This window comes from Saccoglossus kowalevskii, chromosome 22 (genome assembly GCF_978046115.1).
Source record: "Saccoglossus kowalevskii chromosome 22, keSacKowa6.1, whole genome shotgun sequence".
Taxonomy (NCBI): domain Eukaryota; kingdom Metazoa; phylum Hemichordata; class Enteropneusta; family Harrimaniidae; genus Saccoglossus; species Saccoglossus kowalevskii.
The window spans coordinates 13,432,949-13,486,865 of NC_140662.1; the positions used below are offsets into that span (position 1 = coordinate 13,432,949).

At 35.3% G+C, this 53,917-nt stretch overlaps 1 protein-coding gene across 1 annotated transcript; it reads right to left on the minus strand.

The window, feature by feature from the left end:
* Positions 1–915: 915 nt before the first annotated feature.
* LOC100370253 (TGF-beta receptor type-1-like) lies at positions 916–46,144 on the minus strand. The gene is made up of 8 exons (XM_006815875.3): positions 45,888–46,144; positions 15,781–16,038; positions 12,514–12,756; positions 9,785–10,015; positions 8,998–9,165; positions 8,024–8,305; positions 6,252–6,382; positions 916–3,766 (listed from the first exon to the last, which is right to left on the minus strand). The coding sequence occupies exons 1-8, from the start codon at positions 45,955–45,957 to the stop codon at positions 3,641–3,643; spliced, it is 1,509 nt and encodes a 502-aa protein (XP_006815938.1). The 5' UTR covers positions 45,958–46,144; the 3' UTR covers positions 916–3,640.
* Between the last annotated feature and the right edge of the window lie 7,773 nt (positions 46,145–53,917).

Genomic DNA, 53,917 nt, shown 5'->3' on the forward strand with positions numbered 1-53,917 from the left:
ATCAATAATCAATATATTTTTTAGAGATTTTATCATATTTTAGATGATGCACGACTACACAACCAAACACAGCGATCAATTTGAATGGCGTTGCCTTAAACCATACAAGTTATTTTGATGTCACAGAAACATTCCGTCACCAGAGGAAGCAATTTATAGGAATGGTGCCATCTTGTAATGAGACGCTTGTTTGACGTAATAAGTGTTTGACCTGTGGTCACATGTCAATAACAAAACACTTTGGAGATTTATTTTATTCTGAAGGACTGCACGGCCAGAGTAGCGTGATACTGCTGGCACTGATCTATAACATCATTTTTACATCAGAAAGGATCACCGTACTGAAGCCAGCAATGTACATAATATGCATATTGTCCTCCACTTCAGAGGCAAATGTTGAAAACGCATAGTTCACAATCAAAAACAATTTGTAGTTTCTTCATCAATTTCAGTTTTAGAGAGCAAAGTTCACAAGTTGCTGCAGTTGAACAGAATATGTTCTCAAAACTGGTAAAATTTATATTCTTGGTTGAACTCTGTGCAGGGTTACAATGGTAATGAAATACCAAGTGACTCAATATAAAACTTGCATTATACAGATTCTCTGCCATTCAATCACTTATCTAATTGGTTGAAGTAATGATTGAAATGTCACACAATGATTGAAATGCATTTTACACAAGTCACATGATACCCATGCATATTAGCAGGTCATTTTCAATTACCGGTAAGTAAAAGCAAAAACCAGTTGTAGTGCAGCGTGCAATCCAGTTTTGTGTAAGTTTTTTTTTTTTATACACATTATTTACATAACAAAGAAGCAATATGGAATATGACAACAGCGACACTTATTTATCTCACACACATTACCAAGTTAGCGACTGGAATGCACAAACACTTTCAGTAACTCGTATGTTTGTTTTGCACCAGATAGACAATTTTATTTTGCAAATACATTTAAAAAACAAACAACACAAAACAGGTTTTCCATATCTTGTATGAAGTAACATAGTACGCTAACAACTGTGGTAAATAAAGTAAAATTGACGGACAGAAACATTCATGAAAATCTGCAGTCTACCAAATAAATTTATATACATATTCACACTACACAAATAAAACAGACTTTCATTTGCTTCAATGATAAGTAAATTACCATTTTAGCAACTGATGAAACTGTTGGGAAATATGCAATATACAAGTTCAATTAATTCTTCAGAAGTGAAAATATTAATGAGGTCTGAATATTCATGAAGCCATCCCAACTCATGATACATCTTCTATGGTTAAAGCATTTTGAAGAGAAATCTAAACAATTCAAGCATTTCGTTGCAGAGTAAAATCAGACCATTTCATTTATGCATTTGTAGTGCACGATTTGTGTATTTGTAGACCAAAATCCAAACTATTCATGCATTTTCAGTGCACAATTTAAACCATTTCTATATTTGCAGACCAAAATCCAAACCATTCATGCATTTGCAGTGCACAATTCAAACCATTTCTATATTTGCAGACCAAAATCCAAACCATTCATGCATTTGCAGTGCACAATTCAAACCATTTCTATATTTGCAGACCAAAATCCAAACCATTCATGCATTTGCAGTGCACAATTCAAACCATTTCTATATTTGCAGACCAAAATCCAAACCATTCATGCATTTGCAGTGCACAATTCAAACCATTTCTATATTTGCAGACCAAAATCCAAACCATTCATGCATTTGCAGTGCACAATTCAAACCATTCATTCATCAGTAGACCAAGATTCAAAACTTTCGTGAATGAAGCCATTTGTAAGGATTAAATCACATTTTGTACAGCTGCCATTTGTAATTTTAAAAGCATAAAAAATAAAGCATAAACTTCATTAAAACTGAAAGGACTGAATTGTTAAAACTACAATGCATGTTCCATTTTTAAAAGAACTAAACATGTTCTAACTGAAATTATTGATGTATATCCTTTTTTCTTTTTTTTAAACTTTTTTTTTCCAATTAAAAAAAAAAACTAAACATTTATTGCCAAAATATTCCAATTGGTGTTTCAAGTAATTTAACTAAGCAGATTCAGAATGATGAACTAAGCATAAAAACAAGCAAGGTGCCATCTGATTGGCTTGATAAGCAGCCAATATGATAAGAGAAGCTTATAAAATCACTTAAGCCAAACTTACAAGTCCTCATCAATAGGTAGATGAAAACAATTAGTATGTGCTGAATATAAACCATTAATTCTCAACATCTTGAATATGTGCGGAGCATATGTACTTGTTCATGCAATGCTTCATGGGAACAGGTTGACAGAGAAGACATTTTTCTCAAATAAAAACTGTCAAATTGGAAAATGTTTCATTAGCTGGAACACAAAATATAAATAATAGCTTACATATTGTGTCTTTTAATACTGCCAATTTCATATTTCCTGCATATTTCACAAACCCTTTTTAGCAAAACAAGGCACCTTTCTCATTAAAAAACCACCAAATGCCTCAAACTTCGATGTCACATAATCTCTGATGAATCAAACAGATTCTGGGTACTGATAACAGAGATGAGAATTCAGTTCTGCTTCATTAGACCTACTCAGTATTAATAGGTGATTTCCATTCATCGTGACATTTTGCATATTGCATGAAAAATGCTCACAGAACAACTGCCATAAAAATCCCTTTTTATAATTCAATTTTGAAATGCCAATCTTTAAGATGTGAATATGGCATTTAGATACCCTTACTTCATCAAAATTGACCATCATCAAATATGTAATCAACATTATAAGGTGTGGACATTTTGCAAAAATTCATTTACATTTGTCAAATCACACACAATGTTGAGACGACACTAAGACCCTTTTTAATCCTGTTGTTACACTTAATTGTACGCATAATGCAGAAACTCACAATGACGAGGAATTGGTCTACAGAACTAATCAAGACATGTTAACTCTCTTATCTGAATTGTATGTTGCTTACATACTACTATAGTACGTTAGACCAAATTATTTACTATTTAGTTGTACAAATGTTAATTATCCTTGTCCATGGCTATAACCATACCCTAGATCAAACTAAAAGCATTATCTCTCACTATAGAAAAGCATGAATTTTCCTTGAAACAAATATTTAAATATAAAAAAATATTAATTTACATATCATATACTACATAAAAGTCATTATTTTTTATAAATTGTAAAATGCAGCAACGACCTAACATCTTGGATGCAGTCATAAAATTAATATATATAGCGCCCTCTATCAAATATAAAACAAAAAACATTTTCCTACTAAATAGAACATGTTTCTCCTAATATTCACCCCAAAAAGTAAGTTTTAAAGTCCTGCTGGGACTTTACCATCACCAACCCGAACATATTAAGACTGCTCTCAATGGCCATAATTGATTTGATGACTGCCCTCTAGTGACGAGTCACTACATGATTTACATATTAATGCCCAGCCACAAATAAAAATATTCATTAGAGACCCACAAATTCATGTCTGGTTAATTTACCAGGAAATGCCCTACAACATTTCACATTATTTTATAAGTCTTCGTTTATTTCAACTAATTAAAATATTAAAAAAAAAAATGGTAATATAATAAAATAGTATGAACTACCACTCAATTTTTTCTAATCACAGCTTGATGTCTTCAGCATTGCTGGCAGTTGATAGTGTCTTTTTTATTCTCAATGCAGTGAGCCTCGCCGCACCATTGTGATACCAGCACTCCTTCATTACTTTGGCCATAACTCTTAGCACCTGGGAAGAGTAAAGAATATTCATGTAAATGAGCTCATCAGTATGCATACTTTTACCCTAGAAAAGGTCATGCTTCTCAGATCTATTCAACAATCTATAAAAATTTTACATAGTCAATAGCAGTGACTTGTCACACACCAAATCAATGTATAGAACATTGAATGGTCAATAGCAGTGACTTGTCATACACCAACTCAATGTATACAACATTGCAAGGTCAATAGCAGTGACTTGTCACACACCAACTCAATGTATACAACATTGCAAGGTCAATAGCAGTGACTTGTCACACACCAACTCAATGTATACAACATTGCAAGGTCAATAGCAGTGACTTGTCACACACCAACTCAATGTATAGAACATTGAATGGTCAATAGCAGTGACTTGTCACACACCAACTCAATGTATAGAACATTGAATGGTCAATAGCAGTGACTAGTCACACACCAACTCAATGTATAGAACATTGAATGGTCAATAGCAGTGACTTGTCATACACCAACTCAATGTATAGAACATTGAATGGTCAATAGCAGTGACTAGTCATACACCAACTCAATGTATAGAACATTGAATGGTCAATAGCAGTGACTAGTCACACACCAACTCAATGTATAGAACATTGAATGGTCAATAGCAGTGACTTGTCATACACCAACTCAATGTATAGAACATTGAATGGTCAATAGCAGTGACTAGTCATACACCAACTCAATGTATAGAACATTGAATGGTCAATAGCAGTGACTTGTCACACACCAACTCAATGTATACAACATTGCAAGGTCAATAGCAGTGACTTGTCACACACCAACTCAATGTATAGAACATTGAATGGTCAATAGCAGTGACTTGTCACACACCAACTCAATGTATAGAACATTGAATGGTCAATAGCAGTGACTAGTCACACACCAACTCAATGTATAGAACATTGAATGGTCAATAGCAGTGACTTGTCATACACCAACTCAATGTATAGAACATTGAATGGTCAATAGCAGTGACTAGTCATACACCAACTCAATGTATAGAACATTGAATGGTCAATAGCAGTGACTTGTCATACACCAACTCAATGTATAGAACATTGAATGGTCAATAGCAGTGACTCGTCACACACCAACTCAATGTATAGAACATTGAATGGTCAATAGCAGTGACTAGTCACACACCAACTCAATGTATAGAACATTGAATGGTCAATAGCAGTGACTTGTCATACACCAACTCAATGTATAGAACATTGAATGGTCAATAGCAGTGACTAGTCATACACCAACTCAATGTATAGAACATTGAATGGTCAATAGCAGTGACTTGTCATACACCAACTCAATGTATAGAACATTGAATGGTCAATAGCAGTGACTCGTCACACACCAACTCAATGTATAGAACATTGCAAGGTCAATAGCAGTGACTTGTCACACACCAACTCAATGTATAGAACATTGAATGGTCAATAGCAGTGACTAGTCATACACCAACTCAATGTATAGAACATTGCAAGGTCAATAGCAGTGACTCGTCACACACCAACTCAATGTATAGAACATTGCAAGGTCAATAGCAGTGACTTGTCACACACCAACTCAATGTATAGAACATTGAATGGTCAATAGCAGTGACTAGTCATACACCAACTCAATGTATAGAACATTGAATGGTCAATAGCAGTGACTTGTCATATACCAACTCAATGTATAGAACATTGCAAGGTCAATAGCAGTGACTTGTCACACACCAACTCAATGTATAGAACATTGAATGGTCAATAGCAGTGACTAGTCATACACCAACTCAATGTATAGAACATTGAATGGTCAATAGCAGTGACTTGTCATACACCAACTCAATGTATAGAACATTGAATGGTCAATAGCAGTGACTCGTCACACACCAACTCAATGTATAGAACATTGCAAGGTCAATAGCAGTGACTTGTCACACACCAACTCAATGTATAGAACATTGAATGGTCAATAGCAGTGACTTGTCATACACCAACTCAATGTATAGAACATTGAATGGTCAATAGCAGTGACTTGTCATATACCAACTCAATGTATAGAACATTGAATGGTCAATAGCAGTGACTCGTCACACACCAACTCAATGTATAGAACATTGCAAGGTCAATAGCAGTGACTTGTCACACACCAACTCAATGTATAGAACATTGCAAGGTCAATAGCAGTGACTTGTCACACACCAACTCAATGTATAGAACATTGAATGGTCAATAGCAGTGACTTGTCACACACCAACTCAATGTATAGAACATTGAATGGTCAATAGCAGTGACTTGTCATACACCAACTCAATGTATAGAACATTGAATGGTCAATAGCAGTGACTTGTCATACACCAACTCAATGTATAGAACATTGAATGGTCAATAGCAGTGACTTGTCACCCACCAGGTCAGGCTCTGATGCTGAGATAAGTTGACATTTGACCTTAATTAAGGGTTGCTCACCTCATTACTCATCCATTTATTTGGTATATCTGGTCGTTGTTTTTCATCACACACAACTTTCCTCATTTCGTCAATAGAGGGATCAGACTGCACCTTGTCATAGTATGGTAGCTGGTATTCTTCATAATTACCTGTCAACAAGTCACACACATTAGAAGTCAAGTTGGGAATCGTTTACATGCCTTGGACAGGAAGTAATCGCTTATTGTCTGTTTATTTATTTCACATCTAATTTTGGACACAACCAAATAGCATTCACCAATCATTTCACTAGTCAGTAAAAATCATGAATTTTGTAGCAGAGAAAATGTTACTGGGATTTTAAAGACACTGATTGAATCACAGCGACTTTCACTTCGTCCCCACAAGTGTTGTTATAATTACCTGCATAACAAATTTAAACAGTGGACTTTATTTTGTCATGAAATCATTCTATTACAATATAATTGAGTGAACATCACCGATAAACTAACACTTCTAAAACGCATAGAACTACATTATGGAAAACAACATTTTGATGACAATGACAGAGCCACAATTAAGATATGGAACTGCATTTCAAAAATTTATTCTTGTCTGCGAACATTGACTCGTACATATTTCCAAACCAGTTCAAATATATATACTGTTGTGAAATAAGGATGTTCATTTAAGATGAAGTTCGAGGTTAACAATGGCAAGATGGAAACATTTTTTTTCATTTTAATGTCTGTTTCGAGATATTAATAATTTGTCGTTTGGTGGAAACTCATGGCAGAGTCGGCCACTTCGGTCCACCCTATTTGATTCCTCAAGTCCGAATACCTACATCGGTTGATGAACGTGTCAAGATATCATGCCATTTTAAATTTTTAGTTTGCTGTAATTTCTCAATAATTTGAAAGGCCTGATGGTAACTCCTGCCAAAGTGGAAAGTAGTTTCACATGACTTAGTATCGTGGTCATTTCAGTTCAATTTGAATACATTAATGCTGGATTTTAGGGGTTGACCAAATACACACAAGTTGCATAAACATATACGCCAGTAGTCATAAGGAGATATATTGATAATCTTACTGAAAGTTTGTTGTGATAAAAACGGATATTTGTCAGGTCTGCTGTGATCTTAACACAACTACATTAACTGTACAATTGATTTACTATGACTAACTTATTCACTACGACAAGTGAACAGAAATTCAACAGCAAGCACTTGCGTGATTCTGTGGCATTCGAATCACTCAACAGTTGACAAATATGGGCATGTAAATGTTTTTTAAAGACTAAAAGTCGAAATATGCATATTTTTGGTGGGTGGAACAAAATCGCATAACAAATGATCTGGAGTCTATTTTTCAATAGTAAAGGAAAGAACATAGACAGAGGCAGCTGGGGTAACAAGACAATGAAAATCATGAAATTTCATAGCACTGAATGTTCCACTGCAATCCTTAAAGCGAGGGAGTCATCACCTGCGCATGCGTCAGATGGCCTTAGTGTGACATTGTTTACAAACAAGCATCTACTCATGAGCCTTTGCGTTTTTAGCGCATGTTGGGACTCGCTTGGGACTCAATTCCTGCACGTGCGCAGGTGACGACCCTCTCGCTTTAAGACACGAACCACAATTGTCAATAAATTAACAGATCCCAAGGATGATAAGTAAATAATAAGTAGAGATAATAAGTGGACACATCGCCTACGGATGCTGTTTTTATTTTCCATTCATCTCAGCTATTCGTGGCGGCTTTCAGAAGGTAATGTGTTGACCGTTCCACTAATGGCAAACTCACCTCCCATGTTACATCTCTTGCTGATCTCCCAAAGTACCAAACCGAGAGCGTATACATCAGCTCGCTTGAATGACTCAAAATGGTTTATATTAATAGTATCATCCAGTACTTCGGGTGCCATGTACCGCTTGGTTCCCACTCTATTGTTCGGAGCAATGTCTACTGTGTCGGTTGTCGCATCATGGCGCACTGCCAGTCCCAGATCAGCTATTGCACATTGGCCATTCTTTTTCACTAATATATTTTTGCTTTTCAAATCACGATGCGCTATAGCAGGTTTACCTGTGGTGGAAATCAAGTAAAAGACTATAGTTAGTATGCGTAGCTTCAATACAAATATGGTTTCTCAGGAGTGAACATTTTCAGAGTCTGGCAACCATAACAGGTGAAAACAACTATCAAAAACTCAAAAATACTGTACTCTCCTGATAATTGTAACAAGACTACCCTCTACATGTGCAACAAATATAAATTTTGATATACAGGATTGTTTCATAGTTGAGTTTGTGCTGTATTCCCAACCTTATCTGCATCATGGGCTCCTCAACCAGTGTTCCACAGCAGCTTGCACAGAGCCCCAGGAAATAATTAGTACAGTTTTAGCAACATAAATGTAGAATGTTTTGTGACGTAGCTCCACCCCCGAGAATAACTATTTTCACAGATTCACTAATAATTTAACAATTTGGGTACCCTAAGTTTATCTTCTAACATTTTGATTCATTTATTCATCATTTTTCTTATTTTTATGTATTTTTTACAATTTTTTAGTAAATTTTGGACCAAATGGACACAATTCCCTATTGGTCGCATGTGTTGATCAATATTTTGATAAAAATATGAAAAGCTTGTGAAAGTTTTTTTTTGTGAAAAATGACAAAAGTTGCAACAAATCATTACATTGGGTTCAAGTACAACATAATAAAAATTGCATAAACTTCTATTTTCAATTCAGCTACCTACTCATTACATACCTTGAGTTCCTACTATTTCCATATGTAAATGAGCAAGGCCACTCGCTGTGGAGAGTGATAGTTTTATCACACCGGTAATGTCCACGGGAATTCTAGCCAAGTAATCATAGAGAGATCCATTCTCATGATAGTCAGATACAAGCCATAGCTGAGTCCAAGTACCATTATCTGAAAACGTAAAGTACAGGTATTGAGATTTGTTACTGTCACTACAAAATAAATAAATAAATCCATCAATCAATAAATCAATAAGTGAATGAATGAATGAATAAATGAATGAACGAACGAACGAACAAATGAATGAATGAATGAATGAATGAATACGCAAATGAATGAATAAATGAATGAACAAACACACAAACAAACAAACAAACAAACAAACAAACGAACGAACGAACGAACGAACGAATGAATGAATGTTTATGTACATAAGAAATAATAATTACGATTCACAAGTTGTTCTCTGCTGTGAAGCGCAGATGCAGTTTGTTTAAACTAGTTGAAGCTGAGCCCCTAATTTTAACTTTGAACTATATTTTTCCCATCAGAATCAATGATGCGCACACAAAGTATTTTACGAGGGCGACAATGGCGCGAAAGTCGCCACCGGGTGACAGACATTTTGCCACTACCGGTATTATGACTTGTATGTACTCTTCACATTAATTAATTTTTGCTGAAAAGACTTTTTGGGCGTTTTGTATGGAATAATAAAACAACCCGCAAATGACCTTGTGCATAGTCATAAGATGACAATGACGTAACATACATAACACTAATAACAAACCTTTGTTGTCAGCTGCAATGAAGCCAAGAATATTTTCATTTCGTAACATGACCGTCTGATATATTTCAGCTTCTCGGAACCAAGAGCGCTCCTCTCGTGATGAAAATATCTTGACAGCAACATTTTCTCCTCGCCAACGTCCTCTCCAGACTTCACCAAACCTGCCCTTACCGATCTGTTCAACAAGCTGTATTTGTCTGGCTATTGTCCTTTGCACAAGTAATGGTAGACCTGTGTGTTCAAAATGTTACTTATAATTACCTTCCATATTTATTGGCAACTGGAATTTTGTAAAACTAAGAAAGTATATTTTCAGTATTCATGTTCATTGCATTGAGCACTACTCTGTTGTTCAAGTCAGTCTCAAGAAATTCAGTATTTAGTATATCTGTGCTAAAAATCAAAATTTAGTTCACTTTATCCAAATATTTCATATGACATTTTTACTGCTTAAAACTTTTCCCAAGAGGGATTTGAATTATAACACGATCTAAATCCTACTTTAACCCAATAAACATTACTTTTTATTTAGTGCTGAGTTCATTTTTTAAATACAACAGCAAATATACTGGAGGGAGTTCTGAGAAGGAACAGCCAATACACCTTTACAAAATGTACAAGGAAAACATGAAAAATCAATCGATTATTTACATTATTACACTAATATTAGGTTTTGAGGGTTGCCGAGTCCAATTTTAAAGGTACACTAAATCACGGTTACTAAAAAAGACGGTTAGGAAACGCCATTGTTAAAAGGTGTGAATCTGCCTAATCCCTCAAGGATGCGTGTCGCGCTGTGTACGCCCTCTATTGCTTGAGATTTCAAGGTCCACCATTTTGTTTCATTTTTGTGTCGATCACTTGATGTTCCGCGAATTTGAAATTTTAAGCTCGTTTTCGATAGAATATCCACGTTTAGTGAACAAGCTCTACGAAGAACCACACGTACATTTCGGATGAGTACTCTTTGTGACTGTGAAAACATTCAGAATCGAGAATCGTCATTTATCGTTTTCACTGTTGTCATGAGAGTAAGCTTGGGTCCCGGTAGAAAAGTGACAAAAATTCTAACCCCCAAGTCACTATTTTAAAATACATTATATTATAAAAAATACTACCAAATGAATTTTCAGTATACTACTGTGCGTACTTATGAAGGTTGTGTGCGATTTGGGGGCTTATTAGAGTAATTTTTGTCGTTTTGCTTTCGCGTCACTTGTATCAGCCATTTTGTTCAAAGTCGTAACACTTTTTTTGTAGACGCCGTAGAAATTGTTGAAAATGTATTCAACATTTTCCGCCAGTTTCATAAAATGCCTGTTTAATTGTTCTTGTCTGTCCTTGTTTCAGTTTTTTGGGAAAATTTGTCATGTTGCAATATTCAGCGTGCCGTTAAATGTGGTTTTAGTCAACGCTACAATTTTCACATTGAACTGTCGGTACAACTTTCTAGCAGTCTCTTCACCAAATTTTTCGAACCCTTTTTAACCGTTCTTAATTTCATTGGAACTGCCTGTTGTTGCATATTTGGTCTGCTTACATGCATTTTGTAGAGCATGGGCGGGTCATTTCAGTTATCTTATCGCATATTTTGTTTACTTCCAACAAAATGTACGTGGTATCATGGCTCCTCATTAAAACTTTCGCCTGGCTGAAATATAAACACTTGTATGGTTTCTTTGACGTCTTTTTTTCTGATCATGTTTTGTTGGTTTTTTTATTTCAGTTTTCTGCCGATCTTGTTATTTAGAAACGAAAATGCCATACACGACAGGCAAATTTGTTTTGAGTTTAAACTGAGCGACAGGTTTTGTCAGGATTCACTGTAACAACTTAAACTTTATTATTACTGAAAGTATCGACAGAGACACAATAAAATGGCGTGCAGTTGTTGATTGCAATAAACTCTGGGGAAAATGACGTCATATTTGCGTGATTTCCTGTCTACATTTTATGTTAATGATTTATCACAGATTAGTACGTCTTTTGTTTCAAATGTTTACCCGCGACACGCATCCAATGAAAAGAACATGATTCGTTTCCTAACCGTCTTTTTTAGTAACCGTGACTAAATGAACCAAAAAGTATGTGTTAGAGATATACTTAAGCAGAATTTGATTTGCCAGTACTTAATCAATTTTTACACCTTGGCTACTGTGAAAGTGTTAATTATTCACTGGGTTTTAATTTTGCTATTTCGCTGACTGGAAAATGTGCTAAATTAAAATCCAGTGAATATATAAAATTTAGCATAGAACACATTATCTAAATGATAAAACCGTGAATTTAAAACCCACTGATTAATCCTTTCACAGTATTAGTAGAATGCAACAGGGTAGATGCAGCTTCTATTAGAGCATCAACACATATGAGAAATAGTGAATTTTTAGTTCAAAATTATTCAAAAGCATTGGGTGTGGTTTCTATCAGGAATGTGGCTTCTAATAAAGATTTAACAGTGTGTAACGGAACATTTCAATGATTTTTTTTGTCTGAATATTGAATACTGTTTTGGCTTCTCATTTTATTGTTTATTTGAAAATTAATGCCGGCCACAATAATTCAAAACATCAAATTCTAAATTTGTCCCGAATTTCATGCATATTCATGCCATCAAATATCATGTCATAGTATAAAGACTTGAATATAGAGTTATGAATGATTTTGGAGTGTAACTTTAGTATGACCATCTGGCACTCTTAGAAATGAAAATGGCTTGTAGATATTACCTGATCCTGATCCAGATGTAGAAAGATCCATCAGATCTTTTAACGACTGTCCTGGTGGCATTAGTGGGTCTATAGATTCAATGTCATCGTTGAAATGGTATCGAGGAGTTTGTCTACGACGCTGCGCCAAACACACACACAACGTTATCATGAACATGAAACAAATGAAACATATCGGCCCGGCGATGACAGCCGCCAGCTCCAGGGTTTCCAGGCTTTCTTGCATTGCCTGTGTGGTTGGACCTGAAATAAATATTGGTATCTGAATTATAAGTATAACATGACACATAAAAACAGATCAGTCATTTTGATAATTTTGATGTTCTCAACATTGTTACCATGTAACAACACACACACAAATAATAATAAACTCTGAACTCCAAGATAAACATTGCATTGAGAAATCTGGGTTGCTCACTGAGAAAATGTAGCGAAAATAAGCTTTAAAAGAAGTTCTCTGAGGAGAAAGAAGCCTGCATTTCTTGGATACAAATATATCCATCTGAATATATATAATAATTACCAAGGACTATGACTTAGTACCCCTACTACCATTTTCAATATATATATGTTCTACATGTATACTGTAAAATACTTTATTTTAGCTGGAATTAAGTTTTGCTGAAAAGATTTTTGAGTGTTTTGTATGGAATTTATTTTCACTGATTTTTGACGAGTTGAATGTAGAATATCACTGATTTTATTTTTACTGAATCATTCCTTTAGTGAAAATAGCAAAAATTAATTCCAAGCAGAGTAGTTTACAGTATTAGATTTCTCTAATTTTAAAAGCCAATCAGAAAGGTTGTACTATCGTGAAAAAACTGTTTAATTATCAGAATTTGTTTTAGTCACTTGTAATATGTAGAAATCAATGGAAGTAATTTCAAACAGAACCAAAACAACTATGTACCAATTGGACTCCAAGAATCAGTTCTTGAGATATCAGTGGAACAGATACAGAGCCTCCTCCTATTTTGTACTTCATGTTAATATGAAGAAACTGCATGGCAGATTGATTTTAAATGATCGTGGCCATCCAGAGAATTATTACAGGTTATTAAACAAAGGCAAATATTGCTAAGAGTCACAGATTTCTCATACATTATGCCTTTGGACTGCCTAAATTGGTCACTATAGGAAGGTGGTCTTTATACACAGGTTGCTCATATACCGTGGAACTGCCTAAATTTGTCACTATAGACAGGTGGTCTTTAATACACAGGTTGCTCATATACCGTGGAACTGCCTAAATTTGTCACTATAGACAGGTGGTCTTTATACACAGATTGCTCATATACCTTGGAACTGCCTAAATTGGTCACTATAGACAGGTGGTCTTTATACACAGATTGCTCATATACCGTGGAACTGCCTAAATTTGTCACTATAGACAGGTGGTCTTTATACACAGGTTGCTCATATACCGTGGAACTGCCTAAATTTGTCACTATAGACAGGTGGTCTTTATACACAGATTGCTCATATACCTTGGAACTGCCTAAATTTGTCACTATAGACAGGTGGTCTTTATACACAGATTGCTCATATACCGTGGAACTGCCTAAATTTGTCACTATAGACAGGTGGTCTTTATACACAGATTGCTCATATACCGTGGAACTGCCTAAATTTGTCACTATAGACAGGTGGTCTTTATACACAGATTGCTCATATACCGTGGAACTGCCTAAATTGGTCACTATAGACAGGTGGTCTTTATACACAGATTGCTCATATACCGTGGAACTGCCTAAATTGGTCACTATAGACAGGTGGTCTTTATACACAGATTGCTCATATACCTTGGAACTGCCTAAATTTGTCACTATAAGCAGGTGGTCTTTATACACAGGTTGCTCATATACCGTGGGGAACTGCCTAAATTTGTCACTATAAGCAGGTGGTCTTTATACACAGGTTGCTCATATACCGTGGGGAACTGCCTAAATTGGTCACTATAGGCAGGTGGTCTTTATATACAGGTTGCTCATATACCTTGGAACTGCCTAATTTGTCACTATAGGCAGGTGGTCTTTAAAGGCTCAATTCACTTGCCCCGGGCTAGGCTAATGAGTGTTAATCACTTGCATAGCCTATGACGAATCCTGTTTCAGCAGTCCAACATCACGTGACTTTGATTGACAGTAGTTAATTATTCGAGATTAGTAGCGCGTCCCTTTCCCCGGTTCGTGTTTTTGACTTTTATTCGCCAAAATCTCAGCTTGTACACTATTTATTGTCATAAATACTACACACAGTCACTGCTATGGTATTCATAGTCACATGCATCCACTTTGGCACAACATAATCGACCTGTAAGTTTGAGAAAACATGTCTTTACCGGAGCTTGGCTGGAGCTGTTTACTACATTGTGACAAGCAAGGAAATAATCCCTATTGTTTAGGAGCGTATTTATAGTATACCTGGGCCTTTAAACACAGGTTGCTCATTTACCGTGGAACTGCCAAAATTGTCACTATAGACAGGTGGTCTTCATACACAGGTTGCTCATATACTTTGGAACTGCCAAAATTGTCACTATAGACAGGTGGTCTTTATACACAGGTTGCTCATATACCTTGGAACTGCCTAAACCGGTCACTATAGGGCAGGTGGTCTTCATACACAGATTGCTCACATATGTACCTTGGAACTGCCTAAATTGGTCACTATAGACAGGTGGTCTTCATACACAGGTTGCTCATATACCGTGGAACTGACAAAATTGTCACTATAGACAGGTGGTCTTCATACATAGATTGCTCATATACCTTGGAACTGCCTAAATTGGTCACTATAGGCAGGTGGTCTTTATACACAGGTTGCTCATATACCGTGGAACTGCCTAAATTGGTCACTATAGGCAGGTGGTCTTTATACACAGATTGCTCATATACCTTGGAACTGCCTAAATTTGTCACTATAGACAGGTGGTCTTTATACACAGATTGCTCATATACCGTTGAACTGCCTAAATTGGTCACTATAGGCAGGTGGTCTTTATACACAGATTGCTCATATACCTTGGAAATTTTCACTATTTTCGCTGAAGGGATGATTCAGTGAAAATAAAATCCAGCGAATATACCATTTTTTCTATATTTTACATTCAACTCATCAAAAATCAGTGAAAATAAATTCCATACAAAACACCCAAAGTCTTTTCAGCGAAAATTAATTCCAGCTAAAATAAAGTATTTTACAGTAACTTGAGACTGCCTAAAAGTGGCAGGTGGTCTTTATAGGTTTGACTGTATAACTTACTTGGTGGGGTTGAAGGTAAAGGTGGGACTGTTCCATTCAAACGTTCATTACACATGTGGGTGTCACAGCACAAGACAACATTAAAGATTGGTTCACAAACTAATGGCCTATCTGGCGGATGAAGAACCTGTTTAGACATGCATCGAGTAAGAGTCTCGATTTCTTTGGACTCAGTTCGTCTCTTCTCAATGTAGCATACGCCATCTGTTTCACAGGTGTAATTGCTGGATTTACAGACGCTACAACTACATAGCAGACCTAAAATGAAAGGAGAAATAATTATTATTTCATTTATTTTACTATGTTTTTTGCTGTGTATATCATGACATTTCAACAGAGAAGCATTGCTTTACGCATGTACACGATCATACCCATAATACAGTATTTGCTCTGTTAGAAATGCATTTATCAAATACAACTTGTGTTCTCACTAAAAATTAAATACATGGAATGGAAATGTTCCATCAGTTTATAAATTACTCATCCATGTGGAACTAGAGACAGAAATGAAATATTTTGGTTTCCTTGGAGACAGTGTACTTAAATGTTCATTATGTTTGAAATTTATTCTACACTTATGAACTGTTTTTTTACATTTTTGTAAGGCAATTTGGCCCACGAGAGTAAAAAAACCTGGGACAAAAAATTAAACCATGAGGCAAATGTTTTATACCTCATATCTGGTGAGAACACTGCAACTTATTTTGACAAAAATATGCTATACAATATGCTATTACCGGTAATAGAGCAAATATGGAAGCTATACATGATCTCAAGTTATTATTCCTCCATGAATCCAAAAAACATTAATAACACGAATAAATGGCTCCAGTTTGTATAATGTCTGCCATAATAATTAATAATATGACATGTCCTCTGCTTGCCATCTTGCAAGAACTGTAGGTCTCATGCCACTAATTAGTGTATCAGCGTTCATAGCCCTCAAAGCCAATAGGTTTTCTTTCACCATGTTTTATCTGAAAAGTGGTGTATGAGGGTGTAATTCAATTATGTCAGCTGTGTGTAGCATTGTTTATTGACAAGTACCGGTGACCTGTGGATCAGGGCAATTTTCAATTAGACACTTCAAAACTGGCTGCTTTTCTGTGAATATTGAAAGCCTGTCGCGAACATTAATATTGTTATTAATTTCAAAGTTATTATTGTTATATTCAATGTTACGGTGATACTGCCGATATCCAAGTGAAATGCATAAATTATGTTAATTAGGGTCAGTCTACGTCCGCACGTGGTCGGTATTGACCAATCAGTGTTTGTTTACTTCTGCTCGCGTGCAGTTCAATTTCTGTTTATTTACCGCGTTCCTGTTCCAGACGACATTTTTCTTATCGCTGTATTTTTACTGGAGTCATTTTGAAATAAATGGTATACAGGTTGTGATTGTAATATTCATCGGAAAACCTAAGCGAGTCTGTATTTCTGTGACGCTATTCGCAAAGCCTGACAAATTAAAACAATATTTTGATTTTTGTAACCCTTTATTTTTTGGAGAAATTCACCCAAACACTAACATTGTCATCTATGGAGTTCTTAATACTGCTATGAACACCACTATGCTGATGTAATCTACCATCATACTAACTTTACATTGAAAAGTAACCAACAGGGACTGTGTCATTTTCAATTTTGAAAATCTCCAACATAGTTTAAGGTCTGAATGATCAAGAGAAAGTTATATGCAAGTAAAAACAAAACTAACATACATGTACTAATTAATGCTACAAAGCTGTTTTGCAAAAACCTTAAACTTGTACCCAGTAAACTACGGTACTTTAATTTCATGAGACAAATTCTTCATGAATTTCGTCATTCAGTGAAAATAAAAAAATGTGGCAGCAGTGAAAATTTGTCTGGGGTCCTACATCATGGAATATCAACATATTGTTTTCACAATAGAAATGTGAAAATTCCTGGCAGCCAAAATTACCGGTAAACAGTTTACAATATTATTGAAAGACCAAGAAAATTACATTTAAATTCAAATTCAGCCTCTTCATGTAATTCAATAATTGAATTTACCATACAAAATGTAAATAAACAAGTCATTGAAAATGACACAGTCCCCGTAAAATTTTTGAAAGTTCTCTTTGTGCTCGTCATATTAAAGCGGAGGGGTTGTCGCGAGCGTGTCCTTGAAACTTGAGTTCCAAGTGGCGTATACAACAGATTGTTTATTTACATCAAAACACGTGTTCCATGTAGTAGTAATATGGCCAAAAATAAAAACAGCCGTTATTCGGCCGTTTTTGATCTGATTATGAAACACACTGATATGTATGATGTATGTGCCAAATACGAATGAAAATGGTACATAAATTGTGGAAATATAGTAGTAAGGCCAAAAAGTCAGATGGCTGACAATCAGCCATCCTTGACCAGATTTTGAAACAAATTGTCATGGTAATGCATCCTATATTAAACATGTATGAAGTACATGTATGTGCCAAATTTGAATGAAAACTGACAGAGCACGTCCAAGATATCGCATAAAAAAACAAAAACAAGATGCCTGCCAGTCGGCCATCTTTGATCCAATTGTGAAATAAATTGTCATGGACATGTATCCTAACATGTATAATCTATGTACCAAGTTTGAATGAAAAATGACAAAGCATGTCCAAAATACAACATTTTCAAAAAACAAGATGGCTGCCAGTCGGCTATTTTGAATTGAATCACTAAACCACTGCATGTGCATATGTCCCACATAAGGTACTAGGCACATGCAAAGAATGAACGGAATTGGTCCACAGGATTCTGAAATATGACTCTGGACATACTGACGTACGGACGGACGGACAGGCTCAGGAACTCACGGACGGTCGGGACATGTATCCTAACATGTATGATCTACATACTAAATTTGAATGAAAACTGACAAAGCATGTCCAAAATACGACATTTTCAAAAAACAAGATGGCTGCCAGTCGGCCATCTTTGATCCAATTGTGAAATAAATCGTCATGGACATGTATCCTAACATGTATAATCTATGTACCAAGTTTGAATGAAAACTGACAAAGCATGTCCAAAATACAACATTTTCAAAAAACAAGATGGCTGCCAGTCGGCCATTTTAAATCGAATCGCTAAACCACTGCATGTGCATATGTCCCACATAAAGTACTAGGCACATGCAAAGAATGAACGGAATCGGTCCAAGGGATTCTGAGATACAACTCCGGACGGACGCACAGACGGAGAGCGAATTATAAGTCCCCGTTTTCAGACTTCGTCCGAACGGGGACTAATAATTTATAAACGAGTCGAAGAATAAACAAAGACTTAGACTATATTGTCTTACTACAATGGACTGCTATGTGAGCCAAACAATGCCATTCCCTTATACATGTACATGTAGCAAGGCATGAAATTACCTGTAGCAATAGTCCAATGCATAAATACATGTACCAACTCTGATCCAAGGCTACCATTTTTGTTAACATAGTATCAAAGATGAATACCGTAAATCACTTTAATTTGACTTTGAATTAATACCTTTTTTCCTATACTTTACATTCAACTCATAAAAAAAAAATAAGTGAATAACTAACAATGTGAAATTTATTTTCACCTAAAATAATTTTTCGGTGTTTTGTATGGAATTTATTTTCACTTATTTCTGACGAGTTGAATGCAAAATATAGGAAAAAAGGTATATTCGCTGGATTTTATTTTCACTAAATCATTCCTGCAGCGAAAATAGCGAAAATTAATTCCAAGCAAAAATAAAGTATTTTACAGTAAATAAAATTCATAAAAAACAGGCCAAATGTGAAAATTCAGTGAAAATGAATACGAAAATACAGTCCACAAGAAATTTAGAAAAAAACACTTTCCTTTTACATTAACCAGCATGTGTCAAAAGCTTTTGCTATCCTACGCAAATTAATTCAACATGCAGTGTATGACATTTACTTATAGTGTTCATATTTTCTTGTATGGCTGTCACTACCCACACATATTACACCTGATGGATTAAACCGATATTACTATGGGACTACTCGCTCTTAAATTCGGTAGCCCACCAATCTTCAAAGAAATTCCCAGCCCCACATAAAATTTAACTTTATATAACCTTTTCAAATTTGTTAAACATAATTATTTATAAGTTAAATCGGTCAGACATGCCCTAACGAAGACTGAGACACATATTGTATTTTAAATTAAAACATTTTATATTTTTAATAACATTCTATTCTTTTTTTTATATTTTTTTTTCAATGTCTGAAAATATGACGTCTTTCAGTGCATCATCTTCACTATTCTATGAGATGTAATCGCCATGGTAACACAACAGGTAAAGTCACCTTGAACTTTCTGTGACACTAAGCAGATCATGTGATGTCTACTGCTTATGTTAGTTTCAAATCTGACCTAAGTTTGAACTAAAGCAGGTCAAAACGTTGTACTATTTTCTTTCTGGTCACAATGGCATTCATATTGCCGTGATTCAGTCGTCTCAAAATGAGTTTTGGCTATTTTGTTCAAAATAGCCACTAGCCAATGAGATATTTCTAAATACTGTAATATACATTATTTTAGCTGAAATTAATTAATTTATGAAATAATTCATAAAACATTGGGGAAAATGAAATGCAACGAAAATAGTAAACAAATAAATGCCCAAAATAAACTTGTAGGGCATTTAAAAATATTTTAGAAATTTAGTTAACACGGAAAACGTAAAGTAGCAAGAACAACTATGTAAATTTCTGACAAACAATCACAATCTAAATATCTAAAATTCAAACCACTATCTTAATATCAATATGTGTGTCAATAAATATTATATTTATTTATTTTCAGTTACGTATATTAATAAGGAAGGCATCACAATCTTTTCGATTGGTTCGTATATCCCGAAAATCGACATGGTAAAATTACAACAATCGTACAGCTCAGTACCATAACAAATATTAATTTACGGCAGACGTACTTCTCGGTACATAAAATTCAAAGTAATCCCCAATGCGTCTCATTTGTTACTGCGTATAAATTGACACTATCTGGGGCACGTCGCATGCAATGAGTACGGTACCAACCAAAAATACACACAGGACATTTTAAGTGGCTCGAAACAAAACCTATTCGCTAATTTCAGTTTCCAAAACATCTACGACGGCTTAAAACCCTGCAGCCCGTCCCGCATGTTTTTTTTTACCAGGCAGGAGACACCGGTCAGCGTGGCGTTGCCCCAGTGGTTTCCACTGTGCATCCAGGAGTTAATGCCGACATTATGGTATATACATTCCACATGAAGCATGGTATTCAGCTTAACCATATTTTCTTTTTTGCTCCATGGCTTAACTTAATAGGAACAGCAATAAATGTGCCTTTCGATTTGAGGGATATCGTGCCGTGTAATATTCAATGAAAAAAATAGTGAAACACGAGGCTTACGCTAGGGGCCCACATAAGGTGTTGCAATAGTGTAAATATAACAAAGCCAGACACCGACTGTTTCCTTTGCCAGGTAAAATCACCGTCCCTCAAGGGTGTTGAGGGACGGTGGTAAAATCAATGTACAGAATAATCGGATGAAACAACTAAAGTAAACTAGGATATATTAGAGCCAATGAGTTCGTAATTTCTGATGAAAAGGGCCGGGAAAAAATACCCCTCATAACAAATCACCGTCATAACAAATCACCATGTTGAGGGGGCGGTGAACAAATGAGACACCGATTGTCAAATTGTTTTGGTAATCATCGCATGTCGATTCATGTCATTTGTACAGGGTACTCTGACACAAAAATAAGGTAAACCAGCTTACTTAGTGCTAATGATTTTGTGATTTCCCACACGAAGAACGTTCTCAGAAATAATTCGACATGCTGATCAGCCCACCAACAATCGGAACCAAAATTGATCACTCCTGTCACGGTAAATTCGGTATGTTTTGAATGAGTTTTGTCAGCTCTGTGTAAATAGATATTTTTACTGGGAATGTGCCCCATTTTACGTACGAGAAGCCCTTACACAACGCAGTAGTCATCAACACACATAGACATCCTATACCTACTAATCGACTTGATAGCTTCGTAATTTGGGGAAGGTGGGGGGTGAAAGTGCACCATGCAAGTTTCCAAATGTGTAAAGGAAAATAAAGGAAAGAAGTACAATACAATGTTGGTAAGCGTTACAAAGGAAATATCTCCTTACGGCAGCGACTTGATACAACTACATTGATGCTGGAGGTCGCCATATTTGTTCCCGCGTTCAATAATACGGTGATAAATCAGGATTCACAAGTACAACGAATTTACACAACATTTTACCATGAAATCAAACCTACCAACCATTTTCATATCTTCAACACTGCCATGGTTTTGGCGATGATGAATCTTTCTTGACTGGGCTCACACAGGGTTCAATGTTTCGTGGCTTGAATGTAATTGTACACCACACGTGAATGTAAACTAGCTTGCACAGTAATTCGTTTCACAGTCATTGAGGTTATACATTTGTTCAATTACTTATTTATTTATTTATTTATACGATAATAAAAAATCATACATGTAATTTCTTAGACCTTTTCATAATGTAAACTGATACATTTCATCTCCCGAGTGCTTGCTTCGTTTTTGTACAACACACTGGAAATAACAAAATGGCTGACACCATCATAAATTGCTGGTCATAAAAAATAGAATACGCATGCGCATTATTATGCAAATTAGTCCACCCACCGATTCCTATTAGTTGTATTCATGCAATTGGGGATAAAAAAACTTTAAAAAAAAATAATAAAAAAATACATAAAAAATGCTAAATTTTAATTATAATTTAAAATACAACAATGAATTGCAGCAGCCATCATTAGTAACATTCTTACCAAGTTACATAAAAATCGTTTTAATGCTTCTTAAGATATAACTGAAATAAGCTTAAAATTCACACATTATGCAGATGAGCTCATTAATATGCACGTCAACCAAAAACTAATCAAATCTGCGCATTGCCCCAGACAAGCTATATACCAAGTTTCATTGAAATCCGAACATTGGTTCTTCAGATATCGATGGAACAGACACAGACAGACAGACAGACAGACAGACAGACAGACAGACAGACAGACAGACAGACAGACAGACAGACAGACAGACAGACAGACAGACACACTAACTGCAAAGACTCCCTTTTTGTGCTTTGCACACGGGAGTCAAAAAATATATTCACTGAAGTACCATACAGCAAAAATGGCGATTAAAATAAATTCCAAGCAGAACTAAAGTATTCTATTTGCCATATTTTGGAGTGAAACAGTCAGTCTAAAATGATGCAAATATCCGGTGAGCATCTGAATTGGGTGACTGTATATATACCGGTACATGTAAGTGCAAAACTAATGTTTTTCATTTGTCTTCTATTGTCTTGTTTCAGACAGATTATTTTAAGGTTTTTTTAAAGACAATATTAATATTTATACATAAAGAGCATGACTAAAACTTTCATGAAACTAAACCCAGACTGAACAGAACCATATAAAACCATATTGCTATTTGCATTAAAGCTAGACTCTGAGAACGCACACAGAGCTGTGGTCTTGCGACTGTTATATGATGGTCTGAATTTGTATAAACATGAAATACAGGAATTTTGAATTTATTTTGTGCTTGTATTTCCCATTTGATTGTCTGAATACTGGATAGTGTTTGAATATATATAGATTCAATTCTGTTGTGAATCATGGCAAATCCTAGTTTGTTTTTTTTTATCTGAAAAAGTTCACAAAATTCAGTTCAAATATTTTATGTATAATAGCCCCAAGACCTCAATAAAGCTCCACAAGTGATCACAGAGAGATTAACTTCACAGCAGTCCAGAGTAGAATACCGTAAAATCTGTATTTGAAGCTGCATCCCTAATATAAGTCGCACCCATTCTTTTTGAGCAATTGAATACCAAACATTCACCATTTCTCATATGTGTAGATGCTCTAATAGAAGCCACATACCCTCTGTTGCATTGTATCATTTTAATAGAAGCTGCAGCTTCTAATACAGATTTTACAGTACTAGTCCAAGCACTTAAACATTGTATTTAATACAAATAATAAAATGAATAATAATAATAATAATAATAATAATGCAATCAAAGAAAGAACTCCCGTGTGCTGAGAGTATTGGAGACACATTAAAAATTAATTCAAAATTACTTGAACTTGAGATGTTGATGGAAACGCAGAAAACTAATTATGCAAATAAGGTAACTAATATGAACAAATTTAAGTGTAAAACTAATAAGGTCTGCACAATGTACCAAGTTTCATTGAAATGTGATTAGAACCAAAAAAATATTAATTATTATGCTAATTAGAGAATTAATATGAACAGATTTTAACCCCAAATTAATCAGGCTGTCTATTGTCCTAGAGCATTTATGTACCAAGTTTTATTCAAATGTGATGATCAATACTTGAGATATCAGTATTAATTATGTTAATTAGATGATTAAGAAGCATAAATATTTATCAAAAACTAATATGGTGTATAGTCCTAGGTTCATTGAAATGTGATGGGTACTCTTTAAAAGTTTCATTGAAATCCAATGAGTGGTTTTTAGACATCAGTGCAACAGCCATAGAACAGCAAAAAATTAACTAATTATGCAAATTAGGTAATTAATAGGCACAATTATTTATCCCAAAATTAATCAGGTCTCTGCATAGTCCTAGAAAATCTATGTCGCAAGTCTCATTGAAATGTGATAATTAGTACATGAGATATCAGGTGAAAAGCTGAAAATTAACTAATTATGCTAGTGGTTGTCGCATCAGACTCATGATTGGTAGACCCGAGTTCCACCAAAATTAGTACATACATACATACATACATACATGGTTTTTTTGTTTATTCTCGATCATAAAAAAAAAAAAAGCTTTACATTTCATATCTTGCTATTTACAAATAAAATAATTTAAATTGAGCAACAATGGTTATAGTTATAGTACCAATGAACAACACACAAAAAAAATCGAATTATGAAAGCATTAATCGTGTAGTCAATCGCGTTCATGGGATGTGCAGATTAAGTGTCAGTTATTCTATTTTGAACATCCACTTTTTCATCAGTTGGGGTATGGTGAGTTTTGGCGTCATATGCATCTTTTTGTCTTGGCTGAGTAGGTAGTCTTCATAAAGTATTTTCCTAGCTTTGAAGTTAATCGTTGGATTCGTATTTTGTCCTTGCTTTTTATGACAGTGTTTTTGTGTAGATTTGTTAGTGATCTTATAAGCAATCTGAAATCAGGGCAGAACTCAGTCGCATGATCAAAAATTCTTTTGGAGTTAACCGATTCTTCCACGAATAACATAAGAGATTCGTTAGATAGCAGATTGTCAGTTTCCTTAGGATAGTCATCTTGTATAATCTGTGATAAGTTCGAGACGTCTGACGCAATAGACTCCATGTCGTCTACTTCCTCGGCACAATTGGCAGATGTCTGATTTTTCTTGTGGAATATATCAGCTGGTGCACTGGAGGCTCCCTCTAACCCCTTGGAAAAGGAGAAGAGCTACAAGAGATCGCGGACGGCAGTGTGAAAACGGGAGGTTTCCGTATTTTCACTTTGCTAACAGTTCTTTTTGTAGTTATTGGCATTGTCCCAGTCGTCGTTTGAGGTGCAGTCACTGTGGTGTCGGCGTCTGTATTTTTATTACAGGAGAAAGAACAAGAGAATCCGGAAGGCATTGAAAAGGGAGTCGGTGTTTGTAATGTTTCTTCATCAGTAGTAGGCTCGATTTGCATTTTATTAAATTTACCTGTGCCGTCACTAACATCATGTTCGTCTGTTTTAGTAACCGTTGCCATAGTTTCACCGTCTTCAGCAGTGGTGTTATTTTTAGCACCTTCATTTGCATTGTTTTTTCCGGCGCACGTGGCGTCATTAGTGGCAGTATCAGTGTCGGCATGTTCATTGATCAACGGCTGTTGTTTAACTGGATTGTTTATAGTAGTTTCTTGTGAAACGTCCCTGCAGTTGCGTCGAATATGGCCTTTCTTGTGACACTTATAACACACGACTTCATCAGTAGTTAAATAAATGCGGTATAATTGTTCCTTGTATGCAATATTAATCACGTTGTCTAGTTTACTTTCTTGGCTTAGCATGAAAACTTGTCGGCGGAAAGATTTGACATGTCTTAGTTCAGGTTGTATACAACCAAGGGGTATGGTGCGAATATTGCTGACGATACATCCGTAACGGGATAGTTCTGCCCCGAGAATATCGTTTGGAATAAAAGGGGGGACTCCAGACAACACAACTTTTGTGGCTGGTTTAACCAGCGGCTCTGTATAAATATGGGAATTTCCGAAAACGATACCATCTGTACACACTTTTTCAACAGATTTAACAGAGTCAAGGAAAACGATAACGCTGCCGTTAAATCGGGAGGCAGCACCGATATTTTTCGGTTCAACAATATGAGCAATGGCTAGTAAATAGTCTTCAATATTCATGCCAATAAGTGATTCACACTTTATTCCATGGTTCCGTGTTAGTCCATCAAATGGGTTGCTCCGTTGAGATCTAACCATGGCGGCCGCCATATTGGATTCAAGCAGTCCCGGGCCTGAAAAGGCCCACGAACAGAAAAACGAAGATTAACAGGTAAAATAATGTCCGATAACGACGGTAGACCTACCAGTAACTTCACAAGGTATTCACAAACGAAGTAGTTAACAGGTTTCAGCTCACACGATTATGAAAACGGAGAAATATGCAATTTTTGCAGGAGCTCTTCTCAGTGAAGTGTACGCACATGCATACATACATACATACATACATACATACAGACAGACAGACAGACAGACAGGGTAACTGCAAAGACTCCTTTTTGTGCTTCGCACACAGGAGTCAAAAAGGCATTATCTTCTATAATGCATCCAAAACCTGGAATATGACTTTATATTCATCCTAAGAGGGTGATTATTAAGGGTATTATTTTTGTTGGACATCTCAACCTACATATTTGCATATTCATTGAAAGCAAATAAAAAAATCCCATATTTGCCCTACGAGTACCACTTGCATTTACATATATGTAAATGACATGAGGTGCGTCTTTAGTCATAATAAATCATATTTTAATGGCATACAGTAAATGTAATTTTTTGTTCAAGTGTACTTCTAATTGAACAAATACAGAGATATTTGAGCACATGAGTAGTATTTTAGAATTACATATGCAACTGAATTCCTTTTATAAATAAGCCTTGGATCTCCCGACACGTAATTAAAAAACAACAGACATTTCAACTATCATTACTATATGTATTAAGGTCAAATCTGAAGAAAATGCTTATAGCAGAGTATCCCATTTAATTAAAGGTGAATTGTAACTATAAATCATGACACAGGCAGGGGTTGAAGAATACGGTGGTCCAAGGTCCGGGACTCATAAATTACTTTGACGGACCCCCGGATTAAAAGCACTAATAGTCTGTCGGACCATTGTTTTTAAAGATAAAAAATAATAAAGGTGTCTGCATATAACAATTTAATCTAAAACAGTCCTGATATTCGTAGTCTCAAAACTGAGTTTATTACGTGGAACGTAGTGACGTCCTCCGTTTTCTTACGCAGACTGTAATTGGTCAATAATATAGCGCGCGGAAACATCAATGATGTCGGCCTACTTTGTGCGTGACAGCAATACAATGAATCCTGCACGCACATACATTATTTGTGTACAGCAGCCATGAGTTTGTTTGATTTTGGGATTAGTCAAGTTAAAAAATCTAAAGGGAGTGATGACGATGAGACAGAAGAAGTTCCGTCTAAAAAACAGAAGTACAATGTGACATCAAGTCATAGTGAACCAGAGAAACTCGCGAACTTGACGAAGGACAAGAAATATGATCGTGAGAAACGTGTTCGGACTTTCAAGTCACATTGGACAACTGAATTTCCTTGGGTACGCTACGATGAAGTTACGGATACTATGTTCTGTGAATATTGCCGAAACTATCCGCTGTCATCTGATAAGTCAAGTGCCTTAGTGAAAGGAACGACTAATTTGAAACTCGATCTGCTACGATCTCACGATGTCACCAACGAACACTTATCCTGTAGCCGACAGTTCTTGAGAGATAAAGATGGCCGAGCAGCAACGCAAGTGTCACAGGAAAATGTATTTGAAACTCGTATTGTCAAATCCTTCACGCGAATGGGTAAAGAAAACCAAGACCGAATGAGATATTTATTCAACACCGCATATGCGGTCGCCAAAGCAGAAAAGCCTTTTTCTGACTTCGAATTTATTTGTGGTATTCAAAAGAAAAATGGATTAAAGCTCGGAGAAAATTATGTTAATAGTCATGGCTGAACGGAATTTATGGAACACATTGCTTCAACATTAAGAAAGGACATTTCCAAAGAAATCAAGACAGTGAATTTTATCAGTGTTCTTGGCGACGGTAGTACCGACAAATCAATTATTGAACAGGAAATTACCTATGTACGCTATGTTGGGCCACGTACCAAGTTACCTGTCACCCGCGAGGTTGCAATTACATCAGTAGAAAATGCCACATCACAGGGGGTTTTTGATGCCTTGACGAATGGATTATCAAGTGTTGATTTAAATTTGGACGATCTCAACCCTGATAGGGAGAAAAAACCATCTCTTATATAATCAAACTTTGATGGTGCCTCCGTGAATATGGGAAAGAAGACGGGTGTCTTCACGAAAATAAAAGACGTTGTTCCGTCATCTATTGGTATTCATTGTGTGGCGCACAAGTTGGAATTGGCGATTTTGGACGCTTGTAAAACTGTGAAACAAATATCAGACTTCGAGGCTACGTTAAAGGGGATATTTCATTTTTACCACTATTCTCCGAAACGTCGACTTGAACTTAAGGAGATTGCCAATATATTTGAGACTGACTTAGCACATTTCTCGTCAGTCAAACAGGTTCGCTGGTTGGCAAGCAAAGAACGCGCGGTGAAGTCATTAGCGGTAAATATTGTAACAGTTGTAAAACACTTAGAACACAATTATACTGCTGGTAATCGAGCCGATGATGCAAACCGCGCAATGGGTTATTTAAAGGCGATTAGATCGTCATCTTTCCTGAAGATGCTCTATTTTTTGTTAGATTTTCTTCCAATTATTGCAAATTTGTCAAGGGTATTTCAGCAAGACACGCTGTTAGTTATTGAACTTCCTGATAAAATTGAGCAAACTATTATGAAGTTAAATGCTCTGAAAACTGTTTCTGGTAAGAATATGAAACATTTTATTGACTGCTATGAACCAGAAACTCGTAAATTTGGAGATATTGAAATTAAAGGTATTTTATTACCAGCTGAATATAATACACCAGTTTTTGAAAAACTGATTGACAATACCACTAAATATATAAACAACAGATTTATTGAACTTAATGAACCACCATTTAAACAGTTGTTGTGCCTGAACTTTCATCAGTGGCCTATGGATAAACAAGAATTGGCTACATATGGCAATGAAGATATTCATGAACTCATGAACAATACAGTGGTCAAGTCATATTTCAGTGAATCGGAAAGAGAGACAATAATTAATGATTGGTTAAACGTGAAGTTTTATTGCAAAACACACAGGTCACAGACGCTTTTAGATGTATACTCAATAATCCTACAGAGTGCAAATGATGTTATTAGTGCACCAGTTAAGAAATTATTGGAATATATGTTAACAGTATCACCTAGTACTAGTGCTTGTGAGAGAGGTTTTTCTAAAGTGAATGTTATAAAAACTGAACTCAGAACTAGACTAAATCATAACAATTTTCAGAACCAATTAATTGTTATGTCTGAAGGACCAGATTTAGCTGATTATAATCCTGACCCAGCAATTGTTGAATGGTTGTTATCTTCATCAACTTCAAGGCATATATCAGAACATACAAAATGTAAGTTACCTCAACCTAAAACTGATGAACATGCTCCATTACCTGAGATTGTATCAGAAAAGTAACTTACTCATGTACATGTATATGTATTGAAAATGAAATATGCTGTTAGAAAATAAAAAAATAATGTTAAAACATCATTTCAGGACCAGTGAAATTATTACACGGACTAGTGACAATTTTTTTATCACTAGTCGCTAGTCCTGGACCAGTGGAAAAATTCCATATTCTTCAACCCCTGCGTGACAGCAGGCCTGTAGTCTGATTTTCCCTCTGGTGATGCACATTTCACATTTTTCTGAGATAGGCTACTGTATGGCGTATCGGGAAAACCGACTCCATAGAACGTAATCGGGTCATTTATTAAAGATGGCCGCCTATCATACGCAAAGTTCTCTCTAAAGCCACAGAGCAATACAACCTATACATATGTAGCAGTTTGCTTCTGGGATGTCACTGGATTGCAGTTTGGTAGGAGTGTGTAGTATAGTATTGATCATTTTCACCCAAAAAACATTGATTATAGACCAAGTTATGATTTTGTATACTTATAGACTAAATAACTGCATTCTAATGTACCTTGAAACAATGCATTGTGGGGGCTTACATTTAGGAAGAAGTGATGCGTGTATAGTAGTTGTTACATGTAAACCATGTCTCAATAACATTTGTATCCAATGACTGACTTTTGGCAAACTTGTGCGTCTCTTGCAAGCAACAAAAATATATTCACCAAGTCAATCATATAGAGTACTCCAAGTTTGATAAAAAAAAACAAGCAGCCTCTCGGCTGAGATACATGTAGCTCCACTGTTAGCGATGCACATTTCAATTAAAGAACAAAAGATATAATTAGAAAATGAACAATATGTATAGTATCAATGCAATGGGACTTGCTGTTTTCAACAAGAATTCAAAAATATCATTTTTCACCATAAATGATTGTGGTTTTTAACAAGAAGAAAATATCACTTTTTACCAAAAATATTCACCAAAATTAGAAAATTAAGGATATCATCATGAAATGAACAAATTTGAGAATGGTCCACATGAATACCTATATATGTAATATTAAAGCAATTAGACTTGTGGTTTTTAACAAGAAGTCGAAAATATCAGTTTTTACCAAAAATGACAAAAATATTCACCAAAATTAGAAAATTAAAGATATCATCATGAAATGAACAAATCTGAGAGAGGTCCACATGAATACCTATATATGTAATATTAAAGCAATTGGACTTGTGGTTTTTAACAAGAAGTCGAAAATATCAGTTTTTACCAAAAATGACAAAAATATTCACCAAAATTAGAAAATTGAAGATATCAACATGAAATGAACAAACCTAAGAGAGGTCTACCCAAGGTACATATACACCAAGTATCAAAGCATTCAGGCTTGTAGTTTTCAAGAAGAAGTCGAAAAAGTAAAACATTGACACGGACGACGACGGACAATCACTCATATGATAAGCTCCGCTCGACAAAGTCGACAGCGGAGCTAAAAAAACAATAAAAAATTTTTTACTTAATTTGTCTACATCTTACATTATAGATGTTTTACAGAAATGTTCTGCATGATAAAGTACCTGATAGATAATAATAAGATAATTTTTGTTCAGATGGTTTATTACACCATTATGTCACTGAGACTGTCACTGAAGCTACCATCTAAAATATAACAGGTAGAACTTGCAATAAAAAGAAAAGTTGCATGAGTTAACAGTGACACTATGACTTAGCAAATATTTAAAAAAATTATGAAAAAAATATGTTTTAAAATTCACGTGTTTTTTTGATAAAATCAAATATTTTATTCCTTTCCTCCCCAAATACTACAAGTATCATTGTGTTATTTTGAACTGATTTTATAACAAATTTACATTACTAATTTATAAATTATTCATAAACAGAACATTGATAGTCCACTTAAAAAAATGATACGAGATGAAATGAGATGGCACAACATTCTTCTAATTTTTTTTTGAGGACGCAGTTTTTTATTGCTGATGCCATGTTAAGTGAGTTTTATGACAAAAACCATATGTTTGGGAAAGCAATGTCTGAAATGGATACAACTAGACCATGGGAGTGCTTGCAACTCCTGAATATTCATGACCTTGGTCAACAAGTAAACAACATTTGAATTCATATCAAAACTTTTTCAATGAGAAATATTAAAATACAACAATTTGCTCATTTATTTGCATTAATGTATCAGTGTTCTCCACAAGGGGTTTTAGGCGGGCGGCCCGCCCATCAAGTTTTACGGCCGCCCAGTAACTCTCAACACCCGCCCACCAACGTACTTCCAGCTGAAATTATTTGTAAAAAGCTTGCATTGTTCTTCCCAAGCCTAAACAAAAGAGTAGTTGCCCAATCCTTTATTTTGCTATTGTTTCAACAGTCCAAACATAAACAATGTCCATTGGAAGTCTACAAGCAGTTATCAAGTGTATTCATGGCAATGTGTCAATCGCTTGAATTCATTGTCGCCCGACATTGTTGCCACTTATTGCTCACGATACGCAACTACACTAGACTACAGTGGTTTCAATTTACAACTGTATTTTTAATAAACGTCTTCCGATCACGAAAGAAAGAAGTAAATACGAACGAAATGTATATGCACAGAAAATAAACAAATATATTAGCAGATTGCATGTAAACTCGAACAAAAATTTAAATTCTAGCCGTATTTACAACGTTCGCTCGATTTTCATTGTGAAAACAGTATGGAGAAGGAAAACTGATGACCTTTTGGCCTACCCCATTCAACGACCGTCTGCTACCCATCGCTGTTGGCGCTGTAACGATTTAGTATCTAAGTTGCATAGGGGAACAGCGCATTCTGGGTGTTCGTGTACTGAATTCGGAAAGCGGTAATAAACATCAAACATGGCTGCTGGATTAGTTTACCGTGAGTATTTGTAATTGAATAATATTTTAGTTATCTTTTCCACGTACTTTTTTCAATTTATCTATTTTTTATGTCTAATCTTTCAAGAACATATCAGATTCTTTTATTTTGCCGATTGCTAGCATTTTTTTCTTGAATTCCAAAACAATGTGTGAAAACGCAACGTATCGTGGCCGTACATGCGTAAATGCATCTTACCGTCCGTCGGCACGGGTGAGTACTGATGCCACAAATAAAAATGTTATGGATTTTGTTTTAACAAATTGTTCGTTTTGGCTTCGTGGGCAAATCATCTCGTATATTTTCTACATTATAACTCAATTATGTTTTGTACTTGCTCTTGGTTACTCGAATTGCATTTCATGAACGCAGAATAATTTGCGAACGCATAAATCACCGATTTCAAACTTTTTGCATTTCGCAAATATTGATAGTGACCAATCTGTTTGTATTTCAAAAAAGTGTAACATGTTCCAATTAAATTAAATTAAAAAGAGAATAGTAAATAACTTAGTGTGTATTGTAGTTCATGTCATAAATGCCAGAATGTTGTATGTAAATGATATGCAAATTCATATGCAAATTTATGCTAATTAGGCCGCCCACCAGCTAATTTGGATTGTGGAGAACACTGTGTATAATATACTTTTGTCTGCATACTAGTAAATCAAGAAATTCAAGCAACAATTCCATGAAAATTTGGACAAATTACAAAATCAATAGTTGATCACAAAACAAAAATTCCATGAAAACATTAAAAATAGTTGAATATGAAATTAAAACAATTTGAAATATTTTCAAAACCTAATTGCTACAAATTACTATCGCAATTAGGAACTTTTTTGAAATATAGCAGCCAGGAATATCTTTTTACTTCATTATTTAATGTAAAAACATGTCTATTCAAAAAATACATTTATTTAGGGTTAAGTTTTAGGGTTTTTTTTGGAGATGCAATTCTAATAGAGTAAATACAGTTTTGCTTACTAGTATTACATGAATTTACTCATGATGCTATACTATACTATTAATGTAATGTTTACATGCTGCATATTATACTGTTTACATGTCGCATACACACAGGCAATAAGGTCTTGTATTGACAAATTCTGACGACAATAAACAGGATGCGAGTCACTAAATTTTCATTACAGTATGTGCATCTTCCTGTAACAGTAGCATTTAAGAGCAATTTAATGCACTCAACAGCAGTCAATTAAACACCAGTACACACACACATCAACCAATCACAGCCAGTCGCATTTACCTCCCGATTTAGGCTGTGTTGCGCTTTCACCTGAGTTGATCTTTTTGTGAGATCTATTAATCATTGGTCGGGAAGACAACCGCAAAGCTATCAAAAACGAGAAGGACACCATATTGCCCTACATAACACATTTGCTGCACGTAATAAACCACTCAATAAACCATGTGAACATGTATTCATGAATAAAGTACATTTGATAAATACTTGTGTATATGAAATATATGAAATCCGCGACAACCAAAAGTATAAATGTTGGTAAAATTATTTTTAGATGTAGCTAATAAAGTAGTCTAGCAGGAAAAATCTATTATAATTTTTCTTTTTACAACATTTCTGTTGATTTTGGCATTGGGCCAAACTTTCTAAAATGACATACTGTAAAGGGGTTAATTATTCACTGGGTTTTAATTTTGCTTATTCCGCTGACTGGAAAATGCGCTGAATTGAAACCCAGTGAATATGTAAAATTTAGCATAGAACACATTATCTAAATGATAAAACCGTGAATTTAAAACCCACTGAATGTGCCTGAAATGGTAAATCAGCGAAATTTAAACCCAGTGAAAATTAGTCATTTTACAGTTTATCAAAGCCTTTTACATTACATGTGTGTACACAGTTCACCTATGTGTGTCACAGTGAATGAAAGATGGTCAACAAAATAGACCAAACTGACATGACCTGAATCAGCCAGACAGACTATTGTTACCAACTGATAAAAGGACACACTCAAAACGGTCATAAAAAAAGGACATGTTTCCCTCATGAGAAAAATAATTATGTTCAGTCATGCTGTTTGACCACCATTGCTATTTTACGAAATATAGATTTACATAAAAATTGAACTGTTTGATACCTTATATTTCTAGACCATCCAAGTTTGACATAAGAAATACCGATATGTACTGTGATTCAACAGTTTAATTTGTAATAGGTGATTTTTTGTGGGATCTTGTATATTGCGTGAAAGGCGCGGACTGAACGTCTCTCACAAAGATTGAACGATTTGATTTTGAATTTATGTTTCTTTTTCATAGCTCAATGTCGTAATAGCGATCCTTGAGAGGGGAATATTGCATTGAGATATCCTTACTTCATCAAAATTAATCGCCATCAAATGTGTACAGCAGGGAAATACCCAAAAATATTTTCGCGTTTGACGAAGCCCATGCAATATTCAGAATATATGACCTTAGTGTGCCCCGTTTTTTTTTGTTTTTTTTCGATTTCATGCATAACATGGGATCTGGCAGTAAACAGGAAATGTTCTATTCACATCCCTGCATTTCAGATTACTAGTATTTGAAACATACATATATAGATCACATGGTTCACAAATGACCATCAATATCTTATTGAGTACAAATGTATGAGAGAGCTTCTAAAGTACAGTCAGGGCTTAAATTAACTTCCATACTGGCTTTGCATTTCATAAAAGTGAGTATCATTGTCATCAATAATTTCAAGTAGTACCGTATTTACTAATGTCACTAATTACTGTAAAATACTTTACTTTCGCTGAAAAGACGTTTTTGGTGTTTTGTATGGAGTTTATTAGGAAAAAAAGTATATTTGCTTGATTTTATTTTTACTGAATCATACCTTCAGCGAAAAATTAATTCCAAGCGAGAATAAAGTATTCTACAGTACTCTGCATAATTAAGATACATGTACATGTATACTGAAATTTTGAGAGGCCTGCTTAAATTTGACTAAATACTAAGAAATATTTTGAAAAATTTCAGGATGCCATAATTACATTTGTTCGTTTTGAAGTTTGCTAACATCCAAATAATCCAGATAGAAGAGTTCCAAGATTAACAGGTTTTGAGTTTGAAACATCGTTACAATAATAATTAATAGTTTAATATTCAAAACGACGTTGTAAAAAAACTACACTTCTACATCGCCCTTACAAACGTTGCCTGTATTGGTACATTCACCTCTATTGAAGAAGTCCTTAATAGGATGTTGATAGAAAGTTAACTCTTGTTTCAACAACCCTCCATATATACACAGGAAATATTGTCTCTTGGAAAGTGTTCAGAAAATGAAAACACCTTTTGTAAACATTTCACCTTTCCTGCCATTTGAAACGCAATACTAAGCCTGACCGGGAGTCCAGGGATTGACGCAACTCAATATATTGAGTAAATGACATGACGAATGTGAAAATTATCCTTATCACATGATTGGTCAATTGCGTCGTCATGGTTATGAAGGAAATAATTAACAATAAATCATACCCCTGATGCACCTGGAGTTCCCTCCACCAAGTGTAAAATGAGAATTCAAAACACTGTAAAATCATCACATTTTTAAGTTTTTCAGTTTATGATTTTGGAAGTAACGTTAGCAAAGCATCTGGGGTAATATTTAACAATCCAATAATAATCCAAAAAATAATAAATCTGAAGAATATATAAAATGTACCTTTTAAAAATTAAAAACACACAAATATACACCAGTCAGACTTGAATTTTTGTACAGATACATGTAATTGAAAAGGGTATTTTCTGTGTCCTCGCAATTAAAATGTTTAAGAATTAAGGTTTACATCTAAACAAGATAGTAAATTATTTATCATGCAGTCTATTGTTGAACTAATTTATATTTTTGTCTTGCAAAATCATTTCCAAGCACTATCTTTTTAACTGTAAGAAAAGTCGAGGAGACCACGACACCTACAAATATTCTATATACATGTATACATGTAATAGAACAACCAGGTAGCTTCCTTGAAGTCATGTACATGTATACTACCTGGGAGCACCTCCATGTTGGGAGAAACCTTATGGTTATTGCAATAATTGCATATACAATTGTTTTACGTCAGCTACAACCTGTTAAAAAACAGGGAACTCTACTCTATCAATTGGGGAAACCCAAATCAAATTAATTTCACAAAAGACACATTTCAGGGAAAATCGCAAATTCTGTTATAAATAACTGAACAAATTTTAAACCTAAAATGAAAAAAACAAAAACAATGAAATCTTATACCAGCACTTCATGTACATATATACATTAGAGACTGATATAAATATATATATACTGGTCGAATCGAAAGCCTAATTGCTATGCTTGGCTGGGCAGAGTATAGGCAGAGTACTTATCAGGTCACCTTGGTCTAAAGCCCATCTAGTTGAAACCCGTATCAGGGGTAGCATTCACAACAATTAATTTTTACAAAAATCACTTCAACTTTTCTCCAAAAATATTCTCCTGCGAGAAATAATCTCGTCATAGTACAGTGAACGATTTGAACGACCTAATAAATCATCAGCAATAATTCTCATAAATGTGTCAGAGTTATGACAGGATATCACAGATAACCATCTGTCATAGCACACCCTAAAAAACTGAATATTTTGCTCATGTATTGAGTGATGTAACCGATGGTCTGTAGTTTTTAAGATAATAAATGTAAGCTAAAATTAAATAATTTTTCATGACTACAGGTAGGTCTAGATGTTGTATTTGTGTACAACTAAAATAATTGTTGTCAGCATAGTACTAGATTATAATAGAAAATAGCATAGATTATCGGCAAATTTGCATAACAGAATATGTTAATTACCTATATTATATTTATTGTTATGCTAAATTGGCTCTATTGTTTATCCAAAATTTAACAGCCGAAAACTCCTACTCTGTATACTAAATTCGATTTAAATATCCCCCCCCCTATACCCACACAATTTGATTTAAAATGTGTTATTCAACACTTGTAGCATAATTTATGAATATTGCAGAAACTGATATTTCTCAATCAATTCACTGGTAAGACACTTTGAGGCTTTGATTGCAAAAGCCATTATTTCAAGGTGTGAAGAATACTGATAGCACTCATGTTATAACCAACATGACTGAGATGTGTCTATGTTCAAAATAAGTTGTATTTTAATAATCCTGTATACAGTTAAAGCAATTTTTCATTTAATGCATCGCTGTTTGATGCTATTGTATACAAGTCATGAGCAAACTCTAGATGCAAGTAACTTCTGGCATGATGTTTTATCGCACGACTTTACCTACAACATTGTCCTTTGACCTGATAGGTCAAGTCTGTTATTAACCAATCAGAATGCAGTGTTGCACGAATGCAATTCCCCTAGAATTCTTGAAGGTATTCTGGTAAAACAATTTCAAAATGAATTATAGAAGTTGAAGTATGATCTGTTGGAAGTGATTTCAGCAAAAAAACAGCATATTTTTTTTAAAAATAGGGTAATTAATAATATTTGAAAGGTAAACTGAATATGAAATGAAGTATTCACCGTCTTTCATGATTGTTGACAGGTCATTGTCGAAGCGTAGTTTACGCACGATTACCATGGTTTACACATTCGCATGATATTCGTGTTCGATATCAACGCTGTATTATATCACTTTTAAATATCAGTATTCTATACTTCCATACAAGTAATATGAACTCCGCTCGGTCGACAGTGAAGCTAAATAAGCCATGCATGGCACAGTCCCCGTTAGTCATCAAATTTAAGATACTATAAAGAGGTTAATTATTCACAGGGTTTTAATTTTGCTTATTTCACTGACTGGAAAATGCGCTCAATTAAAACCCAGTGAATATGTAAAATTTAGCATAGAACACATTATCTAAATGATAAAACCGTGAATTTAAAACCCACTGAATATGCCTGAAATGCTAAATCAGCGAAATTTAAACCCAGTGAAAATTAATCATTAGCTGGAATATAAACATGTCAAAAATATGATTATGATGATTGTTTAAGATTTAAATGATTGACATTTGTATCTGATCGTCAAACTGATATTGAGATATTGCTCTGGAACAGCATTAATTAAGGGGTGATCTCATATTCAAACAAGCGGGTCAAACCTACGAAAACCCAAACCGCCCTAAACCGCCCGAACAAAACCCAGTTTTGCGGTTTGGAAGTTTAAACAATAGACAGTGGGGTTCAGGACGACCGCACGAATTTGCATAAAAACTGCGGTTCGAACCGATCTCATTCACACCTCATTCAAGCTGTTGTTTATTTTTAGGATTGACAGTTTACAAATTACATTGCTTTTTGAAGACGAGATACATGTAGTTGTCTGAAAAATGTGTCGATTTATCGGTGTACAGTAGTCATTTTACCGTGTGTCTTGCCTAAAAAAAAAACACTATCATATATCGGTGAACAGCGTGCTGAATAAATTGTTTTGTTTTGATAAACTGTTATGCTAGTGTCGCAAATTGAGCAGAGGACGTGAATCAGACTTTTCATTGGGCTGGACAATTGATATGTGTCTCTGACAGCTAATAAGTATCAGAAGACGAACATTTGTTGATACAAAGTTGCACTTGAGACTTACGCTACAGTGTTCAAGCCTTTACTACTGTTGCGCGTTCAATTTTCAAACAGTTCTTTCAGGAGTGCGTCATCGCAAATTCCGGAAAAACAAATGCAGCGTACGCGACACGAAGTATCAAAACAGAAAATTAAATTAAATGGACTCGTGCTGATTATTTAAGGCTATTCATCTGCAGACGAGACTGCTTATAAAATACGAACCCTGACCTCTAAAATACCTTATTCATAGAGTGCCTTGTACCTAAGACCGTCGCCCAAGGCGACACAGTGCACGTTGCGATATCGCAATCGATGCATGCTGGGTGACAAGGAGAAATTCTGATTGAGGTAACCAAGATGGCTGCGTTGAGTGCACGATTTTCTGCGGTGAATTTAAAAACAAATCCTCGCTGCCTACTTCGCCCGCAGTCCCTCAAAGCACTGTACTTTGATGTATTTTCTAAAATAATTGTTTATTTTTAATTAACCGGGGGTTCGAAATGTGTGCATTTTGTCACCGAAAAGTAAGATTTCGGCAGCGGTAAATACCCGTAATTTCCCCGCAATGCCGTCAGCTGACAATGTTACGGTGGTCGTAGCGCCGGAGTCGTAGCGTTTGCCCCGACTTTAGTTTTCACACAGTGATAGAGGAAATGTGGTTTTCAGATGCCTTCGTAAAAAACAATGTTGCCATTATCGATTTTATATCATATCATCATATTTTGATAACTCACAGTCTCACAGACTTTACAAATTTAACCAAAAAATGTGTTCTATGAATTTATGAACTGACATGGGCACAAAACTGACCGTACTTGTTGCGGACAAAATGTACCAGTTCGCTTAATGGATAAACATATTTTACTGACTATGCCAAATATATATAATGTAAGTAATTTATCCTAAGAAGCTGCTCATTAAAATTCTAGTGCATCTTTTCCCTGTTCTGTTTCAAACATTAATTCACCATATATATCACAATAGAGAGGGTTTATGGTATCACTTGATTCACATTCAATGACAAAATATAACAAACCATCACGTCTGTAATTAATTCCAGATAAATTGAATAACAATTGTATTTGGTACAAACCAAAATGTTAGTTGTGGGAAACTGATTATTATTACCAATCATAGAAATAAATAAAATTTTCAACACACTTATAAATGACATGATGTAAATAGATTTGTGAAACACGTGCAAGTTTGTTTTTTATTAGCATTTACATGTACAAGACTTGCAAAGAAAAAAAATCGCTGCTGTAATTCTTAACACTCAGTATGAACAAGGAGCTCCATAGTATATATCTTATTTTTTTTCCTACTGAAACCTGGCTGAAACAGTATTGTAAGAAAAACCTAGGTTTCCCTAGGTCTGTCTTCTTTGTTCTCTGTTGTTTGTTTTCAGTGGGGGCGTTAATGGGCAGTTAATCTGGAGGTTAGGTTCAAACCTATTACTAATTTGCATATTGTAGGTCTAGTAGGTCTGATTAGGGCTAGCAAGGGAAGACCGGGTTAACCCAGGTTTGACCCAGGTGTTTGAATATGAGATCACCCCTAAAACAAAATCAGCCATTTTGAAAACATGTATAATGAATATATAAATATTGAACATAGTCAGTCAAAGCATGTCAGAGATATGGCTCTTGAAGCTCATTCATTAAAACAAAATGGCCGCCAGTCGGCCATTTTGAATCTTATCTGAAAAACATATATACCATCTGTAAACAGCCGAGAAATGTTTGATTTTGATGATTTTTAGAACAAAAATGGCCGCCATTCAGTCATCTTGAATCAGATCGTGAAACAAATTGATGTGCATATGTATAATATCATGTATGATGTATGTGTGAAATATGATTGTGATTGGTCCAGGCATTACTAAGGTCCGGACGCACACACGACCGCACGGAGGTCAAAACACAAGTCCCCAATTTCAGACTGCGTTCAACCTGAAGAATTGACAAGTATGAACAGGATCTCAAGATTGAAACAATACTTCCTTGCAGCAGTAAGGTGAGATAAATATTTATATTTACAAAGTTATGGAGCTCTCAGTTTGTTAGCATATGTGATCAAGGCCATACACAATCGACATCTGATACACAGTAACAATTAATCTTCCTATGGTACAGGACAACAACTGGACAGCAGCTGACATTTATAACAAACAGTGCTATCCAGAGTTATTGGGAAACCAGAATTGTAATTGCGTATTACAGCGTATGACATGCTGGGCTGGCGTGGCTTGTTAACTTGTATATACATGCATATCTGGTAGCGTTGCTTATGTGTGGTTTTCGAATACAAACAACATTCAGCACCATCAATTTGATTGCCAAACCTCATTGACGGTGCTGAACACCATTGGTTGTGGAATACGGAATGCGCACTGCATACACAATATGCTAATAACCTTTAATGACATAGACATACATGTATCTCATGAATAATATTTGAAAGCGGAATTATTAATAGAAAGCATATACCAGTAATATGGAACGCAAGAATCACGTATATTCGGTCTTGGTCCCCACTCTTTCTATTGTGGTTATTTGAAGACTGTAAACGCTTTCTATCATTCTACACTGGTCACCAAATTTAACAACTGTTTCTGCATTTTACACTCAAATCTACATGAGGTAATTTCATTACTCAAGTCAAGAAAACTACAAAGCTGATTTATTGATTTTAGGGTTGAGAAGCCAATCATAGGCAATGCTGAAGTATTTGAGTTACGAACATTGAGTTACGCATTGCAGAAATGCCCACGCCCATATTTCAGAAACCAAATTGTGACTCAATGTTCAATTAACAGTTAAGAGAACTTCAAGTTATGGATAACCTATAATTTTGTTTTTGTTGATGTCCACATTCAGTGACTTGAACTTTTAATAACAGCTAACCAAACTTTGAGTTACGGGCAACATAGATCTTTTGTTTCGTTTAACGTTGTATATTTTCTGTAATTCAAAGTTAGGTTAAGTGATATTTAAAACTCCAGTTACTAAATTTTAACATCAAACAAACAAACAAAATATATGTTGTCTTTAACTTGAAATTCAAGTTTATTTACATCTTTCTAGCCAGAACATGGAAACTACTGTAACCTGAGAAATTGCAAAAAATTTTCTTCGTAAAATTAAACTTTTAAAGGCTTCACACTTGTATTAAATATCTGTTTTAGGCTCTTTCTTTCAAAAACATTGACATCCAATTTGGTCAAATGTTGTTAGCAGATTAATTCAATCGTGACGGATAGTTTAACTAATTGGAAAAATAAGATTATGTTGCTTTTGTTTTTTTTAAGAGTTAAACCCTGGAGGTGTTCGTTTTTTATATTGGAGAAGAGTCCAGAATGTTGCCGGCATATCAAAACTGTATGTTGCAATTATTATACATGTAGTATCATCTCACGCCAACTGAAAGTTTATTTATTCTGTGATGTTCAGTAGGAGGCGGCCAAAGGCCAAAGGTCAAAGGTTAGGAATACATGTAGGTCATGTGATGTAGCTATTTATCATGACCATTTTGAAAAAAATACTAACAAATTTGTTCTACCAAAGCTTACATAATCCAAGACAATCCAATACATTGAAACATGTATTTATATTCTTTCATTTTCAAATTCAAACAACTGTAGTGGTAACAATTCACATACTAATTTGCATAACATTTGAATATTATTTGCATAATTATTACAAACAGAAATTGGAAAGATTAATATGGCCATTAAAACACTCAATTACACAATTATTGAATTAAAGAACGATAGGAATTAAATAAATTTAGCAAAGAGCATTTTAGTAAAAATATGCCACTGCAGTAGTAATGGTAGGGGTAAGGATGGCGGTAAAACAAAGCACTGTTGCACTCTTGGGATGAGGGCTGCATTCTCTATGTTCATGGTTGTCAACAATGTTGAGCCAATCAGATTACCCCTTTGATGTTAAATTTTATTAGTGGAATTACAGAGTTATGTAAATGTTTTTAAGAGATGAAAGTAAATGTTGGTTAAATCTCTGAAGTATACTGTAGAATACTTCATTTTCACTTGGAATATATTTTCGCTGAAGGCATGATTCTGTGAAAATAAAATCTAGCGAATATACTTTTTTTCCTATATTTTACATTAAACTCATCAAAAATCAGTGAAAATAAACTCCAAGCAAAACGCCCAAAAAGCCTTTTCAGTGAAAATTAATTCCAGCGAAAATAAAGTATTCCACAGTAATTATAATTACAAGAACAGGATGAGAGGGCTTGAAAGTGAAATATTCTATACTAGACTGGTAAAATTTTAAGAAGTCGATGGTGGTCTTCTGGGATAAGTTATTTTTTTAAGTACAAACTTTACTTTGTAATTATAACAGCCACCAGTGTTTGACATTCATTGGATGTCGCTATTGACAGCTGCACACTTCTTTTTTGTGCCAGTTTGACCTCTGGGGCATTTTATGTATGGAGACACCCAATCAGAGGTGACATTCATATTCAACCACCACTAGCGATAAGATAACATTGTTCATAATCAGGGAGTGATTTGTTTACAAGATACTGTAAAGGGGGTAATTATTCACTGGGTTTTAATTTAGCTTATTTCGCTGACTGGAAAAATGCGCTAAATTAAAACACAGTGAATATGTAAAATTTAGCATAGAACACATTATCTAAATGACAAAACCGTGAATTTAAAACCCACTGAATATGCCTGAGATGGTAAATCAGTGAAATTTAAACCCAGTGAAAATTAGTCATTTTACAGTATATAAATACTTACACTTGTCTTACAAACGAGGAAAAAGAATCTAAACTACAGAGAAGGAATTTAAACAGACAGTAAAATTTACTGTTCAGATTGTGTCACTGAGTGAAAGAGGAATTTTATTCACAAATGCTATTCAAGTGATTTATCCGATATGTGACTTTTATGGGGTATCCACAAAATTCTTTACAAAGCACTGGTCAGGTTACTACTCAACTCTCAATACTACCGGGTATAATGTTTTATAGGGGAACCTTCCAAGCCCAGGGATTGTACCAAAGAATCATGGGACACTATTGTTTATGATGTTTACAAAGTTAATCTATCTTTTGTTATCTATTGTAATTTTAAACCAAAAAGTAAATTTGTTGTGAGATTAGGCTTAACTGGAAGTGCTTTTAAGTGTTAGTTTTTATAATGAAAAAAGAAAAGCAAGAATTATATGAAACATTTTCTATATTACATCTCAATGTAAATTTTCCTAATTTATTATTAAATTTTGGTAACAAATGTTAATTTACTACTTTTACGAATGACAGCAAGAACATTTGATAACTGGAAATGTGAATTTGGAAAGAATAAAAACGATTTTTAATCTCCTAGTGGCATATTTCACAACTCGTCAACATATTGCTTTTACACATACTATAAATGCATTAATTATTAACTGGGTTTTAATTTTGCTATTTCCCTGATAAGTAAACTGGTGATTTTAATCACAGTAAAACTCATTGTTTTGCTGCCAGATTCATGAATTTCAAACACATATAATATGCTCAAAATAATGAAATTAAATGCAATATTTTTTGATCATTTATGTTGTCTTTCTGATTTTTTAGCGCGTTTTTTTTTTTTTTTTTATTATAAGAGCAAGGCACTACCACTACCAGGAGTCAAACATTCCCAGTCACACCACATGCAGACCCTATAACAAAAAGTTGTACACATAAAAGAATCAATATTGGCCAGGGGCCTAGTCATTTCAATTGAGTTGTGGCATACACTCATACCCAGGGGTCAACCCTGTTATTTTTTTGGTGTACAACCCCAGGTTGGATTTTAACTTTGAACACACCGATCACAAGTCTGGCACAACAACCTCCACACACCTGGTAATATGGTGTGAATATTTTAGTTTTATAGCATACTTTGCAACTTGAAAGAATGCATTTATGTGCAAGAAAAAATAAAGCAATAATTAATGAGTGATATTTAATAATCAATTAAGTATTTTCAACGTGCATCCCAGCAACTTAAGTCGAAACACTAGGAAGTGTGCCTGTTCTTGAATCAAGAAATACAATGTAATATTTTATTTATAAACACAGACGACGGAAGTTCAAGTTCGTTCAATGACCTACATACTGTCCCACCATCCAGTCAACGGTTCGTCCACTTCGGTGTCACCGCCAAGTTCGTACGGTAGATTTATCTACATTGGCAGCGTGCCGATAATAACCAAAATTCCACGCCATTCACATGGGTATCTATTCCATTACTACATTACATTACTACGTGACAAGCATTGAACCAAGCCGCCACGATAGGTGTACTTAAAAAACACCCGTCGTCGGAACGGGCCAAGACATCGACAGTGACATGCAGGTCACACCGCCCGAGCATCGACCAAACGTATACAGTGTATCACAATATAGCCTACACGTTTAATATTCTGAATATATAGTAAACTGCGACATAATCAACAGCTATAAAATGTTTTATGAGACTTAAACAACATCATCTCCCTGTCCAAGCAGAGGCAACCGCCGCCATGTTGGATAACTCTGCGGCGGATGCCCAACTCTAGTCACGGTCATTCAGTGGTTTTACTGATGTCCTCTTTCTACAAACCATGTCCAATCTGAAAAATCGAATCAACTCAATCATATACAGCTTACTTACCATTAACGACTGTAAAACCATAAGCCACTGAAACGAGGAAAACAAGAAGTCTTGGATCCATTTTAAACATCGTTTACTGACTTTATAGGTCACACCATATTTTTCTCGACAGTGCACTTCACTGTTTGTTATTTGCTGGCGCTGCACACCTTATCTCATAAATGGCTATCCTTCCGCCGACCTCTCACATTTACGACGTGCGGCGTGATCTCGGTAAATGGAGTCCGTGGAGTATTTTCCATGTTTACAGAATAAATGAGTATCATGTATTGACTGAGGAGCGATGGACATCAAGTAAGTCTAATCACAGGGAGCCCAGGAACTATAATCAACTGTAATACGCAGTCTCTATGAGCGGGGGGGGGGGGGTATCGGCTGGTAACTAGTGTAAGAAATAGACAAGGGATGAAGGCTCCAGCCAGCTCACATTTCTTAAACTCGAAAAAACAGACGAAAAGAATGAAAAATAAAATCTAAAAAAAATACCAGGTTGAAGAATATTAGTTGTTCCTTCAAATTTTGCCAAAGCCTTGCCTACATTTTACCGATATCTGCAGAATAAATCAAGAAAACTACACAAATTGACTCTATTTAGGAATTCCTAACGGTTTGTCCGAACGCATGGCAAAGTTTGGAGGCGTGGCCTGTAGCATTTGGCAACAACCAATCACAAGACTGGTTACGAACCAGTTGAGCAAGGCTAACCGAGTCGTGACCTCGATGTGGTTCGTAACTAGTCTTGTGATTGGTTGTTGACAAATGCTGAACAGGCCACGCCTTCAACTGTGCCGCGCGTTCGAGCAAACCGTTAGGAATTCCTAAATGGAGTAAATTTGTGTAGTTTTCTTGATTTATTCTGCAGATATCGGTAAAATGTAGGCAAGGCTTTGGCGAAATTTGAAGGAGCAACTAATATTCTTCAACCTGGTATTTTTTTCAGATTTTATTTTTCATTCTTTTCGTCTGTTTTTTCGAGTTTAAAAAATGTGAGCTGGCTGGAGCCTTCATCCCTTGTCTATTTCTTACACTAGATACCAGCCGATAACCCCCCCCCCCCCCGCTCATAGACACTGCGTACTACAGTTGATTATAGTTCCTGGGCTCCCTGTGGTCTAATAAGGTAGAATAAAAAAAAATCTAAGTTCAGTCTTGTTGCGTATATTCGCGAGGCAATATTCAAAAGCTAGCGCGAACTATTTTACGAATTTATAGAAAAAAGAATATTTTTCAACATGGCTGTGATTCTGATTATATAATTGTTTATGAAAGTTGATTACATCGGTCAGTGTTAACTGAAGGTACAGGCAGTATAATGAGATCACTATCTCGGATTAAACCCATTATACATTTAAATTTTTAAAGATACACTAGCTGTAACGACCTAGTTTTTTTTATTGCAAACGTGTTCTACATGAATAGCAATTATTTCCGTTCTATTAGCTGAAACTAGTTCAATTATTTGGTACCGGGCCCTTCTGTATGCTTTATAAGCTCGCTAAAAGCACTGAATCAACATCGTGAAGTGTTTATTGTACGTACCCTAACCTCCGTTTGTTAAACCATCATACGTCATTACTGATTGTTTGCGCGTGCGCAATTCCGAGTACTTCGTTGTGTCGTCACCGGAAGCGCTGTCCCAGCATAAACCTGTGTCATATGACGCCTTACTAGCCGATTTTGGCTAAAATTCCGCTCCGCCGCCTCTTTACAACAGTGTTTATACGCGGAACTTGATATTGCTTTTTACAATTTGGGTTGCCTTTGAATCACATATTTTAGTGAAATATTGTCCGGTATCAACTAGTTCGAAAATAGAACGTCCTTGAGCGCGATAAAATGACGCGTAGAACTCCATCCGAACCAGTGTAAACTTATTGCAATTTGTGCGATTTGGGCCCAGTTTGTTCTTACAAGCTTTCTAAGTTTCATTTATCATTATTTAGTAAACAGGTCTCTGAAACGATTTAATATATCCGTAAAATACGTGGCAATCGACAATTGACTTCGAAACGTTCGAAATTTCGAACAAACTCCCGGCACACCTAGCGCGATATGCGTCAGATCGGTGTAGAAGACGCCGAACTGCAGCGTCAATACAGTCAGACCACCTAGAAATATGGCGTTGAGTTCGATCGTGAGCATTTTCTCCGCATTCGTATCCGCACAGAGATCGATGTAAATTTTATTATAACAGGAGATAAGCAATTTAAAAGATAAATGCAACAAGTTTTCAACCCAAAATAGTTATTTAGAACGCCGTTAGAAACGTTTTCATTACAGCTACTGGGCCTTTTAAGGGACGACGTCAAAAGATCGATGTCGTCCCTAAAAAGTTAGTGAAATAAAACAGAGGCATTAACAGTATTTACTGTTTTTTATTACATGGACAATTTATGTGTTTTTTTATTTGGTTTATATAATTGAAAGCCAAAAAAATTATAAAATTGGGAGACTTTGGAATTGATTATACTTCCCATTAGATTTGGTGTCAAAAGCGATGTTTTGTGGCATAGTTGTATTCATAAGCTCTACTGCGCCATCTACGGCACAAGTGACAATTTGTTGGAAAAAACAGAATGAAAGGCAATTCCCGTAAGAAATTCCGGTTCAAACTTCAAAACTTCATCAGGGAGGTATAGATGTCTATTTGCCAAAAACGATCAACAGCTTATTTAAAATTGGAAGAGAGTTCCAAAAGTTTATTTATTCGCTTGTAATGTTTTTTTGGCTGACTGTGTTATCTGGTGGTGGTGTATGTAACACGTTGGAACAAACTTGATGAGTCAATACGGTAAATTCCATTCATGAACTTGAATCACGTCTTTCTGCTTAGACGATAGACTAGTGGTGGCTGATTGAGTCTGCGTAGACGTTCTTCATACAGTAAGTTCAGGTGTTGGCTTAGTAGCCCAATTTCAATTTCAATAATGTGTGTAGTGAAACGCCCGGGTACTTACGTCAGCACACACCCCTACGTATTTCCAGACAGCCAAAATGTAAAAAAAAAAAAAAAAAAAAAATACCCCTTTCCAGTCAATTTGCTAAAAATATACACCGCTTCTCAGACTTTTACACCAGTGATGAATCACACATCAAGTTATTTTTCGGCCAGAATTAACGTTTTTTATGTCTTGAACGAAGTTTTCAAGTGATTTTTGAGCTTTATATTTATAATTTCAGTAATCACAGAATGCTGAAATCGTAGACACCTTTCCATCGATACACTTTGGCTCACAAAGAAGCCCCTTCCGGTGGCACATGTCTCAATAGCTTTTCTACTGAGTACGTACCTCCTTCCGGGAGTGAAACGCAATGTTATAGCCAGCGACGTAAAAGCCTGTGTACAGTACTTTCATCCACTGTAGTAAATGTTGATCTGTTAAGACCTATCATTCTTGATGATATGTGAATAAATTGCAAACTTTAATTCTATATCGATAATAACTTGTAATAACAAAATTGTGTTTATGTCATCTGCTGTCAGTACAAATATGATAATTTCATAATTTATCTTAGGGCTAGTATAGGTGCATAATTTTACGTTTAATTTCATTAAAACCAGTTAATCAGTTTATAAAGATGTGCTTGCAACCTAGCGGAGACACTGTCACTGTGCCAAAATACATTTGTGTCAGCGGCAAATATGCATTTGCCGAACTATCAACAGATTTAGGTAAGTCATTGGCGAAAATAACAAAAACTACTGGTTCAATCACACTTTCCTGGGGGGGGGGGGTGTCCCACTTAAAACATCAGTCCATGGAGATGATTCACTGTCAATCACAACACTTTGTTTGCGATCAATCAAAAACCACTGAATTCAGTCCTTCAATGAATAAGATGTACCATATGATTCAAGTTTAGTCAACAAACGCCCGTGATTTGGTAAAACACAGACTTTGAAAACACTTCGGATCATGGAGGTATAAACAGATATTTGTTTAGCGGTATCCATGGTCGGATTGAGAATTTCTTCAACACATGCTGCGATGTAATCTTGACAGCCCTCGGCGGAGGTCGGCGGAGGTCGGCGGCAAGGATCAGATTTTCCGAAATAATTTCTTTGGTGAGCACGCTACCGTTTTTCTCAACATTATTGGCTATGTTGTTATTTTGCGACATAATACCACCCAACTTTGATTTGGGCTACATTTGGGTTTGAACGTTTTAGGCGGCTTCTTAATATTATATACAAGGTATCTTTCAAATGTTTCATGTAAATTCATAGTCGAGTTAGTAAGTTTGCTTTTTCTTGCTGTGCACAAGCGCAACATTTTTTTTTCTTTACTTTTGTCCGTAACATTCCTGTTCATCTATACTTCATGCAATTCAACACTGATGGGTTTTGATTTGGGTATATAATTGTCAATAGTTTCTCAGATAAAAAAAGTATCCACCTTCAATCCCTTGGCGAGAGTTCAGCATATTGATTACTACAGGCACATTTATAGAAGACAATGCAAAGCCTAGTACCGGTAAATACTGTACGTTCGAAATTGTTCTAATGAAGTATTAGCACATTAATTACAACGATAACGAGTTGGATTGGCGAAGACCTGATAGAAAAATAAGCATTAATGAAAAATTTACTTTCGTGTTTTTCTTTTAAAAGATGTAACTGTGGTCCAATCGATGCCAGGATAGTTACATGTAAAAAGGCCGGTAATAATCACACGATTGAACATATTCAAAGTCGGCAGTGCAATTAATATTTTACTTGCAGAGTGATGTTGCAGACTTAAATTCGATATTCCAAAATTAAAAAGAAAATCCAATTACTTACATAATCTTTTAATAAAATCCATAAGCATAAGAAAACCGTGTTTAAAACAACTTTTCTCAAGTACAAAATCCAAACAATGATCATTTTAGACGACTGTGAGATGGGTTCACAGTAACGGAGTATTAAATATACATGTTTATAAAAGCTGGATTCACTATATCAACTGTTAAACACATGGTTATTGGAATTCCAGACATCGACGATCATATTAACCATACTAATTGCGGTTTGAATTTTGAAACTATGGATCTTCTGTCAAAACAAATTAAATATGACTTGGCATTTATACATATACAGCAGCCTCTGTTAAAGTGAGAGACGGGAAGAAACGAGAGAAATGCAATGACTTGAATCAAGCCAAGCATAAATGGAACTCGAGGTTTAAGAATGTTGATTTCGATGTATAACAAGGTATTAAGTGTATATGAGTAAGCTTGTTGATTAAATAACTTACATTCAAGATTTCTCCGATAAATAAATACCTTTCTTATTTCACCTTGGATATATTTCGTTACGACTTATTAATAATTAATTGAATGAAATTAATTCATAGATATTTACTCGAATTGTTGTTAATAATTACAACTTTGTTATTGATATATTATTAACTGAAACATGTCATAGTTGTTGAAACGTGTTATTTACAATTTCACTTGATCACATGATGTACGTCATCAAATCTATATAAGCAAATACATGCGATTAACATCTGAATCATTCGTTTGTCAGTCAGTCTTTTAGTAAATTGAAAACTCAATCCAAAACAGGGGTTATTATCCGCGATCGAACCGATAATGGTTCAAGCATACATTGATGACGCGTTTTGGTGTTTGCTCTAGGCACCGGATTCTGTGTCTGCTTAAAAATACGTAGAATCAGGAAACGACCGCAAGTAACCGGTAACTATAAAGCGACGGAGTACGTGTATAGTGTCTTCTATAATATGGCTGCATACCTTGAGGTGATCGGGATGCGTGAGCACGCATCGTACAATGGAAATTATGGAAAACATTAAGTTTCAAATACTGAACGTCTATTTGAATATCATTTCTGAGTCGGGAAAAGCAATTACCAACCCCAAAAATGTGGACACTGTTTTGATTTTAAACATATTTCATTTATTTGTAGTATTATTATTGTTGTGGATGTGATTCATTTGTATCACAATTTACTAAAATTGTTTGTGTTTTTAATCTTTTATTATTTGGCGCATATCGTAATGATCAGTGTTATGTCAACATCGTCTGTCTATAACTGATTTACGTGGTAGTATGTTCACTATATATATTTTTTCTTTTACGACAAACAGTCAATACATATGTACAAAATAATATTGACCACAATGTCATTGAAAAAATACCCAAATAATCTTGACAGCCACTGTTGCATTAATTAAACACCTTAGAAAATACTGAACATCCACGTTCCAAGAAAAACTTTGACATTGATATGTTACGAGAACTACTAGTAATTGTTTTGGTGAATGAATTCCATGTTGTTTACCTGTTCTCTTGGATACGCTAATTCTATTTCACACGTGGAAAGATCTTGGCCAAATATTTCATGTGTTTTGTTATTAGCAAAGCAAACATTATTTTTACACAGTTTATATCTTAGCTTGTTCTGGAAGTGATGTTTCACAATATTTGCAAAGTTGCGCACTTTAAAGGTAATCCAGTGTGTTTTTTATCGAGCTGAGCTTATAAACAAATGATAGTTGTAAGAAAGAATTTATGCTATATGACCACTCGTAAGGGAGAAGTGAGTGGAATATCATATAAATACCTAAACCGGTAGCAAATACCCCCAAAATTATCCAAACCTGGCAGGTTTCTAATGAAATTATCGAACCCACAACTAAAATACCATCTTTTTATCTTTCAAAAAAATCTTTATCTCGCGCAGTGCTATGAGGTGTGCCTGGGCACAGAATTGGTGACACTTTCTCGAGTAGTACGAGCTGTACGAGTTATTGCGCCCTCGACGATGAGGTGAAAACGTAATATTGCGCCCTCGACGACACAGGTGAAAAGGTAACATTTTAGGGCTACAATCAAAAGCGTCACAATAAACGTGTTGCTGTATACACTGATTTTTATAGTTCCTCGTTTTTAACACATCCATACAAACTATTGCCCATGCTCGAGCAACTTGATTAGCCTCATATGGCTCATATAAAATCGTTCTAAGCTCTAGAAGGGTGTGTTTAGAATGATTGCACGATGCCCGATGTCAGAACTCTGTTGGTTCAGTTTCTAAAACAGAATTATCCATCTCAAACTATGCGTTTATATGCGCGTTTGATATTTTGACAACCCCCCAGCGGGCTGTCATGTCGTGAATGCATTTTCTCGAAATTCAGAATTGTATATTGTTGCAATAAAATCGGGGTGGTGCTTAAAAGAATAGAGTACAACATTGGCGGATTCAGAAATTCGGTAGGGGCGCCTCCTATTGACTTGGGCTGGGTTTGTATTTTTTTTTTGCGGGCTGAGGGGGGGGGGGGCGCCTCCCCCTAAATCCGCGCGTGTATACGAAAGTTTCTATTCTCAAAGACGGACCGGAACAGGAAGTCAGTAGGAGACAACATATTTTTTCGTTTCCGTAGCGAAGTTGGATAGCGAGGGGGAAACAGAAGTGTTAATCCAAAATATCATTGTCTATTCTTGCTTCTGATTGGTCCTGGCAACGTTTGGGGGATCGTGACGTCTTTGAGAATACAAGTAAGCGTTCTCCCGCTGGTAGTGATATGACTGGTCGGTTAAACGCGGCTGTACAGGACGAGACTCGTATAGACTGTACATCATGAACACGCCACAATGACGTAACGCACAGGAAAATGGAACGAAATGGGCTTTTTGAATAATAAAGATAAACCGGTAAGTCATCCAGGTAACTGCATTCAATGAAGTTTGAGCACCCTTTTTTTCTTGCCGGCTTAACCAGATTAACAGTAAAGAGGGCGCAAGTGCAATAAATACAAACGGTCGGGTGATGGCGCTGTTGACATCTGTACAGCTTGGAGGAAATTGAATGGGTTTATCACAGCTGTAAGGTTACATGAACCGTTATTTTTATTAAAAGATTAGATTCCCTATGTTCTCAATAGTTTAAATTAAAACCCCAGTCTTTATATTAATACAAGTGGTATTTTAGTTAAGATCAGCCATACTAGACTTCTTCCAAAACAGCCTGAGACCGTACACTAGATCTATAGCAGAGTATGTATGTACGGTTAAAACCAACA

What these genes read in the sequence shown, in the direction of transcription:
- LOC100370253 (XM_006815875.3), bottom strand. Translation starts at nt 45,957, where the DNA reads ATGTTTAAAATGGATCCAAGACTTCTTGTTTTCCTCGTTTCAGTGGCT. An exon ending in TGGTTTTACAGTCGTTAATG is followed by an intron (nt 16,039 to 45,887) that starts GTAAGTAAGCTG and finishes CTTTCATTTTAG; the next exon opens with GTCTGCTATGTAGTTGTAGC. An exon ending in CATTGCAGCTGACAACAAAG is followed by an intron (nt 9,166 to 9,784) that starts GTTTGTTATTAG and finishes TTACGTTTTCAG; the next exon opens with ATAATGGTACTTGGACTCAG.